General features: G+C 40.3%; 4 protein-coding genes and 1 pseudogene across 4 annotated transcripts; all 5 read right to left on the bottom strand.

Moving 5' to 3' along the window:
* Nucleotides 1-602: 602 nt before the first annotated feature.
* On the bottom strand, nt 603-4,707 carry LOC125888229 (extracellular calcium-sensing receptor-like). The gene is made up of 6 exons (XM_049575439.1): nt 4,604-4,707; nt 4,082-4,379; nt 2,358-3,152; nt 1,967-2,194; nt 1,662-1,785; nt 603-1,516 (listed from the first exon to the last, which is right to left on the bottom strand). The coding sequence occupies exons 1-6, from the start codon at nt 4,690-4,692 to the stop codon at nt 603-605; spliced, it is 2,448 nt and encodes an 815-aa protein (XP_049431396.1). The 5' UTR covers nt 4,693-4,707.
* Nucleotides 4,708-10,787: 6,080 nt separating this feature from the next.
* Nucleotides 10,788-15,268, bottom strand: LOC125888225 (extracellular calcium-sensing receptor-like). Its single transcript, XM_049575437.1, has 6 exons — nt 15,081-15,268; nt 14,537-14,834; nt 12,818-13,612; nt 12,492-12,719; nt 12,200-12,323; nt 10,788-11,701 (listed from the first exon to the last, which is right to left on the bottom strand). The coding sequence occupies exons 1-6, from the start codon at nt 15,110-15,112 to the stop codon at nt 10,788-10,790; spliced, it is 2,391 nt and encodes a 796-aa protein (XP_049431394.1). The 5' UTR covers nt 15,113-15,268.
* Nucleotides 15,269-24,451: 9,183 nt separating this feature from the next.
* Nucleotides 24,452-30,532, bottom strand: LOC125888223 (extracellular calcium-sensing receptor-like). The gene is made up of 6 exons (XM_049575435.1): nt 30,339-30,532; nt 29,762-30,059; nt 28,870-29,664; nt 28,490-28,717; nt 28,166-28,289; nt 24,452-25,359 (listed from the first exon to the last, which is right to left on the bottom strand). The coding sequence occupies exons 1-6, from the start codon at nt 30,368-30,370 to the stop codon at nt 24,452-24,454; spliced, it is 2,385 nt and encodes a 794-aa protein (XP_049431392.1). The 5' UTR covers nt 30,371-30,532.
* Nucleotides 30,533-40,846: 10,314 nt separating this feature from the next.
* On the bottom strand, nt 40,847-45,212 carry LOC125888220 (extracellular calcium-sensing receptor-like). The gene is made up of 6 exons (XM_049575431.1): nt 45,109-45,212; nt 44,490-44,787; nt 42,850-43,644; nt 42,516-42,743; nt 42,229-42,352; nt 40,847-41,760 (listed from the first exon to the last, which is right to left on the bottom strand). Exons 1-6 carry the CDS (start codon nt 45,195-45,197, stop codon nt 40,847-40,849), a joined length of 2,448 nt encoding a protein of 815 aa, XP_049431388.1. The 5' UTR covers nt 45,198-45,212.
* Nucleotides 45,213-51,871: 6,659 nt separating this feature from the next.
* Nucleotides 51,872-56,119, bottom strand: LOC125888571 (extracellular calcium-sensing receptor-like; annotated as a pseudogene).
* Between the last annotated feature and the right edge of the window lie 4,829 nt (nt 56,120-60,948).

Below are 60,948 nucleotides of genomic sequence, written 5' to 3'. Positions count from 1 at the left end.
GAATATATAAAAATGTTATGTTTACAGAAAATGTAGCTTACATGCTGTTTTATAGTCACAGACACATTGTCTGTTTGATAGCCACAATAATTACAATAAATAAAACTAAAGAAGAGAACTATAAAAAAAACATTTGCAGCTATTTTTGTAATATTCCATATGATTATTAGAGCAAGTGATTACATGGCTCTTTTTTTTTTTTTTTTTTTTTTGGAGGTAGCAGTTTAAAAAAAAAAAACAAAAAAAAAACATTTTTTTCACATTTTTTTTCTCCTTTTGTCATCAGTGGCAATTTTTGTTATTTGCCACAATTTCCCGATTGGCCACAAATTCAAGGGTTTTGGGCCACAAATTCAAGGTGTTTTTTGCTGCAAGATCCTGGAGGGACTGATATATATACAGATCTATATAAATAAATCATATAAATATATAATTTTGCTATGTCACTAATTAAATGATTTATAGTGGAAACATTTTACAGTAGTACAATGCAAGTCTTTAGTAAATGAACACGGTCTACTTGACAATTTAGTTAACTGATCATGTAGACATTATACAGTAGTAGCACTTGAATGCCTTTGTCATCATATTATTTTAAGTTTTTAGAGGGATTTTGGTGCCCCCTTCCCCATCATATTCTTTTTTGTATTCTTCTCTGGTTTCAGTAAGATAATATAACATTTTGGAACAAAAATACAAATGAGCAGTCCAAAACTGGAGGCCAGGATAGCAAATATCTCCACAGCAACACTGAACTTCCCAGGGGAGCTGACATATGCTGGAATAAAGGCAGTCCATACTGCACAGAATATCAGTATGCTAAAAGTGATAAATTTGGCCTCATTGAAATTATCAGGCAGTTTCCGAGCCAGAAAAGCAAGAATAAAACATAACATGGCCAGAAGTCCGATGTACCCAAGAACAGCCCAAAAGCCTACAGCTGAACCCAGAGTGCACTCTAATATGATTCTGTCCTTGTATTCCTTAAAATTCCTGAATGATAAAGGAGGAGAAATTGTTAACCAGAGGATACATATGATAATTTGTGGAAGACTGAAACCCATGACACTGAGCCTCTGCTGTGCAGGCCCAAACCATTTCATCACATTACTACCAGGAAGTGTTGCCCTGAAGGCCATTAACACCACTATAGTTTTCCCCAGAACACATGAGATACAGAGAACAAAGGTGATGCCAAATGCTGTGTGTCGCAGCATGCAGGACCACTCAGAGGGCCGGCCGATGAAGGTCAGAGAACACAGGAAACACAGAGTCAAGGAGAAGAGCAGCAGGAAGCTCAGCTCAGAGTTGTTGGCTCTGACAACAGGAGTTTTCCTGTATCTGAAGAAAATGAATGCCACAACAGCAGTGATGCATGTTCCCAGCAAGGATGCTGCAGTGAGCAGTGCTCCCATTATCTCTTTATATGATAGAAACTCTACCTCCTTCTTTACACAGGCATCTCTTCTGTCATTTGACCAGAACGCAGGGTGGCATCGCACACAGGTGATAGAATCTGAAAAATAATGAAAATGCAGATGTTAGCCTTGCTAGGTACATCTGATGTTTTTGTCCCTATATTGCTTATTTTCCATGCATTAATTACCACACACAACTTTTTTTTATTCTTCTCATTTTACTACAGCATAATAATACAACACCTGTAATGTTGCTTATTTCTCCCTCTGCACATGTTAAACAGTCATAGCAGCAGACAGGCTTTCCTTTCTGGAGGACCTTGCGAGTTCCTGGACGACACTTCTTACTGCAAACTGACACAGGCACCTGCAAGAACGAATTGATTATGAGAAAATATGTGGGATTCACTTTGACAAGGTGTTGTTCTCGTTAGGTTCTATTATGCATTTTTAAGCATCTTAAACAAACATAATGAAAGAACAACAACTCCTGCAATATGCAATTTTGAACGACTGAAATAGACTGTGTAATTATTACAATAGCTTACCTGTTTTGAGATGTTTGCCCAAATTAAAGACTTATTTTGCAGATTCAGCTGTTTGTCTGCAGGTAAAGATGCATCATAGAAACCAACTATGACAAAGTCCACAATGCCATTTTCTGTTGGCTGCCAATTTATAATCTCATACTTTGCTGCTGGGTCTCCATTCTCATTAAAGTAAACCTCCTCTCCTTCCTTTGTTTTGAAATGAATCCTTTTTATGTGTTGTAAAATCTAAAAAGATATGAATCAGTGTAGATCATTATCTGACACAAATTTGTAGGATTCTGTTTTGAAATTAACCTTTTTTAAGATACATGAATCAATATAGATAATCATCTGACACACGTCATGTAGGCCTGGTGAAGATACATGAAGAATTTATTCATGAACTCACCGTATATGGATCTAGCTGCACTTTGTTGTTACATGTTTTGTTACAGCTGAGCATACTATGAAGTGCGTGGGCCACAGCATACACTCCTTTATATACATTGTTAAAGATAGGCATGAGCGACATATCAGTGAAGCTGTTCTGCACTCCAGTCAGATCCTCATGTCCAGTACACCCTCTCTGATTCTCTGTGGATGACTTTGACTGCTTGAACTTACAGCTGAATAATGTCTCCCAAAACTCTGTAAATAATTCATTTCTAGATGAATTGAGAGGCTTCACATCCATCATGAACTCTCTCATGCCACTGACATGTGCTTTGGGGATGGACAGGCCTATGGCACCATCCAGAATGTGATGCTTATCCATGGCTGCAGTTTGGCTATCAAAGATCCAGCTTTCACTACCGACCCACTGGTACCCAGTCAAGTTGTGGTGAGACATCTTTTGTATTAGTATATTCATATCAGTGGGGGAGAGGAAAGTGACAATCACCTTGGAAGTGGAAGCTCTGATAATGTCAATTATCTTTTGTATTTTGTCTGGTGGATCTGTTCTAAACAAAGACACAGAGTACTCCAGACAGATGCCCAGCTGCTGGGCTGTTTCTGTAAATGTGGCCATGCCATTGTTCCCATAATCATCATTTGTTCTAATTGCTCCAACCCAAGTCCAACCAAAGTGCTTGACCAAATGTGCCAGGGCTCTGCTCTGGTAGTCGTCACTGGGTATTGTCCTGAGGAAGGATGGGTACTTGGTTTTATCACTGAGACAAGCACAAGTGGCAAAGTGGCTGATCTAAAAGAAAGACAACAAAAAAAAAGGATAATTCAAAAAGATTCAAAATATAAAACATTTTTACAGCACACTACAATGTGGTAACATTTTATAATAGTCATATTATAACCATTTTTGATTAATTGTAAAGTTATTGTTACTCAAACATTAATTAATTGTTATTTTACTATTACCAAACAATGAGCTGATAAATAATGTTTACTCATTAATGCCATAATATGTGATTTTAACAGTTTATTGCACACATTATGACACTTTCTACACTTTATTCTCCATTTGCAAATGATTATCAAATTATTAATACACATTTAAGAAAATGTTCTATAAATATTATTTGGGTGGTTATTATGGAGATGCTACTTATGATTATAATACCTTGTTAAAAAGTTGAGAAATACTGTTTAGTGGATCTATAAACATGTGGTTGTCCAGTATTATTTTTGCAATCGTTGTAGATGCCCTACACAATATTTGGCCATTTAACAAAGTATTATAATTATCAATTGCAGCTTTATAATAAACATGCAAATGATGGATGTATACATTTTACAAACCAATCAATTAGCATTAACAATGTGTTACAAATATCTAGTTAATCAATCTCAATCCCTTTCTTAAAAGTTTACATACAATACAATATTTGGTCTATTTCTTAATCAACACTAAATGCAGTATATAAAATGTTAAAATGTGTGTAACAACAAACTGTTACATTATTATAAATTATTGCATTACTATTAGTAAAGAGAATGCAATTATTATTTCTTTATTGATTATCATTAAAATTAATATAGGTTTAATTAACTATCAATTTACCATTTATTTGAAATGGTTATAATGTGCTAAATGTTTAAAAAACCCATTTTGTTATGACTACCTAGAAGAATTACAGGACAAGATTTGTTTTAACCAATCTTACCATTACTTACCACTGGGATATGAAAGGGTCCGATTACAGAGGCTATAGCCATGGAAGGAGACGAAGAGGTCTCTCCAATAATGGCCTGCACTTGGTCTGACTTGATACATGGTTCCTGGGAGGATGCAGATGACTCCTCATTACCATTAGCCAAAGCCAGTGTAACCCTCACACCTCTGGCAATGGAGCTACAGACATCATAGATTTTGTAGCCCAAAAAGACGTTCGGTAGCAGGTCTGTTCTGTTGTTAATCTCCTCTATGGCAAAGAGCATAGCCTGGGTATACTGGAAACCTCTGAAATTCAAACTAGATGTTGACAAATATAAATATTGGAACTGCAAACAATGTATCCTTGCAATAGAAAGGGTTGTACAGGAAATAAAAAGCATTTGATAGTATTAAGACACAAGAAAGAGAATATCTCATATTTTAATACTTAGTTTGATGCTCTTTGCTGTGCCTGTTATGTATCTGTACCCACTTTCACTTAGGTAGTTGAAATCTAACTCGGTGTTTACAGTCTAATTTACCTGGTGCATTGCAGTGGCAGTGGCTTGTGCATGTAGTTGTCCTGCCTGGTTTTCCAGCTTCTGTGGAAAGAGAAGATTCCCCCCAACATAATGTCTCCATCCTTAGATAGCTGGGGGTTCTCTGGATTCCCTCTTCGCCTGCACACCAGCTCCTCAGCCTGAGAGACAGATGCCACCAGCAACAGCTGTAAAAGTGTCCATCCCTTCTCTTGCCACCTCTGTGTGGACATCATACTGTCTCCGACAGCTAAATCACTGGGTTAGGATCACACATAAATGCAAATTAGAGGCTTCCACTGGTATTTATACATTTGGGAGCAGCATAAAACAGTATAATCGAACAGTGATGTTTTATCTCTGTGGACCTACAAGGTGAGGCAACAGGAAGAAGGTGTCCAAACAAAAGAGTTTTCTGCATTATCCTATTCTGAATATCTTAAAGGTATACTATACAGGATTTTCCTCATAATCAGCACTTATTATCCAGTTATAAATGTGTGGCAGTGTATTTATCACAGAGACTCTGCCCTCTTCTTGCATTTTCATATTTTCATATTATTTTGCTGTGTCTGGGGCATTCCTGGGCACAGCACACAGGTAAGGTTGGGACTTTTAAAAAAGGTAGCAACCAGGTGTCACACTGCACAGTGCCAAAAAAATGCAAATATAGCAAGGCGAACAGTTGGTCTTCAAATTCACCTTTGCTGGCAAAACTGTTTACAAATAGTAGCTGACAATTCATGCATAATACCTTGAAATTCATATATTATCAGATAAGAAAATTCTGTTGTGCCAGACAAAATTTTTTTAAAATAATAATCATATTGGCACGATATATCCTGATATTTAAAATAGTAATTTTGTAATTTACACATCAGTAAATAATGCAGGATGAACCTAGAAAATTAGACTCATTAGGCATACCGATATGCCCCACAACAGTAAAGTCTTGTTAACAATGCATTAACTGATGTTTTTGTTTGGTTTTGTGACTACCACTTTACAAAAGCATTACCTTATGACATTGATATGGCTATCATATAAGCAATTATATGTGCTAGCTTATTTACACATGGGGAAGACGCAGTGCACTATTAGCATTCATGTTATGACAATGTCGCCAGCCCACAAGCCATGTAGTTCATATATTACCAAAGTATTCTCAGGCCAAAGTCACACATGTTTTGATAGTTTTTCACCTCCAAATCTGTTTGTGAGCAGGATGTCAAGGCACAACCAAAGGGGAGAGAGTGTCCCATCACTGTGGCCAGGGCCCTATTAAAAAAGAAGATGGATGGATGTTGAAAGTGAAGTACAGTAAAGTTGCCCTTTATCAGACCCCAACTGTCTTGTATAGTTTTCTGGGCCTGCATTGCTGGCACGCAGCTCTCAACATGCTGGAGCTCAGCAGGCGGCTGACAGCTAATGGGTGGACCAGACGGTGGGCGTAATGCCTCTGCAACAAAACTGTCCCAACACTGTGAGTCAGGGTGGCTTTATCAGTGGCAAGGCAGCAAATAGGTAGCCATTGGGATGCAATTTTTTCCCCCAGCGTCTCAGACAAGGCAGTACACACTTGGTAAAATAATGATAATAATAATCAAAGCTGCAAGCAGCGATGATCGGGGGTGCTGCCAGGATGCCAATTGATGCCGCTGTTCATTTCTGTGAAAGTCAGACCCTGCACGCAGGAGTAAGTTGGTACTCCCTTCTTAGAGTGTGGGCATTGGAATGACCTATTGCACATTTTGTACCATATTCTGTATCCACTGTGTGGCACTGGAGAGCACACTAATTATGTATCATGTTGCTGTAAATCAATTATAGACACCACCATGTAAATTTCAGGTAAATCAAAAGATAATTGTTTGACAAGTCTTTCTTCCTGTTGCCAATAGGTGGAGCAATCACCATGACACCTTACGCACATGTAGTTGGCTTTGGGACTGAAGCCTTACAAAACATGTGAAGTTTGGGGCAGATTATAGGCCTCTGCTCGAAAATTGCACATCCATAATGAAATGAATATATCTCTGCAACCACAAGGTCTATTTGAATACTTTTGGTGTCATGGTAAAGGGAACACTTGTGAGATTTTATAAGATGTGTAAATATCACTAAATGTGTTATATGTGAAGAGTAAGTGAAGATGGCACACAGCACCAAGGAAACATTTTGAGGTTCGCCTAAAAAAAAAAAAAAAAAGCATTTTAAGCATTTTCAGGATGAGTATCCCTTTGGAATGATGCAGCTGCACCTCTAAACCTCTATCAAATCACAGTACAATATGTGAATCTTAACTCTGCAAAGGTTGATTCTGATAAAGTGAAGCAGAACAATATTAGAGAGGTTTTAGTACAGAAAATTCAGGCGAGCTATCCAAAATTGCACCATGTTTGCATGTGATTTTTGTCATGCACAATCCTATATCTTTCATTTTTTGTTTCTGTAAATCCCTAATGATGTTTAGGATATACACATACAACTGTCCGTTTTTTTTCTTTTTCTCGATTTCCCACTCCAAACTGACCAATACACACCTACTACATTTGAAACTGAGTTTCTATTCTGAGTTTTGGAGGCCCGTATCTCCGTGATGGCTTGGCTGATTTGAGTGATTGACACCTCGTTTGATTTGTTAGAGCCAATAGAATGGCGCTATACTCACTAAAACGAGATTGACAGCACTGTAAGCCAATCAGAGTCAGCAGAACGCGTAGTGGGGCGATGTCAGCTGCTATGAGTGGTCATTGTTATGCTTCCCCCAGAACCTCCGGCCGGCAAGTTTTTCCACCCAGATTCATTTGAATGACAGATAACATCACGGTGAACTGGAATGAAGCATGTTTCAAAGGCAGAATGCGCTTTTCACGGCAAAAAACAACACGGTAAGAGAGATATTACAAATATATTTTGGCGAAAAGATCTCTGTTGTTGTTCTTTGGCCTCTAACTCTCTGATGGTGTGGCGTAGAGTGCTTTGGTGCATATATGTGGAAACAGAGTCTCAGCTTTCATTTGAGATGAACGGTGTGTGTTCTGCGTAAAGTGTGGTTGAGTTAGAGCCCGAAATATACCGAGTGGGTCGGGATATCGGTGCTGTATGGAGTTGGATTTGTTGTTGTTTAATTAGTTGTTGTTTGACCTGTATTTGGAGCATGTAAAAAGGGTTTTTACAGCCCAGGTTCTGCTGTTTAATTTAATTTGATGTGAAACATCACTATATTCTTTGTGATCAGTGTATTGTTTCACACTGTGCTTGCAAAGTCGCTCTCAAAGTCTCCCAGTTGGGGGACTTTCGGCAGGTATGTCGAATAAGGTGTTGCCACGGCAACCGCATTTGATGAAAAGTCAAATGCTTCATTTCTGATTATCATCAAGATCTAAGGACTTATTTCAGCAAATGGTGGGTATGATTATCGTAAAACTTCAATTAAAAGCCTGGTCCCAATTAAATGCCCAGTCCCTTTTACTAACCTGGTGTGGCTACACATTCTGACAAATAAATATGCTACACTTTGTTAGTTTGGTTAAATTCTCCACAATTCAATTGTTCAGTTCATTTTACTGAAACCATGAGCACCAGAGAAGACTGCAATTTATTCAGATATACCACCACAATGAAAGAACAAGCAGTGACTCCCTATCTCTGAAGCTGTCAAAAAATCAGAATACGAGTCCATTCTTCGATTACCCATTATCTTATTTATATTCCTTTAGTCTGTATGGGTCCACCAATCAGAATTAAAAAAACAAAACAAAAAAAAACAACGAAATAAGAGTTTTTTACATGAAAATGAATCCAAGTTATGAATATTGTTTTAACAGGATAAAGTGGTGTTGTGTCGGTATACCAGGGGCCTCTTTAATAAACGTGGCATACGCTACTTTCTACGCAAACTTTGAGATTCATAAAAATCATACTTGATGGGAAAATGTGCGCTCTTCGATTTTCTGTCTAAATAAATCACCGCAAATAGCCTTAACACCTTAAATATTGAACCACTTCTTCCTGACTTCTGAGACAGTCATAGGGAACAGCATTTACAGCATCTGCCACCAGCTGCCACTTCGCTGCATTTTAGCCATAGTAATGCCCATATTGAGTCCACCAAACAACATTGTCTTTCTGCTATCAACCTCCCCAACAAGAACTTCAACTTCACTCTGTGTGAAGTTTTGTTTTATAAGTTTTCTTGCTGTGTTTGCCGTGCTTTCCTTCGTGCTGTGTCTTGTTAATGAATATTAAATCAGGGTGTTTCACTGGCCATTTACAGTACAGGCATTTATGGGTGGGGTGAGACACTCCTTCACCTGCACCACATTTCGAGTTGATTGTGATTTATAAAGGGAAACAGGCTTGGGACATGCATGCACACTGTGTTATAAATCATACATAAGCACCTTCTGTGCTTTGTTCATATGTCAACTTTAGTCACCTTTCCTGCGCACAGTTTTATAAATGAGGCCCCTGGTCGCGTAATCCTCTAGTACCGTAAAACGAGTGTCATAACGCTCTCTCTCTAATGTGCTGTCTCTTTGAGCTAGGTCAAAAGATTCATTCATAATTGATATGTTATTCAAAGCCTAATTTTTATACAAGTAATATTCATACTGGTTCAAATAAACTATTTGATCGTATTTTCCCATCTTAGCTGAGCGACAGGTTTGTGTAAAAGGAATCAAAGGCCTGTCCCATATAGACGCCTGTCCCAAATATATGCCTGTTGGGTTCAGTGATTTAAGCAAATAATTGCCCAGGTTACTAATTGAAGTTTTTATTTTTTTTTTTTTACTGTAACTTGCTAGAAGGAGGACATCAAAATAAAAAAATTGTAATTTTCTGTTGCCATTAGGTGGCATTATGACTATGTTTCAAAATTCCTCTTAAGATGTGTTCAAGCCATGACTGTCATCATATGTGTCAAATTTTGACAAGATCTGACCATGTGGCGTAAAGTTGCAACAGTTTATGTTGTCTTGTCAAAACACTGAAACTCACCCTGCCCCCTTAGAGACGTCCTCCAAAGAAGATTCACAATTTTCACAGTAAAGCATCACCAAGGTGTTATGGCTGCTTTGGCCAAAGTTCAGGTGGATCTGGTCAACTTTGTAGGACATGTACATCAATGTATAAAACATCTTTCCTGATGCCAGAAGGGGGTTCTATGATTGTAATAACTAATTATTGGCATGTAGATGTGTTCAGCCCAGGACTGTCATCAAACCTGTGAAATATGGGGCAGATTGGACCATGTATGCTGGAGTTAGATAGATAGTTGGAGCACTTCTTGTTTGGTGGTGGAACATGGATGTTTGAAACCTCACCACGGTCACACAGTTTGACGAAAACTCAAGTTTTGAACACATTTTAAGGACCAATGTCTTAAGATGGTAAACACCCAATCTGAAGTCAACTGAATCTAATCTGTAGGAGGAGTTTAATAAAGTATGGCCCCTGGAAATTGTAAAAACTGCACAAAAATTCTGCAAAAAAATTAAAACGGCTGACTTCCTATTGGGTTTAGGGTATGGCTCCAAGACTGTTTTAGTACGTCATGGGACTTTACATGTGTCTACCAGTTTTTGTATGTGTAGGTCAAACCAGTTTCAGGGGCTGCTTCTTAGAAATAATGTAGTGGGGGTTACTGAGCCATTTTTTGGAAGCTGAGCATGAGACTCCTAAAATGTCTTTTTTTTTCACTAAATGCAATTCATTTGGAGGAAGAAGAATAAAAATCCTTGCACTTTGTGGTGCTTGGGCCATTTTAATGCCAATGTGTAACGGACAAAGGGACTGACATGCACTAAGATATACATGAAGCCAGAACAGCGACCACAACAATGAACAAAGAAACTTAGATTACAGCACACACAGAGGGAGCGTGATTTCAACCTCTGCTTAAGATGCTTTTACTCTCCAGTATCTTTATAAAGCAAATAGCTGTTTTCTGCTACATTAATGCTCTGAATGTTGCATACAGCTCTTTCAAAGTCTAAATGCAGTACAAAATACACACACACACACACACACACACACACACACACACACACACACACAAATCAAAATACATGTTCAAATCATAAGGGTTTATCTAATGTTGATCAAGTTGTATTTAAAGTTGTTATCTCTAATTCTAATGTCAGAATTTTAGTGGCATTTTCCATAATGATATTTTAAGTTTTCAAAATGATTTTGGTGCCCCCTTCCCCATCATATCCTTTTTTGTATTCTTCTCAGGTTTCAGTAAGATAACATAACATTTTGGGAAAAATATACAAATGAGCAGTCCAAAACTGGAGGCCAGAATAGCAAATATCTCCACAGCAACACTGAACTTCCCAGGGGAGCTGACATATGCTGGAATAAAGGTGATCCATACTGCACAGAATATCAGCATGCTAAAAGTGATAAATTTGGCCTCATTGAAATTATCAGGCAGTTTCCGAGCCAGAAAAGCAAGAATAAAACAGAACATGGCCAGAAGTCCGATGTACCCAAGAACAGCCCAAAAGCCTACAGCTGAACCCAGAGCACACTCTAAAATAAGTCTGTCCTTGAATTCCTTAAAGTTCTGAAATGGAAAAGGAGGTGAAATTGTTAACCAGAGGATACATATGATTACTTGTATAAGAGTGAAAGCCAGAACACTGAGTTTCTGCTGTGCAGGCCCAAACCATTTCATCACATTACTACCAGGAAGTGTTGCCCTGAAGGCCATTAACACCACTATAGTTTTCCCCAGAACACATGAGATACAGAGGACAAAGGTGATGCCAAATGCTGTGTGTCGCAGCATGCAGGACCACTCAGAGGGCCGGCCAATGAAGGTCAGAGAACACAGGAAACAAAGAGTCAAGGAGAAGAGCAGCAGGAAGCTCAGCTCAGAGTTGTTGGCCCTAACAATAGGAGTTTTCCTGTATCTGAAGAAAATGAATGCCACAACAGCAGTGATGCATGTTCCCAGCAAGGATGCTGCAGTGAGCAGTGCTCCCATTATCTCTTCATATGATAGAAACTCTACCTCCTTCCTTACACAGGCATCTCTTTTCTCATTTGACCAGAACTCAGGGTGGCATCGCACACAGGTGATAGCATCTGAAAATGATTTTAAAGCAGGTGTCAGACTTGCTCAGTACATTTGATGTTTTTGTCACTATATTGCTTATTTTTCATACATAGAAGATGTACAGCACATAATTACTGGATAATAAATGGATAGTCATATGACAGTTTCATGGTACCATCATGAATGATTTGGATTTGTTAGTACAAGAAATAGTGCAAAAAGGTTATAATCATAAATTGAGGTTTAATTTGTTTTTGTTGCACAAATGTTTGGGCCTTAATGACTAGTATTGTACTTTTTTTTTCAAATATCAATTTTCAGTCCAACTGCACACATAATTTCATTCACTCTCAATCTCAATAATTGCAGTTTCAGAGAGATGTCACACCCCAACAGATTAGACCAAATCTGCCTGCTAACTGTGAGGAGGTGTGAAACAAACTGTAAGCCTTTTGGTATTTTAATATATATATATATATATATATATATATATTTTTTTTTTTTCTATTGACAAAATAATACTACACCTGTAATTTTGCTTATTTCTCCCTCTGCACATGTTAAACAGTCATAGCAGCAGACAGGCTTTCCTTTCTGGAGAACCTTGCGAGTTCCGGGACGACACTTCTCACTGCAAACTGACACAGGCACCTGCATAAACAAAATGACGATGAGAAAAATATTGGCATTCCCTTTGACAAGGTTGTTCTTGTAAGGTTCGATTGTGCATAAAAAACATCATACAACAACAACAACAACTAGTACCATATGAAATTTTTAACTATTAAAATAGACTGTATAAACATTACAATAGCTTACCTGTTGTGAGTTGTTTGCCCAAATTAAAGACTTATTTTGCAGATTCAGCTGTTTGTCTGCAGGTAAAGATGCATCATAAAAACCAACTGTGACAAAGTCCACAATGCCATTTTCTGTTGGCTGCCAGTTTATAATTTCATACTTTGCTGCTGGGTCTCCATTCTCATTAAAATAAACCTCCTCTCCTTCCTTTGTTTTGAAATGAATCCTTTTTATGTGTTGTAAAATCTAAAAGAATATACATCGATGTAGATCATTATCTGATACAATTTTGTAGGCCGTGTGGCGTGCATCATGATGGACTGATAATATATTTATGAACTCACCGTATATGGATCTAGCTGCACTTTGTTGTTACATGTTTTATTACAGCTGAGCATAGTATGTAGTGCGTGGGCCACAGCATACACTCCTTTATAGACATTGTTAAAGATAGGCATGAGTGACATATCAGTGAAGCTGTTCTGCACTCCAGTCAGATCCTCATGTCCAGTACATTCTCTCTGATTCTCTGCAGCCAACTTTGACTGCTTGAACTTACAGTTGAATATTTTTTCCCAAAACTCTGTAAACATTTCATTACCAGATGAATTGAGAGGCTTAATATCAAACATGAACTCTCTCATGCCACTGACATGTGCTTTGGGGATGGACAGGCCTATGGCACCATCCAGAATGTGATGCTTATCCATGGCTGCAGGTTGAGGATCAAAGATCCAGCTTTCACTACCGACCCACTGGTACCCAGTCAAGTTGTGTTGAGACATCTTGTGTATTAGTACAAGAATATCACCAGCGGAAAGGAAGGCGACAATCACCTTGGAAGTGGAAGCCTTGATAATGTCAATTATCTTTTGTATTTTGTCTGGTGGATCTGTTCTAAACAAAGACACAGAGTACTCCAGACAGATGCCCAGCTGCTGGGCTTTTTTTGTGAATATAGCCATGCCATTGTTCCCATAATCATCATTTGTTCTAATAGCTCCAACCCAAGTCCAACCAAAGTGCTTGACCAACTGTGCCAGGGCTCTGCTCTGGTAGTCGTCACTGGGTATTGTCCTGAGGAAGGATGGGTACTTGGTTTTATCACTGAGACATGCACAAGTGGCAAAGTGGCTGATCTAAGAGGGAAAAACAAGAAAAAAAAGAAATGATATCCTGAGGTAAATATTCATATCAAACATTTACACACCACACTACAATGTGGTAAGACTTCATAATGATCATCACTGATAAATTACAGTTAAAAAAAACTTAAGTTAATAGTTATTTTACTGTTAACAAACAATGAAATGATAAATAATAATGTTTGCTTAGTAATATCATCATTTTGCATTACAACCATTTTTTGCACACCTTATACTTTTTTTGCCTATTTAAAAATGAATATCAAATTATTACTGTGTTATCACTGTTTACAAGCAATGGAATCATAAATAATAAAACTACACATTTGTAAGACTTTGTAAATGGTTAATAATTGTTTTGTAAACCTTCTTTGAACATTCTGTAGTTTTTCAGTATGATGTTGCATACTTGTAGATTGTCCAGACAATATTTATTAACCATTTAATAAAGTATCATAATCATAAGTTGCAACTTTATAATAAGCATCCTAATGATGGGTATAGACAGTTTACAGACCAATCAATAGACATTAACAGTGTGCTACAACTGTCTGGTCAATCAGTCAAATGTTTTCTCAAACAAATTCTTAAAGGTTTACAGGTTTACCTTTACAAATATTTATTGAATACCTAATATGGCACATAAAATTGTACAGTGTGTAAAAATAAACTGATAAATTAACATAAATAAAGACATTATTAATAATTAGTAAACATTATTCAATTATCATTTCACTGTTTGTTAACATTAAAATGACCATTACCTGAAGTTTAATTAATAATTTCTTTTACTGACAGTTACTATAAAGTGTTACCTATAATTCTTTTTTAAACCCCTTTTGTTTTGAGCAGCTGGAAGAAATACAGGGTAATAATTGTTTTCACAAGTATATTTTCATTTTGACCAATCTTACTTACCATTGGGATATGAAAGGGTCCGATTACAGTGGCTATAGCCATGGAAGGAGAGGAAGAGGTCTCTCCAATAATGGCCTGCACTTGGGCTGGTCCAGTACATGGTGCTTCTGAGGGTGCAGGTAACACCTCATAATCATTAGCCAAAGCCAATGCAACCCTCACACCTCCAGCAATGGAGCGACAGGAATCATAGATCTTATAGCCCAGAGAGACGCCAGGCAGCAGGTCTGTTCTGTTATTAATCTCCTCTATGGCAAAGCGCATAGCCTGGGCATACTGGAAACCTCTGAAATGCAAACTAGATGTCGGCAGATATAAATATTAGAACTGAAAACATGGATTATGGATCATTATCCATGGACTAGAAACAGCATCACAGAAACAGAAGCATCTGATGGTATTTAGACACAGAAAAGTAAAAAAAAAAAAAAAAATCTCATATTTTTATATTGAGTTTGATGCCCTTTGCTGTGCCTGTTTTGTATCTGTACCCACTTTCACTTAGGTAGTTGAAATCTAACTCGGTGTTTACAGTCTAATTTACCTGGTGCATTGCAGTGGCAGTGGCTTCTGCATGTAGTTGTCCTGCCTAATTTTCCAGCTGCTGTGGAAAGAGAAGATTGCCCCTAAGAAAATGTCTCCATCCTTAAATAGCTGGGGGTTCTCAGGATCCCCTCTCCGCCTGCACACCAGCTCCTCAGCATCAGAGACAGACACCAACAGCAACAGCTGTAAGAGTGTCCAACACTTCTCTGGCCACCTCTGTGTGGACATCATACTGTGTATGACAGCTATACCACTGGGTTAGGATCACATGTAAATGCAAATTAGAAGCTTGCACTGGTATTTATACATTTGGGAGCAGCATCAAAAAATATAATAGAACAGTGATGTTTTATCTCTGTGGACCTACAAGGTGAGGCAACAGGAAGAAGGTGACCAAACAGAGGAGCTTTCTGCCGTATCCTATGGTGAATATCTTAAAGGTATACTATACAAGATATTCTTCATCATAATCACCACTTATAATCCAAAAAGAGGTGTGTGGCAGTGTATTTATCAGCAGAGACCCTAACCTCTGCCTACATTTTCTCATATACCTTCTTGGGCAAATTGTGGACTTGATGAAAAGGTAGGGACCAGGTGCCAGGCTACAATATATATATATATATATATATATATATTCAGTTGTGCTGTACAAAAGTTTCTCTTTTTTTAATAATATTGGCACAATTTATAGACTACTTGAATTTATATCGGTAATTTACACATTAAAAAAATAATATGGGTGAAGGTCATGTAAAGTTTAAAAAAATATACTAAGAAGGCATACTGAAATGGCCCACAACTGTACAGTTTTGTTAACAATGCATTTTTATTTATTTATTCATTGTAATGTAGTGTGACCTTTTGGGGGCAGAGAAATAAGTTTTACATAAAACATTACCTTATAACGTTGATATGGCTATCATATAAGCAATTGTATGTGCTAGCTTATTTACACATAGAGAAGATGCAGCGCACTATTAGTATTCAGTTGGAGTTGCATGTGTATGTACCTGATAAATGTTCAGTCCAATATTCACTATCTTTTTAGCTCTGTCTAGGTCTCCAACTTCTTATTTGCTTAATGCTCTACTTTTTCACAAGGTAGTTGCTAACTGCTGCTGGGCAGTTGAAGGAGGGCATCAAGCTAAAGGGAGAGGCTTTCTGTTCTTGGTTGTCTAGGGGCCTCCTGAAGCAACAGACAAATCAATTACTGGATCTAAAGCTATGGAAGTCACCAAAGCAAACCTTGGGTGTGGAAGGAGTTTCAAGAGGTCATGTACAAAGACATTCTGGTGGGCCTCAATGAAGTTCTGACAAACCCTTAGATGACTCAAGAAGGAAAAGTTTTGATTCAGTCTATTTTTGGAGGGGGAGGAGAATTGCAAACCTGGACTGGGAATGTTGATGAATGGTGGAAGGAGCATTTTGAGGATGTCCTGAACTCAAACATCATGTTGTCTATGGAGGAGGCAGAGTTTAAGACTTAGGGATAACCTCAAATATATATTTTTGGAGTTTACTCCTGTAGGAGGGACAGCCTGCTGAATTCTCCCCACAACCTAGATTGTAACTAAATGGACAGTGGTGAGATGGGCCACTCTGTGAGTCAAATGTTTATGGTTTTGCCCCCGGTCTCAACTCAAAGTTGATGAACTCTTTCACCGTCATCCTGGCATCAAGAGTGGTAAAGGTGTCAATTGGAAACACCCAGATCTCAGTTTGCTGATTACCATCCAGGGAAAATCCAGTGTTTTGACAACTCAGTCAGATTAACTGCCAGACAAGGGTCATTATCTATGCTTTTAAGTTCACTGATCTGCTAAGATCCCAGCAGCAGGGAGAGACTCCAACTCAACCACCACCAAAGAATCATATCTTTGATAAAACAAACAGTTTTCTTAAGGACTGAATACTCTACCTCCAATAAAACCACATCCTCTTTTCCTTTTGTCTCTCCACACTTCTGTCCCTCTATCTGTTATACAACACATGTATAGGAGTCACCCCAGCTTTATCTAACTCTCACCCTGGTGAAGATGAGATAAGAAAGCCAGATGTGTGAGCCGTAAATTCAGGTTAAATTCCTGAGTAGAGACTAAGTTTCTCTTATTAACCAACTTGAAATGTCTCTTGGAAGTAAACTATACATTTTATCCATGTTCTAAAATTGTAACTGTGCATAATCCTTGTTTTTTAGTGGAATGATATTGTTTACACTCTTGTAGGTCATAGTATGAGTGAGTTATAATTTCATGTGTTTAATCCCTCATTTAACATGGAGTTATACTGACATCCTGTGGCGATAGTTAAGAAGGGTTATATTATATTATATTTCGAGTTAAGATATAGTTGGATTGATTAATCAACTTGTCTTTATTAATATGTGCTTTCTCATTTAGCGTGTTGAAGTAACTGCGGACTAGTTTGTAGTGTTTGTGCATGAAACATTTAAACTTGTGTTCCGCTGACATATGCGGTATAATAATCAATTTTGATCTTAATTTAGGTTTCGTTAGGTAAATGGTTTTGCACACCCCTGCATCCCCAATTTATTTACAGTCACATACTGGGGCTTAGTAGCTCAGTCCGTATAGGGACTTGGGTTAGGAACCGGTTCAAGTCCCCGTCCGGACCAAATATGGAGTGTGGACTGGTGGCTGGAGAGGTGCCAGTTCACCTCCTGGGCACTGCCAAGGTGCCCTTGAGCAAGGCACTGAACCCCCAACCGCTCGGGGCACCTGACCAAGGCAGCCCCCTCACTCTGACATCTCTCCACTTTGTGCATGTTTGTGCATGTGTGTGTCTTTCGGACCTGTGTGTTAATGACAAAAGAGTGAAAATTGAATTTCCCCTCAGGGGGATTAATAAAGTATAAATAAATTAAAAATAAAAAAAAATATAAAATATCATCTCACTATTGCCAAACTAAATAACTGCCACTTTGTATAGCACAACTTATGACCCTGACCATGCAAGGCCATGCTGTACATATATAATCAAATTCATGGACAGGATCTCAAGACGCCAATGGGAGGAGAGTGTCAGCTTTGGGTTCCTTCAAACTGTGTTTCTGATGTTTGTAGAAGACTGTCATCACACAGAGTTTTGCCGCCTTCCGCTTCCTGCTTGAGTCGGCGTTCTCTGTCACCTCGGCTCTTAATTTATAACTTTAAACCAGTTTTATGCCACGCCTAATAAACTACTTTTAATGATTTTATTTGTTTAAAGTCTGTTCGTTTGGCCGGATGGCCGATCTCGTGTTTCTGATCGGCGGATTTTGAGCTTTTTGGACACGGGTGACTGGTGACACAGCCGCACCCCAAACTTCATCAGAGATTCGCTAACTTTTAGCAACAGTCTAGTTTTTCTCTGCTCTACAACTGGATTAACTACAGTGATACTGCCTGCCTGAGAGTGAAAGTCCCCGTGAACACTTCGGCCACCCCAGAAGCCTTTTTACACCTTCTGTGCCATTTTCTGGACACCGGAGTGACTGCAGCTACCTGGCGAAACTCACTGGTTTCTCCCAGACACTCATTCACCTCTATGCGCCGGTAAGTCCCGCTTTCTACCGGACCACAACCCACCCTGATCTGAGTCAACACACTTTTAGAGTCCCCGCGTGTAATTTTGTTTTTACTGTGGCTCATACCAACTGCTAAAAAAAAAAAAAAAAAAAAAACTTGAGAATGTAGCTTTCTGGAGAATATAATCACGTCATTACGCATTACACCGTTGCTGCCAGAGTTTGTTTTCTGCTTCCTTGGCTACCCCATCTGTCCCCCATGGCTCCACTCACCTCTCCACACCACTGTGACAGCTGTATCCACAAAACCCAGAAGATCGCGGAGCTGGAGCAGCGCATTTCAAACCTCTACTGGATTAGGGATGAAGAGGCGCGGCTTGACTATGTTGTCACTCCAGGTCCTGGTCCCCCTGGCAATCCTGCGGATCTGGACTCAACCATCCCAGAATTTGCTCCCTGCTCCATGGATACAGCAGATCCCAACCCCACTGGCTTGGCCCCAGCTGAGTGGTCAGCCTCGGCTCCTCAGCTCCGAGCTGATGATCCAGCCGCCACAGCGACATCCAGGCCGGCCTCCTCAGCTGCAGCCCCACATCCTCCGGCGGAGGACCCGTGGCTGCTGCTGGGGGCCAAGCCTAAATGGGCGAGCAGCAGTGCAACTTTAGCTACTTTCACCTTCAGTCCAAATCCAAGGTTCAGAACTAATAACTCCACTCCCAACCAAGAGCCATGGTCCACAGTACATGGAAAAAAGCGAGTGAGGTCCAGCCCGATACATGCTCCACCTCGTGAGCTCCAACTGGAGAACAGATATAACATCTTGAGTGTTGAGGAATTCCCTGTTGAGGAATTCCCTCTACTGCAAACTGTCCATTCCCCTCCTGTTTGCCCTTCGACTGATTCACTGCCAGCAGCCCGGGGGGTTGTGGGGTCTGTTTCGGGACCCCTGTTCAGGTCCGCGACCTCCTCCTCCAGGCGCAGGATCATGAAGGAGGCTGCTCTCAGGGCGAGACGCTCCGGCGGTCTTCCATGCCGTGAAGGGTCATGTGAGCCCCCAGCCACTGCTGAGGTTGTGACCTCTCCGCACACTCCGCAAACAGTCCCCACAGAGAAGCGACGCTCGCCCCCTCATCCTCGGCCACTGTTCCCCCCAACCACCGCCATAGTGGGTGACTCCATAACCAGGAACATTCGCTTTTTTAATTCCACAACCCACTGTTTTCCAGGAGCCACTGTCACAAAAATCAGAGATAAACTCCCGGACCTACTGCAATCATTTCCACACTCCATTAAACGTCTGATCTTGCACATCGGAATCAACGATGTGGTCCGGGGTCAGTCTGAGCTGCTAAAGAGCGATTTTAACAGTCTGTTTTCTGCCTTAAAAGACTGCGGGATGTCAATCTTCATCAGCGGCCCTCTTCCCACACTCGGCTTTGGCACAGAGCGGTTCAGTCGGCTCCTCCAACTCCATTCTTGGCTCCAAACCGCCTGCAATATCCACGGGTTGTATTTCATTGACAATTTTAACTTATTTTGGAACTGCCCCTCCTTTTATCAACATGACAGACTTCACCCGAGCAAGTTAGGAAGCTGAATGTTAGCAGCACACACAATGTCACTCACACATGCGTGACTGTTTACGTGCCACACCCCCTTCTCAGTGCCTGGCTCTTCTTCTACCGAGCATTCTATAGACATTGCCTCCCGTAGCTCCCCCTACAGGCTCCAGCTGCTACTAACCTCTACAGACAATCCCTCCTGCTTTCCTATTGCCCCAACTACTGGGCTAGTCTCTACTGTCCCACAATCTCCCACCTTCATACCTGTAGTAATGAACAACAGACATCACAAACGTCAAAACCACACAACCCACAATTTCCGGTATCTGCAACCACTGTCACAATCACAATCTGTCTGCAAAGCTGGTCCCAAGTCTCTTAAGCTGGCATTGTTGAATGCTTGCTCGATCAATAACAAATCATTCACGCTGAATGATTTTTTTCATCACTAGAGATTTAGATTTCATGTTTTTCACTGAGACCTGGCAAAGGGATGAAGATTATGCGTCCATGAAGGAGCTATGCCCGCCTGATTGCGCATTCATATGTGCCCCAAGGACCACTGGCCGTGGTGGTGGCCTTGCTTTGTTGTACAAACACAGTTTCTCCTCGAGGAGAGTGAATTGTGGAACTTTTACCTCATTTGAACTGCTTATTCCTAAAGTTGGCTGCTCTAACCCGTTTTATTGTATTTTAATTTATCGCCCTCCTGGTATTAATGGTGCCTTTCTGGCTGAATTCAGTGACTTTTTGGCTTCCATCACTAAATTTCAAAGAATTTTAATGCTTGGGGATTTTAGTGTGCCTGTAAATGACACCACAAACTCCTTTGCTAATAATTTTATAAATCTCACCGAATCTTTTCATTTTGTGCAACATGTCAATGGCCCGACACACATTAAGGGAAACACGCTGGACCTTGTTTTTACATTGGTTTGGACATTGATTGTATCATCTCTGAGGAGCTGCCCGTCACAGATCACAACTGCATCCTGTTTAATTTGTCTATTATTTCTGATTGTTCAACCAGCAAGCATACAAAACTCACCTGTATGTTAAATAACCTCTCTGCTGAGAAATTCTCATTCACGTTTAACAGTGTGGCGCAGCCTGTTAGTATTAATGTTGACATTGACTCCCAAGTTTTAACTTTTAACTCACACTGCTCTGCTATTCTTGATAAGATTGCTCCTTTAAAGCCTCGAACTATCCCCGCAGCTAATCCCACTCCCTGGCTGAACGACGACATCTGCTGCCTTCGTCGTAAATGTCGGAGAGCTGAGCGCTTGTGGAAATCAAGCAAGCTTCATGTACATCGTCTTTATTTTAAAGAACTGTTAGCTGAATTCAATTCTGTTGTTAGGGTGGCCAGAGCCTCTTATTTTAAAAATCTCATCATCTCCAACAAGCGAAATCCCAGGGTCATTTTTGACACTATAAGTAACATTACTGGTGCGCAACCGCCTGCTCTACCTGTGTCCTCTGATGAGGACTGTAGCAATTTTTTAATGTATTTTGTGAATAAGGTTGCCAGTGTCAAGGCCAGTATAACACCCTCCTCCTCCTCCCTTCCTGATCCTCCCAAACAACAGTCAATTATTGACAATTTCTCACCTGTCTCCTTACAAGACTTGGCAGATCTTGTGTGCACTATGAAGATCTCTTCTAGTCTGCTGGATATCCTGCCCACAACTTTGCTGAAAATTTTTTTCAGCACTATTGGTCCATCTCTGCTCTCCATAATCAATAGCTCACTGGTTTCTGGTCGTGTCCCGTCCCATTTCAAGCAAGCGGTTGTTCAGCCTCTTCTCAAAAAGCCCAATCTGGACCCCGATGTTCTTAGTAACTACCGGCCCATTTCCAAGCTGCCCTTTGTATCTAAGATTCTAGAAAAAGCAGTTGCAAACCAGTTAGTGACAGCGTTGAACAGTTACAGTATCTTAGATAAATTTCAGTCCGGTTATCGTCAGTTACATTCCACAGAAACTGCTCTTCTCAGGGTCTCCAATGACATCATGATGGCCTCCGATGCCGGTAAATCTACTATCCTGGTTCTGCTTGATCTCAGTGCAGCCTTTGACAATGTTGATCACCACATCCTTTTAGACAGGCTGAGGGACAGGGTAGGGAGGGTCCACTCTTCATTGGTTTAAATCCTATCTGTCTGATCGATCCTTTTCTGTGGCTGTTGGCCCTCATAAATCAGAGTTTGCCCCCCTTTCTTGTGGGGTGCCCCAAGGTTCAGTGCTTGGGACAACCCTCTTTACGCTATACATGCTCCCTCTCAGAGATGTCATCAGCAATTTTGAAAGTATCTCATACCATATGTATGCAGATGACCTCCAGTTATATTTTTCTTTTAACCCTGGTAGGACCGATGGAATTGACTCACTGTATGATTGTATGAATGTAATTAAGGACTGGATGTCTTCTAACTCCCTTCAGTTGAACGCAGCTAAAACTGAGATTTTAATTATTGCACCTGACGCCTCAGCATCTAAAGTGGCCAGCTGCTTAGGGTCCCTCAGTGCAAATGTGCGCCCCAAGTTGAGAAACCTTGGGGTCACATTTGATCAGGCCATGCTCTTCGATGACCACATCAGAACTGTCACTCGCTCCTGCTTTTTCCACCTCAACAACAGTTCCAAACTCAGATCCATGTTAACTTATTCCGAGCTAGAAATGATCATCCATGCTTTTATTTCCTCACGTCTGGATTACTGTAATTCTCTTTTCACCTGTCTAAATAAAACTTCATTAGACCGCCTCCAGCTGGTCCAGAATGCTGCCGCCAGGCTTCTGTCCAGATCTCATAAGTTCAATCACATCACTCCAGTCCTGGCATCCCTGCACTGGCTCCCTGTTAATTTCAGGATCCAGCACAAGATTCTAACCGTCACTTACAGAGCCCTCCATGGTCAAGCACCTGCATACTTGACGGATCTGGTGTCCTTTCACTGTCCTGTCAGGTCACTGCGGTCTGCTGAAGGCCACCTACTTACTGTCCCTCACACAAGATTAAAGACGAAAGGTGATAGAGCCTTTAAGTCTGTTGCACCGAAATGGTGGAATGCACTACCTCATGAGCTGAGAGTGGCCTCTTCTGTGGACATTTTTAAAAAGCAATTAAAAACACATCTGTTTAGGCTTGCGTTCCATTAATTGTCCATTGTATCATCTCTGTATTTTGCTGCACTTTACTTTTTATTTGTTTTTGTGTATTTTGCATTGTTTCTGTGATTGTATTTTTTGTATTTTATCTTGTGAAGCACTTTGTGAGTCCTCTCTGTGAGAAGTGCTATATAAATAAATTTACTTACTTACTTACTGTTACTTACTATTGGCTTCATAAGACCATTACCTTCAGCGTGCACTTAGGAGATTTGCAGCCAAGTGCGAAACGACTGTAATTAGAGTTTGAACCTCAAAGTCTGAGGCCATGGTTTGCTGCCAAAAATGGTGGATTGCTCCCTGTGGGTTGGAACTGAGTTTTAACCCCAAATAAAGGACTACTTGGGGTTTTGGTCACAAGTGAAGGTAAAATGGAGTGTGAGATGGACAGGTGGATTGGTGCAGCAAGATGGGAGCATCACAATGTTGTGGTGAAGAAGGAGCTGAGCCATAAGGCAAAGCTTTGGACTTAGCAATCTACATTTCAACCTTACCAATGGTTTGGGTATTGAACTAAAGAATGAGATTGTGGATACAAGTGGCTGAAATGCGTTTTCTCTACGGGATGGCTGGGCTCACTCTTCAAGACTGAGTGAAGAGCTCAGACATCCACAGGATGCTAAAAGTATAGCCAATGCTTCTTGGCGACAAAAAGGGGCCAAATGAGGTGGTTGGGGATTTGATCGAGATGCCTCTGAACAGCTTTTTTGTAGGTTTTCCAGACTTGTCCAACTGGTAGGAGACCCCGGGGTAGACCAGGAACATGCTGTCGAGATTCTGAATTACATGTGACCTGGGAACGCCAGAAAATGTTGCTGAAAAAGGGACACATGGACAGTCCTGCTTAGCCTGCTTTAAAGTCTAAATACAGTTCAAATACAAGACAAAAAATCTGGCTCAATCTATAACGGTTAATGCAATTGTTTATTAAGTTGCATTAAAAACTGTTATCTCAATATTCTATGTCACAAAAAGTGGAAAATACTAAAAGAAAGTAAAATTCAAGTCATCAGTAAACTGAAGATATCTACTCAACAGTTCAGATAACAAATTCCTATGTAAAAAATGATGATGGCATTTGCCATTATGATATTGTAAATTTCAAAATTATTTTGGTGCCCCCTTCCCCATCATTTCCTTTTTTGTATTGTTCTCAGGTTTCAATAAGATAATATAACATTTTGGGAAAAATATACAAATGAGCAGTCCAAAACTGGAGGCCAGAATAGCAAATATCTCCACAGCAACACTGAACTTCCCAGGGGAGCTGACATATGCTGGAATAAAGGTGATCCATACTGCACAGAATATCAGCATGCTAAAAGTGATAAATTTGGCCTCATTGAAATTATCAGGCAGTTTCCGAGCCAGAAAAGCAAGAATAAAACATAACATGGCCAGAAGTCCAATGTACCCAAGAACAGCCCAGAAGCCTACAGCTGAACCCAGAGTGCACTCTAAGATGATTCTGTCCTTAAACTGTTTAAAGTTCTTGAATGGAAAAGGAGGTGAAATTGTTAACCAGAGGATACATATGATAACTTGAACAACAGTGAAAGCCAGAACACTGAGTTTCTGCTGTGCAGGCCCAAACCATATCATCACATTACTACCCGGCAGAGTGGCCCTGAAGGCCATTAACACCACTATAGTTTTCCCCAGAACACATGAGATACAGAGGACAAAGGTGATGCCAAATGCCGTGTGTCGCAGCATGCAGGACCACTCAGAGGGCCGGCCGATGAAGGTCAGAGAACACAGGAAACACAGAGTCAAGGAGAAGAGCAGCAGAAAACTCAAATCAGAGTTGTTGGCTCTAACAATAGGAGTTTTCCTGTATTTGAAGAAAATGAATGCCACAACAGCAGTGATGCATGTTCCCAGCAAGGACGCTGCAGTGAGCAGTGCTCCCATTATCTCTTCATATGATAGAAACTCTGCCTCCTTCTTTACACAGGCATCTCTTCTCTCATTTGACCAGAATTCAGGGTGGCATTGCACACAGGTGATAGAATCTGAAAAAAAAAAACCAAAAAACAATATGTAATGGTTAGACTTGCGTAGTACAGTACATCTGTCTTTTTGTTTTTTCCTCTGTGATACGTCTTGCATACAGAACACACCATGTCCTAACTGGATGCAACCCAAGCAACTTTCAGTGACTAAATCAGTTTGATTGCACTGTTTTCTATTCCCTTGTCTTAAAGCAACACTTACCTTTCTGGAAATTTTACACTTTTCTTTGTTTAGGTTAAAATGCTATTAATACGCTAATGACACACTAAAATGTAAGTGAATTCCACCAGAGATGAAAACTCATAATTATACCATTCTCATATGGTTCTAAGAAAACTCAGACCAATCATTGCATTTGGACCGAATGCAATGATTGGTCGGAGTTTTGTCCTGTCCTGTCTGTCTTCCCCACGTGGAGGCCTTCGACTGACATAACCACTCGTTTAACCACCCCCACACCCTCCGCCCCTGAGTCTGAGACAACAAACAGGTTAGTAACAGGGACGCTTGTGGATATAAACTAGTGACAGGGACCCTTGTGGATATAAACTTTTCTCCGTAACAAAAGCAAACAAATGCGGACCGCTGCTTCCACCTCCAACCACTCCAACAGGGAAATCAGTTGGCAAAAGAAAGAAACAATGCAACAAGAAGTAAATTCATCAGTGCAATACAGTCGCGAGTTTCTAACAGACATTAGACACTGCTGCAGAGATCTAACGCTATAACCAAGCGAGCTCAGGATGTGTAGCAAGCTTGACCTGCTACATTAAGCTAGCCCTGAGATGACCGTGGTTTCGCCTGGAGCTGTCCCAACGGGGAGATGCCGGCAGCGCTGTGACAGGACGTGGGAGCGGGGGAAGCGTGGAGGGGTTAGCTAGGCTAAGAGCTAACCCCATTAAACCAGCTGTTCCCAGTGTCCTTCTGGTGATGTCCGCTCACTGGACACGAAAATGGATTACATCCGACTATGGAGATCCACTCACCAAGGAGAGAGGGACTGCTGCGTCCTTGTGTTCACTGAGACATGGATGAATGGTAACATATCAGACTCCGGTGTTGAGCTAACGGGGCTCACACTACACAGAGCAGACAGGACGGCAGCATCATCTGGTAAGCTCCTGGTGTATACACAAACAATTCATGGTGCTGTGATGTGAAGAGGATCTCCCAGTTCTGCTCTCAGGATGTGGAGTTTTTGACTGTGAAATGTCGACCCTTTTCATCTTACTATTCCACGATATGTTCTTTCTTATATGTTGCACAAATATGTTTTGTTTCTGTTTGCTTGGGGTATGCAAAATGTCATTTCGTTTTTGTGCTGGTTCAGTTCAGTTCGTAACATTATGACAACACAGCATCCAGTTGCTAATGGCTAACATTAGCCTACTGTAGCGTAGCCTCTGAAACATAAACGTGATCTTCCTTGTGCGTTTCCACTGTAACCTTATTCTAAAACTCATCAGTCATCACTGACTCCGGCTGAGTTTTAAAACTCCGGGGTTGCGTTTGACTGTCGTTGTTGTAACATTACAGTCACTCTCCTCTTCCGTGTATCTAACGTTACCTTGCCAACGGCTTCATCTATAATGAGGACGTAATGGAGGGAGGTGGAGTTGCAGGAGGAGGAGGATGGGACTTTGAAGGGAGGCGGGAGATGTTCAAATTTTTTCTAAGTGCTGTGTGAAACGCAAGAAAGGTAAGAGTAGCTTTAACTGCCCGCAAGTGACACAGCGCAATTCTGCACAGTTTTTTGATGGGAGCTTTTGTCAGATGCCCTGTTTCCATTCTATTCTATTAAGGGAGGTCACCAGGGAAATGACCGTTTCTGGTAAATATTGTGTGGGATGCTCAGCAGAGCTTGCTAACAAGCGAGCTTGTTTTACAAAGTGAACATGGTGGTATGATATAGTATGGTAGCTACAACAATGACATTTTTAAGTTACCAGTGATCAGCAGTGTTGTGAATATGAAAAATAATGAAGTGTGTACCCACCCATGTTTTCAGTGGTTACTGTGAGACCACAGCTGCTAGATAAATGGTCTGTCTACATGATGTGATGGAGTTCCATATTTAACGATTCCAGTGTGAGTGTCCAGTGAAACACAAAGCGGTGCGATAGTCAGACACTCACTTGCTGTTAGTACACAGTGACAGACGCGATGTAAAAAATAGCCTCATCACAGTTCACATTAACATGCTGTCATCATAGGGATTTAGATTTTGTAAGTAGGAGATGCACTATTAAGAGCTAATATTCAATAATTTGTGCTTATATTGTTGCATTTTTTAAATGTCAGCTTTTAGTCCTAATGCAGATACACTTTCACTGAATTAATTTGTTAAAATTTCAGATAGAGAAGGATGTCAAAACGTCTGCTATAAACCATTGTTTTTGGGGGAACTGACCCTTTCATGATCTTTTCATAAGAATAAAAAAAAAACTTTATACCTGCATAACTCTACTGTACCTGTAATTTTGCTTATTTCTGTCTCTGCATATTTAAAATTGGAGCAACTTTGAATGCACTCAAATGTAATGTATTTTTCACATTGGAGCTTTAACCTCGATATTATTTTTCAAGATTGTGCATATATTTATGTAGCATACATCAGAATTATGTGTTGGTATGTGTTTAGGATATGTAACACAATGATTTTTGATATAATGATATAGATTTTTTTGTGTGTTTGGTTATAATGGCATGCTTTTGAAATCAGATTACAATAAAAAGGCTATCACTTCTAAATTGACATGTCACCTTTGAAACTTTTGTTTTTTCTTGCATTAAATGTCACTACACCTGTAATGTTGCTTATCTCTCCCTCTGCACATCTTAAGCAGTCATAGCAGCAGACAGGCTTTCCTTTCTGGAGAACCTTGCGAGTTCCTGGAGGACACTTCTCACTGCAAACTGACACAGGCACCTACATTGACAAAATTACAATGAGAAAAATACACAGGCATTCACATTGATAAGTTACTGTCTTTATTTGTGCCTTTTTTAATAGTTTTGATGTATAAAGACAGATCTCTGTGATTCAATAACAGTAACTCATCACTTATGCAATTACAACAACTGAAATTCCCTGTGATTAACAGTTACAGCAATAATATGATAGCTCACCTGTTGTGAGTTGTTTGCCCAAATTAAAGACTTATTTTGCAGATTCAGCTGTTTGTCTGCAGGTAAAGATGCATCATGAAGCCCAACTGTGACAAAGTCCACAATGCCATTTTCTGTTGGCTGCCAGTTTATTATTTCATACTTTGCTGCTGGGTCTCCATTCTCATTAAAGTAAACCTCCTCTCCTTCCTTTGTTTTGAAGTGAATCCTTTTTATGTGTTGTGAAGTCTAAGAGGATATTCATCAGTGTAGATCATCATCTGACATCAAAGATTTATTGGCTGAACACCATAATAGACAACCTTTTTTTTAATTTAAAACCTTTTTTTCTTACTTATGTGACTTACTGTAAAAACTATAATTCAAGTTGTTCAACTCACCGTATATGGATCAACCTGCATCTTTTTGTTACATGTTTTATTACAGCTGAGCATACTATGAAGTGTGTGGGCCACAGCATACACTCCTTTATAGACATTGTTAAAGATAGGCATGAGCGACATATCAGTGAAGCTGTTCTGCACTCCAGTCAGATCCTCATGTCCAGTACATTCTCTCTGATTCTCTGTGGATGACTTTGACTGCTTGAACTTACAGCTGAATAATGTCTCCCAAAACTCTGTAAATAATTCATTACCAGATGAATTGAGAGGCTTCACGTCCAACATGAACTCTCTCATGCCACTGACATGTGCTTTGGGGATGGACAGGCCTATGGCACCATCCAGAATGTGATGCTTGTCCATTGCTGCAATTTGGGAATCAGAGATCCAGCTCTCACTACCAACCCACTGGTACCCAGTCAAGTTGTGATGAGACAACTCATGTATGAGCACATCCATATCCATGTGGGACAGGAAAGCTACAATCACCTTGGAAGTTGAAGCTTTGATAATGTCGATTATCTTTTGTATTTTGTCTGATGGATCTGTTCTAAACAAAGACACAGAGTACTCCAGACAGATGCCCAGCTGCTGGGCTGTTTCTGTAAATGTGGCCATGCCATTGTTCCCATAATCATCATTTGTTCTAACAGCGCCAACCCAAGTCCAACCAAAGTGCTTGACCAACTGTGCCAGGGCTCTGCTCTGGTAGTAGTCACTGGGTATTGTCCTGAGGAAGGATGGGTACTTGGTTTTATCACTGAGACAAGCACAAGTGGCAAAGTGGCTGACCTAAAAAAAAATTGAAATGATATCCTGAGATAAATATTTGAAATATAAAACATTTACAGAACACACTGTATTTGCACACCTTACAAATGTTACCCACCATTGGGATATGAAAGGGTCCGATTACAGTGGCAATAGCCATGGAAGGAGAGGAAGAGGTCTCTCCCATAATGGCCTGCACTCGGGCTGGTCTGGTACACGGTGCCTGGGATAGTGAAGATAACTCCTCATTGCCATTAGCCAAAGCCAGTGTAACCCTCACACCTCTGGCAATGGAACCACAGACATCATAGATCTTATATCCCAGAGAGATGCCAGGCAGCAGGTCTGTTCTGTTATTAATCTCCTCTGTGGCAAAGAGCATAGCCTGGGCATACTGGAAACCTCTGAAATTCAAACTAGATGTCGACAGATATCTATACATTAGATTAGATATTTATCCTTCAAATAGAAACAGTAGCACAGGAAATTAAAAAAAAAACAAAAAAAAGAAAAACATCTGATGGTATTAATACACACGAGAGGGAATATTTCTCATATCATTACTCTATTTGATAACCTATTATGTATTTTTTATTATAATTATTATTATTATTAGTAGTAGTAGTCCCTGATTTGTATTTTTACTGAGGTCCACTTCAAAATAGGTCAAAATAGGTTTCTACAATATAATTTACCTGGTGCATTGCAGTGGCAGTGGCTTGTGCATGTAGTTGTCCTGTCTGGTTTTCCAGCTGCTGTGGAAAGAGAATATTCCCCCCAACAAAATGTCTCCATCCTTAGATAGCTGGGGGTTCTCAGGATCTCCTCTCCGTCTGCACACCAGCTGCTCAGCCTGAGAGACAGACGCCACCAGCAACAGTTGTAAGAGTGCCCAACATTTCTCTGTCCAGCTCTGAATGGACATTGTATTGTCTGAGTGTTAAACCACTGGGTGGCATCACATGTAACTTAATGTGAATGAGAAGTTCGCACCAGTATTTATACATTTTGGAGCAGCATTTAAAAAGAAAATAATAAGTGTACTGATGTCTTATCTCTGTGGACCCAAAGGAGGGGCAAGAAGAAGAAGGTGTCCAAACAGAGAAGAGTTTTTGGCTATTGCCTATTCTGAATAACTTAACCGTATATCTTATTGGATAAGAATATTTAGTTGTGCTGCGCAAAATCTTTGCCTTTTTTACAGTAACATTCTAACATTGAAGAGGTGTAATTTTACTTCAGTTAATAATCATAGTTTTAAACACTGAAAAATAATGCAGGATGAAGGTGATGTAAAGTTTAGAAAATAAGAGTCATTAGGCAACATATCAGTACTGTTAATATGACATTAACTATTGATTTTTGTTTTCTCCACCAGGAGCAAGCCTGGAGCGGATCATGTGTTTACTTGTGTGTGTGTGTGTGTGTGTGTGTGTGTGTGTGTGTGTGTGTGTGTGTTTGTTTGTTTGTGAGGTGTATGGATCTTTCTGTGTGCAGCTAATCTGAAATACTTACTAGAACAATCAGTCAAATATTTTGTGTGCATGTTTGTGTGCTCAAGGACCTTTTACCGTTGCAGTGATTCACAATTGTTGAAAAAACTGTTTCACTGACTCCTTTAAACCATCTGACCATGCTGACTCCTCACTCCTCTTAAGCAGCTAGTGGGTGCGGCAAATTTTCTGAAAAAGTTTAACTTTCCTTGAAATAAGAAGCTTTGTCTAGTCTGTTGTAGGCAACACTTAGGCCTTTATTGTGGCATCCATAGAAATGTTTGGTCTTACTTTGAACCGGAGCATCTGCAGATTAATTTGATGTCTGATATGTGACAACCCGCTAATGTTAAGGAGGATACCATATGAATAAATAAATTGTTTTTGTTATTCTTGCCCACTGTCTTGACTGTAAGGGAGCGGGAAGGGGACCAGTTCCACCGGGTGCTAGTGCGCTGTGTTCTGGCCACCATGGCTGCAACACAAAGTAAGTAAATAGGCTTTGTGGTTAAATGTTTTCAATTTTTGTAGTTGTGTTTATTTTTGTTATTTCCTACTTTTTTGTGTTGTAGCCTACAGACAAATCTATTGCTGTTAAAAGTTCAGTCATGAATGACGTGGATCAAAGATTTTCTGTCTGTGTCTTTAGAAATACATTAATTCTCCTAATTACATCCTATCTATATTTTGAACTCAGTGATTTCAGTGAACTCAGTCTGCTCTGGACAACACACCACAGCTTCATCAATAATAAACAAGTTTCATTTGTTTAAGAGCATGAAAGACTCTTCTGAAATGTGCTACACCACATCTGCTGGAACTATTAATTGTCTAGAGTGGCAGCAATCAGCCTTCATCTGCACCTGAGTGCAATTTTTTTAGCATTGTCTATAGGGCCTCTTGGGAGCAGGGAAACAAGCATTATGTAACATTTTCTCCTTATAATGCTGATATGGCTATTGTTCCTCCAGTCCAACACTGACTTCCCTTTTCGCTCTGTTTTGGTCTTTTTTTTTGGACTATTTTGCTGCTAAATGCTTTACTTTGTTCACCACCTAGTTGCTATCTTAACCTGTCTGACATTTGATGCTGGGCAGGTGAAAGAAGCCTTCCAGCCAAAAAAGGGAGGCCATTGGGGCTTGGCTGATCTAGGGGTCTCCTGAAGCAATAGGCAAGTACTAGGGAGTCAGGAGGGCTGCATCCACAATAGTTGCAAGAACAAAAACCTGAGTGGGGGAGGAGTTTGGGGAGACTATAGAGAGGGACTTTTTGCTGGCCTCAGCAAACTGGCAAACTTCCTGACTTAGGAAGGGAAAGCAGGGCTTGGCACACTGCTGTTGTTGGCAGGGTATGAGAGGTGTGGATCTAAACTAAAAAGACTGTCAAATGGTGGAGAGAGCACTTGAAAGAACTCCTGAACCCAACCAACATGTCCTCTGTGGAGAAGGCAGAGTTTGAAGATTAGAGGAACACATATCCCTGGTAGAAATCATATAGTCAAGAAGCTCCTCAGCGGCAAGATGCCAGGCCTGTTTGACATGACCCTGAGACGCTGGCAGGATCTGGACATTGTTGGGCAATACTGGCTGACACACCTCTAAAGTATCACATGGAGCTCAGGGACAGTGCTCGCACAGTGGCAGACTGGGATAGTGGTTCACAATTGTACAGGAGAAGACCAGAAGTTGTGTATCAATTATTGGGTTTCATCACACTGCTCAGTATCCATGGCAAATTTTATTGCAGGGTGCTGGAACCAAGACTCTGATCGATGTCAAACCACAGATCCATGGGGAGCAATGTGCATTCTGTCTTGACCATGTAATGTTTTATAGACTTGGGAAAGGCCTAGGATTGTGTCCCCAGTGCAGACCTTTGGGGGAAACTGCAGGAAAAAAGGGTACTAGGACCACTGCTACAGGCCATTAGGTTCTTATATAACCAAAGTACTCCTGGTACAAAGTCAAACACTTTTTCGGTGGGTTGTCGTGGATTGTCTCTTTTATCCAATTGTATTCACAGACAGGATCTCAAGGCACAGCTGAGAGCTGGATGGTGTCCCATTTGGGGATCTCTGAAATGCATCTCTCCTCTTTGTAGACAATGTGGTTCTATTGGCTTCATCAGGCTGTGACCTCAAGCACTCACCAGGGCTGGTTACAGCCAAAGGAGGTTGCTGCTGCTTTGTCACACATTGCAAACCAGTGTTGAAGAGGGCAGGGTAATGTTAGAGCGTACAAAAAGAGGCTTGATCAGTGGATACAGCTCCAGAGAAAGCTGGCCACTTTTGTTGTGTGAGAATTTTGTTTTGTTTTAATCATGTATTGTTTAGTTCGAAAGTTTTTGGTTTGACTGCACTGTTAACACCGTCGTGTTAAGACTTAAGACAAAGGCCCTGTGCCAAAACGTTGTCCTAAATAAAATTCCTTTTGTACTTGGAGCTGAGTGTGCGGCATTCCCTCTTTTTCCATTACCAGCTCCTCAACAAGACAATCTGCTGTTGGGATCAATATATTAGGTCTCACCAAGAAGCACTAAATATGTAGGGATTTAATTGGCTACTGGAAATAATTAATAATTATTAATAATAATTAATAATTATGTTAAATAATGTGACTTAATTAACATTAAATCACCTCGTGGGGCACCATTCCCATAAAGGGGAAAATGATAGCCAGTTAAAGATATCAGTCTCATTAAATATGCTAAACTATTAATTTGGATTGATTAATAATTAAATTAATGACAACAACCAAAATGAACAGTAACGCCTGAAGGATCTCGGAGTTCTTGACGCAGCAGAGGTTGACTATTCATTCACTCTTGTGCAGCATTAAACAGACAGCAGGTATGATTCCAAAGAATTATATTTATTCACAAACTAGCAAAGCAAACCAAAACACACAAATTCTAACTAACTATGTACAAGCTTGGTGTGTATATATGTGTGTGTGTGTGTGTGTGTGTGTGAGAGAGAGAGAGAGAGAGAGAGAGAGAGAGAAAGAAGATAAAGGCGGGTGTCATGATCAAGGAGCCGTTTGGTCTACAAAACAAAATGGCTGACAACAGAGGACTACAAATGGCCGAATAAAAGCTGCCATCAGGTCGGGGGAGGTGTTTGTCTGACCGTGTGGTCAGGACAAAGACAAAGGAAAAGAAGCGGGAACTTTGAGATGCCTGGTTGGGTGTAGCTCTGTTGAAAGCCTATTTGTTAATGAGTCTATGTCAATGTGATTTGTATTGCAAACGGTCTGGATTAGTGCAGAGATTGTTTAGTTGTGTGCAAGAATCTGTTACTCAACGACAGCATTAAATCACATATGTAGTACCCGGTACTAAGATTTACTCTTAATAATGCCTGACAATGCCACCTCCTGCTAAGGGGCAGGAGAAACCCTTAAACCTTAAATATTTGATCAGCACATGTGTGACCAACTCTGACTTCCCCGAACAGGAACAATCTAACAAGAGGCATATCTTGTGCAAAAGTTGGCTTTATTACAATCTAAAAATATATAAAATGTCAATAAAATGCAGGCATGAGGCAAAACAATAAAACACTGGATGGTAAAATTAGTTAACTGTGCTTATAAGAAGGTCAAGTCTGCTATGCCAACCAAAAAAAAATCTCACACCCAAGCATGCAATAAAATCTTAATGTCTATCTATTCGTAAATGACAACAAAATTCATGCAGTGTCAGTTAAGTATACACACCACTACAAAGTGTTTATCTATCGCAACCAAATATCATGCAGTGTCACGATTAAGTATACACACCACTACAAAGTAGCTACCACTGGTGCAGTCCCACCACAGAAGGGAGGCAGTGTACACCACGGACCCGGTCTTGCACAGAGTCAAGCTGCAGGTACAAAAGAGAGGATAGAAATGTGAAATGAAACCTCCATCCAAAGAAACAAAAACATAAGTTACAATAAATGCCTCAATCCTACAGCGTAGCTTGGCCCACAGTCCAATGGGACAATTAAAATCAGATAAAGCAAACACAGAAATGTAAATTAACTGTAGAAAACAGTGGCTGGCCTGGTCCTTTAAAGAAAACACAAAATACATTAGTTGCCAGCCCAATGTTCAATGTATTACACATATTTAAAAAAAAAAAAAAAAAAAAAAAAAAGACACTAAAAGGTAATAAAATATAAGCCTACTTTGCAAAGGTACACAAACTCCCGTGGTACAATAATGCAGGAGCAGAGGGAGGAATCTGGTGCATCAACTATTAATTTAAAAGAAAACATTATAAATACCACACATCTCAAAGTACATGAAAATGCATATAAACACATGTATTTTGTTTACTGGTATCTTTGGGTCTCTAGCATGGCAGCTTATTGTTTACGTTATCTTTGGGTCTCTGGCCTGGCAGCTCGTCGGCCATCATGGCAATCCCGGACCAAAACATAAATAAATGCACAATAACTTTCGGTTACGTTACACATAGTTTAAAAATATTATAAACACAAAGGACATCTGCAGCACACAGACAGGTGGTTACACAGGTGAGACACAAACAAAAGGCAAGCACAAGCCTGAGCTACTCATTGCTGAGTATTACCGTCAATATCGCTCTGTACCCCCGTGATGGGCAGGACGCTCGTGTCTGGCTGTCACCCTAGCAAAGTTAAAATCACAAAAGTCCAACCTTATGCTGCGCTCATTAAAACATTACCAGAGTGAATACCACAGTGATGAGTCTGCATACCCGTGTGAGAGGAGAGTTCACCATGAACAGGTGCTGCAGCCAAGTCAAACGGCTATCTGACTGCAGGCAATCAGCCAGGGAAAGGGGTACATTTTCCACATTCCCACACATACAACAAGTTAAACAGTCTTGCTTAGCCTGTAAAGCTGTGATGAAGCTACACCCAGTTGTTACATTACCGATTCTTGAGTGGATTAAAGAAAGAGTCACTTGGTGGTGTGCTCCTTTGTTAGCTGGCAGAAGAAGGCTGGGAAGAACTGTGGTTCCAGCTGCAGTCTTTGCTATGTCCTTGTTCCAAAGGTTCTGATCCAAGGAAGCCAGTCGCTCTGGGTTCTTGCAGAGTTAAACGCTGGGTGCTAACTCACTTAGTTCCTTGTTGCTGGAAAGCTAGTTGCAAACCTTGTGCTTGCACCTCTAACTTTCTGGTTCAAGTTAGAGAGTCTGTAATCAATTGCCCCACCTTTGATGGTTCAGGGCAAGGAACAAGGGCCTGAGCATCTGGGCTGTTCCAGGCCCAGCTGGAAAAAGATGTGAGCGGTTCAGCAGCTGGAGCAAGAGAGGGATCTATTGGAAGGGAGCAGGCCTTCTACAGGCCTGTGACGTCACAGAGTCACTTGTCACTGTAGAAGTCCTGTCCAATCAAGTTGTAAGCCTTGTGTCTCACTGAGGTGTGAGGTGAGACCTCCTGGAGATGGGTGTCAAATGGCTGTCTTTGTTTGAAGACAAAGAGCATGCAGAGAAGGAAGTCTTTAAATCTCCAGTTTAGATTTTACAAAATGGCAAATAATCATATGTAGTCCTGTGAATCCCAACGTGTGCGTTACTCTTCTCCTACCTTGACTGCACCGTTAACACTAGAATGAAAGCCTGTCAGTCTGAGACTGACTGAATGCCACCACTTCCTGTTTCAAATGAATATTCCTCATTTCAAAATAAAAGCCCCGACTTGTTTCATACACAGTCCAGTAATATATTAGACTTTGACAAAGTCTAGTTTTTTGTTTTATGAATAATTGAGAATGTTTTTTTTTCTTTTTTTAAAAAATACAAAAGCACTAAACTTTGTTTCAAATACATTTGAATTTTACTTTAAAATAAATGAAATACATATTTCAAACACAATAACACAGATGTTGCCCATCTCTTATTACCATTTTACATGGAGGCTCCATACACAAAGTTAAGGTGATGACATTGTGTTCCTGAGAAACTAAGGAATAATAGCTCAAAAGATAAAAACCACTCCTAGCTACATTTTTTATGATTTGAGGTTCAGTTCCAGATTTATTTAGCTGAGTGGATTCTACTTAGTTAGTAGATGTGATGTTGATGTTCAGTTCACTCCGGAGTTTTTGACAGGAGGGTATTTTCTGATTACTTTCTGTGCCAGATTATTGTCATTATATTGCCCTTATACAGGCCTTAATATTAATAAACATTTTGTAATTTACTCTGAAATTTACTTCACAATTAGAGTGGCTCTTTGCAAACTTCAGAGCATATGACTTGTCAGGACACAGTTTTAAACGTCGACGTGGCTAAGCAAATGGCTAGCAGCTAGCAGTGCTAACTCCATAAACCACCACTAGATAATGTCAACACTGCTGACAGAGCTAACGGTGTTATCCAAATAAGACTCAGATGGCGGGCACTATGCTTGCACGATGACGCCCTCCCAATTCAGCAGTAGTAACTGTCAGATTAGCAATGTGCAAAGCAGCAGTGATGAACAGGCCAAGGGGATACACACATACACTAACATCCACGCATGACCAGACTGGCTTTCCACAACAAACCACAGAGAAGCTTTGATTAAACACACACAGGTACTGTGATGTCATTTTCTGTTCAAGATGCCAATAGTTCACTATATCCTTGCATAGCAAATGGTGACATGCTATAGTATAGCATAAATGTTGCTTACAGAATCTTTAGTAATTTCTGACTTTGTGACTTGTATTGGCTGCACTGACTAATATACTGCTGCTGACAATATATGCCACAATCCCTGCCTTCTCCCTCCATGGCTGTGACCAAAGAAGACTAAGAAGGAATGGGCTGAAAACAAGGTGATTTTGATCTTACCAGCGATTTGTCATTTTCCAATAAACAATGAAATTTCAAATACACTCAAATTACATATGTTTTTCACACTGGGGCTTTAACCTTGATATGCTTTTCAAAGATTGTGCATACAATTATGTAGCATACTTCAGAATTATGTGTCGGTATATGTTTAGAATGTTTGATGCAAAGATTTTTAATATAATGATACTGATTTTTTTCTGTGTGTGTGTTTGGTTAAAAAACGGAATGCTTTTCAAATCAGATTACAATACAAGGCTATCATTTCTAAAATTGACATGTCACCTTATTAACTTTTAGTTTTGTCTTGCATTTAATATCACTACACCTGTAATGTTGCTGATGTCTCCCTCTGCTCTCCTTTTAGCTCTGTTTTGTTCTCAAACATCTTTTCAATTGCTAAATGCAGTACTTTTTTAACCAGGTTGTTGCTAACTGTTGCTGTGCAGTTGAAGGAGAACATCAAGCTAAAGGGAGAGGTCTTCTGGTCTTGGTTTTCCAGGGGTCTTCTGAAGCAACAAACAAGTCAAGTACTGGGGTGCAAAAGCTATGAAAGTCACCAAAGCAAAAGCCTGGGTGTGGAAGGAGTTTGAAGCGGCCACGTACAAGGACTTTTGGTGGGCCTCAAGGAAGTTCTGGTAAACCCTTAGATGACTCAAGAAGGGAATGGTTTGATTCAGGCTACTTTTGGAAGGGGTGGAAAATTGCAAACCTGAACTGGGGGTGTTGTTGAATGGTGGAAAGAGCATTTTGAGGATGTCCTGAACTCAACCACCATGTTGTCTATGGAGGAGGCAGAGTTTAAGACTCAGGGATAACCTCAAACATATCTTCTGGAGTTGGTTCCCAGGTAGTCAAGAAGCTCCTTGATGGCAAGGTATAAGGTGTGGGTGAGATTTGTCTTTTGTATAGTATAACTTATGACCCTGTCCCCAGCCTACAGGCCATGCAGTACAACCAGGGTATCCTCAGCACAAAGTCAAACATGTTTTGGTAGTTTTTGTCCTCCGGGTTGTAACACTTTGTCGAATATGTTTGTGAATTCATGGGCAGGATCTCAAGACGCAAATGGGAGGAGAGTGTCAGCTTTAGGTTCCTTCAAACTACGTTTCTGTTATTTGTAGAAGACATTGTTGTATTGGTTTCATAAGACCATGACCTCCAGCATGCACTCAGGAAATTTGCAGCCAAGTGCAAAATGACTGTAATTAGAGTCAGAACCTCTGTGTCTGAGGCCATTTTTTGCTGCCAAAAATGGTGGGTTACTCACTTTGGATTGGAACTGAGTTTTAGCCCCAAATGAAAGAGTACTTGGGGTCTTGTTTATGAATGAAGGTCAAATGGAGTGTGAGTTGCACAAATGGACTGGTGTAGAATGATGGGGCATTGCAACATTGTGGTGAAGAGGGAGCTGAGCCATAAGGCAAAGCTTTGGATTTGGCAATCTACATTTCAACCCTTACCAGTGGTTTTGGTGGTGAGATAAAGCATGAGATTGTGAATACAAGTGGCTGAAATGAGTTTCTTCTACACGATGGCTAGGCTCACTCCTTGAGAGGAGGTTTTGAACACGTTGCTCTTTGCCAAATCTGTTTGTGATTTTTGTGGAAAGGATCTCAAGGCATAGTCAGTGGAAGGAGAGTGTACAGTTTGGGGTCCTCCAAATTGTGTTTCTGTTCTTTGAGATGATGTTTTTTCTATTGGATTCATAAGACTGCTGAGTTAAGTGCTAAGGGATTGGTTAGTTAGAACCTCTAGGTTTGAGGCCATGTTTTGCTGCTGAAACATGCTGGATTACTCCCTCTTGGTTGGAAGTGAGTCATGGCCCCAAATGAAGGACAACTTGGTCTGGTCTTGTTCACAAGTGAGGGTAAAATGTAGCATGGTATTGACAGGTGGATTGGTGCAGCATGATGGGGACATTGCAATGTTGTGGTGCAGAGGGAGCTAAGCCATACGGCAAAGGTTTGTACTTTGCAATCAATCTAGTACATTCCAACTCTTACCGATGGTCATGAGCTTTGGGTAGTAAATTAAAGCATGAGATTGTGGATACAAGTGGCTGAAATGAGTTTCCTCTATAGGATGGCAGGGCTCACTCGTCGAGACTGGGAGAAGCACTCAGACATCCAGAGGGAGCTAAGAGTCAAGCCAATGCTCCTTTGCAACAAAAAAGGCCAGTTATGGTAGTTGGGGATCTGATTAAGATGCCTCTGGACACCTTACTTTGTATGTTATTCAGGCATGTCCAACTGGTAGGAGACCCCGGGGTAGACCCGGAACATGGTGGAGGGAGTGCATATCCCATCTGACCTGGAAACACCAGAAAAGGTTACAGAAAGAGGGACATATGAAAAGCCTTGCTCCGCCTGCTGCCACCATGATATGGCCCAGAGTTAAAGAAATAAAAAAAATAAAAAAATGATGGCTTAGTTTGCCCGTAGCCAGGAGGATGCAAAATTTTTGTTCCCAAGCATGGTTCAGACAAGGCAATACACACTTGGAAATATAGGGACATTGATAATAATCCCTATGGCCTATGTCTGTGTCCCAGACATAGGGACTGACATGCAATAAGATATACATGCAGCCAGACCAGCTACCATGACAATGAACAAAAATGCTTTGATAACAGCAAACACATTTTCAACTGTATCTTTACAAAGCAAATAGTTGTTTAGTTGTTTGCTGCTACATCAGTGCTCTGAATGTTGCCTACAGCTTCTTTAAAGTCTAAATGCAGTACAAAATACACACGCACACACACTCACAAAAAATCAAATATATAGTTCAAACCATATAAGTTTATATAATTGTTGATCAAGTTGTATTTAAAGCTGTTAACTCTAATTCTTATGACAAAATTGTGATGGCATTTTCCATAATGATATTTTAAGTTTTCAAAATGTTTTTGGTCCCCCTTTCCCCATCATATTCTTTTTTGTATTCTTCTCAGGTTTCAGTAAGATAATATAACATTTTGGAAAAAATAAACAAATGAGCAGTCCAAAACTGGAGGCCAGAATAGCAAATATCTCCACAGCAACACTGAACTTCCCAGGGGAGCTGACATATGCTGGAATAAAGGTGATCCATACTGCACAGAATATCAGCATGCTAAAAGTGATAAATTTGGCCTCATTGAAATTATCAGGCAGTTTCCGAGCCAGAAAAGCAAGAATAAAACATGACATGGCCAGAAGTCCAATGTACCCAAGAACAGCCCAAAAGCCTACAGCTGAACCCAGAGTGCACTCTAAGATGGTTCTGTCCTCAAATTGTTTAAAGTTCTTGAATGGAAAAGGAGGTGAAATTGTTAACCAGAGGATACATATGATTACTTGTACAAAAGTGAAAGCCAGAACAGTGAGCCTCTGCTGTGCAGGCCCAAACCATTTCATCACATTACTACCAGGAAGTGTTGCTCTGAAGGCCATTAACACCACTATAGTTTTCCCCAGAACACATGAGATACAGAGAACAAAGGTGATGCCAAATGCTGTGTGTCGCAGCATGCAGGACCACTTAGAGGGCCGGCCGATGAAGGTCAGAGAACACAGGAAACACAGAGTCAAGGAGAAGAGCAACAGGAAGCTCAGCTCAGAGTTGTTGGCTCTGACAACAGGAGTTTTCCTGTATCTGAAGAAAATGAATGCCACAACAGCAGTGATGCATGTTCCCAGCAAGGATGCTGCAGTGAGCAGTGCTCCCATTACCTCTTTATATGATAAAAAATCTGCCTCCTTCTTTACACAGGCATCTCCTCTTTCATTTGACCAGAACTCAGGGTGGCATTGCACACAGGTGATAGAATCTGAAAAAATGATTTTAAAGCAGGTGTCAGACTTGCTCTGTACATTTGATGTTTTTGTCACTATATTGCTTATTTTCCATGCATACAAGACATACAGCACATAATTACTGGATAATAAATGGACAGATGTATGACAGTTGCATGGTACCATCATGAATGATTTGGATTTGTGAGTACAAGCATCACGATGAAAAGGTTAAATTCATGAACTGAAGTTTTATTTGTTTTTGTTGTACACATATTTGTTTCTAATAACTGAGCATTGTAACTTTTTCTTTTTTTCAAATGTCAATTTTCAGTCCAGTTGCACACACAATTTCATTCACTCTCTATCTCAATAATTGCAATAATGTGCCTGCTTACTATGAGGAGGTGGGAAACAAATTAAAGCCTGCTAGTTTGAGCAAGCTGAACATTTAAACCTTTTTTTATTAAATATAATTTTAAAAGGACAAAATAATACTGCACCTGTAATGTTGCTTATTTCTCCCTCTGCACATCTTAAACAGTCATAGCAGCAGACAGGCTTTCCTTTCTGGAGAACCTTGCGAGTTCCTGGACGACACCTTTCACTGCAAACTGACACAGGCACCTGCATAAACAAAATGACGATCAGAAAAATGTCTGGGCATTCACTTTGACAAGTTGCCATCTTTGCAAGCCTCTATTATCTATTGTGATACATTGATAATGAACATTATGATCCAAGCACAATAAGAATTGAAATCGACTGTGTAACTATTCCAGTAGCTTACCTGTTGTGAGTTGTTTGCCCAAATTAAAGACTTATTTTGCAGATTCAGCTGTTTGTCTGCAGGTAAAGATGCATCATAAAAACCAACTGTGACAAAGTCCACAATGCCATTTTCTGTTGGCTGCCAGTTTATAATTTCATATTTTGCTGCTGGGTCTCCATTTTCATTGAAGTAAACTTCCTCTCCTTCCTTTGTTTTGAAATGAATCATTTTTATGTGTTGTAAAATCTGGAAAAAAAGAGAAATGGCTCAATGTAGATCATTTTCTGACACACATCTGGAAGGCCTAATGGCAATATACTATGAAAGACTGATAAATTATTTATGAACTCACCGTGAATGGATCAAGCGGCACCTTGTTGTTACATGTTTTATTACAACTGAGAATTTGATGAAGTGCGTGGGCCACAGCATACACTCCTTTATAGATGTTGTTAAAGATCGGCATGGGCGACATATCAGTGAAGCTGTTCTGCACTCCAGTCAGATCCTCATGTCCAGTACATTCTCTCTGATTCTCTGCCGATGACTTTGACTGCTTGAACTTACAGCTGAATAATTTCTCCCAAAACTCTGTAAACACTTCATCACCAGATGAACTGAGAGGCTTCACATCCAACATGAACTCTCTCATGCCACTGACATATGCTTTGGGGATGGACAGGCCTATGGCACCATCCAGAATGTGATGCTTATCTATGGCTGCAATTTGGGGATCAAAAATCCAGGCCTCAGTCCCTACCCACTGGTACCCAGTTAAGTTGTGGTGAGACATTTCGTATATTAGCATGTCGATATCAGCAGGGGAGAGGAAAGCTACAATCACCTTGGAAGTTGAAGCTTTGATAATGTCAATTATCTTTTGTATTTTGTCTGGTGGATCTGTTCTAAAGAAAGACACAGAGTACTCCAGACAGATGCCCAGCTGCTGGGCTGTTTCTGTAAATGTGGCCATGCCATTGTTCCCATAATCATCATTTGTTCTAATAGCTCCAACCCAAGTCCAACCAAAGTGCTTGACCAACTGTGCCAGGGCTCTGCTCTGGTAGTAGTCACTGGGTATTGTCCTGAGGAAGGATGGGTACTTGGTTTTATCACTGAGACAAGCACAAGTGGCAAAGTGGCTGATCTAAAAAAAAAAAAAAGAAGAAATATCCCAAGGTTAGTATTTTAAATATAAAACATTTAAACAGTACACTACAATGTGTAAACTCTCTATAATTAAGATAAGATAAGATAAGATAGTCTTTACTGTCATTGTATAGACACCTATACAATGAAACTGTGCTTGCTACTTCTGTAAGGTGCATTAAAACAGAATAACATAAAACATATAAAAAATGAAGAGCGCACACACACACACTTGTCTGCAATAAATAATAAAGGAAGTGAGATATTGCTCATGTTATATTAGCTTATGAAAGGGTATGTATTGCACCATATCGATAGTTCAGCTTTCAGATCATGTAGGAATTGAGTGTCCTGACAGCCCATGGAAAGAAACTGTTTATCAGTCTGCTTGTCCTGCTCTTTATGCTCCCGTTCCCCTTCCCGGAGGGCATCATCTATAAACATTATATGGTTGTCCAGTATAATGTTGCACTTTTTGTAGATGCCCTACACAATATTTAATAATGCTTTGACAAAGTATTAAAATCATCGGTTGCAGTTGTATAATAAACATCCAAATGATGGGTATAAACAGTTTACAAATCAATCAAAAAGCATTAACAAAGTGTTACAAATATCTGGTCAATCAATACAATACTTTTTCTTAAATGTTAAATATATAGATTCTGAAGAAATACTGAATATGATGTATAAAAAACTCATAATGTGTGTAATAATAAATGGTTTAATTAACATAAATATTAGCATTATTAATAATTAGTAAACAATATTTGAATATCAATTCATTGCTGTTAAAATGACTAAAGTTAATATCATTAATTCATTTTGACCAATCTTACTCACCACTGGGATATGAAAGCTTCCGATTACAGTAGCTATGGCCATGGAAGGAGAGGAAGAGGCCTCTCCAATAATTGCCTGCACTTGGGCTGGTCTGGTACAAGGTGCTTTCGAGGGTGCAGATAACACCTCATTACCATTAGTCAAAGCCAGTGTAACTCTCACAGCTCTGACCATGGAGCGACAGACATCATAGATCTTATAGCCCAGAGAGATGCCAGGCAGCAGGTCTGTCCTGTTATTAATCTCCTCTATTGCAAAGCGCATAGCCTGGACATACTGGAAACCTCTGAAATTCAAACTAGATGTTGAGAGATATAAATATTGGAATTACAAACCATTTATTCTTGGGAAAGAAACAGTAACACGAGAAATCACAACCATTGTTTTTATTAATACAAACAAGAGGAAATGTTTCTCATTTTAATGATCAATTAGATATCCTTTAATATATTATTATTATTATAGTAGTAGTAGTGGTAGTAGCAGTAGCAGTAGTAGGACTATCAGTATTAGTATTATTAGCATTGTTATTACTATTATTATTAGTACCTGTTTTGTATCTTTACCAACTTCCACATATATATTTAAATTCAAAATAAATTTCTACAGTATAATTTACCTGGTGCATTGCAGTGGCAGTGGTTTGTGCATGTAGGTGTCCTCTCTGGTTTTCCAGCTGCTGTGAAAAGGGAAGATTCCCCCCAACATAATGTCTCCATCTGTAGATAGCTGGGGGTTCTCAGGATCCCCTCTCCGTCTGCACACCAGCTCCTCAGCCTGAGAGACAGACACCACCAGCAACAGCTGTAAGAGTGCCCAACACTTCTCTGGCCACCTCTGCATGGACAACATATTGTCTAAGAGAGTTAAACCACTGGGTGGCATCACATGTAACTTAATATGAGAAGACGTTTGCACCAGTATTTATACATTTTGGAGCAGCAAAATAAATAAATAAATAATAATAGTAATAATAACAATAATAATAATAATAATAATAATAATAATAATTAATAAGAGTAGTGATGATTTATCTCTGCAGACCTACAAGGAGGGGCAAGATGAAGGTGTCCAAACAACAAACAGTTTTCGGCCATAGCCTATTCTGAATAACTTTACTGTATATCTTATTGAATTAGAATATTCAGTTGTGTTAAGTAATGTTTGCCCTTTTTTATAATAATCCTTTAAAATTATGGAGGTGAAAAATTATTGAAAAATAATGCAGGATGAAGGTGATGAAACATTTAGAAAATAAGTCATTAGGGTCATTAGGCAAACTGAAGTGCCCCACAACAGAACAGCACTATTGACATTATGTAAAATGTTGAAAATGCTATATGTTGAGTTTCTATTTAGAAAATAAACAACACCCCCCTTATTTTCTTCAGATATCGCTGTAAAGAACTACACTAACAGAGTTGACTTGAATGCATCGTGTATTTACACCACCAGATCAGTAGATGGCTCTTGTGCTGCCCTGTGGATCAGGCTAAGTCATTTCTTTTCAGGCCCTACTGAGCGCAAATCAGAAATAAAATGGCGCTGGCTTGATTAGGATGGTTATCCATCATGTGTGTCTTCACTGATCGACAGGTATGGTAAAAACTTCCTTTAAACTCTCTAGTTTATGCTCACACAAAGATGAATGAATAAGAAACTGTTTTTCTTTGTTTTAGGATGACTATGACAGATACATAATGTTTTAGTGTCCAGTTAATTGTCTGTATCTGCTGAGAGTTTCAAATGCAGCACAACATGCTAATTTGCCTGTTACATGCAGTAAAGCACAGCTGTAATCCTATAGATCTCATAGCAATGATTTGAGATGTGGAAATGTGTTTTCATGTTGCTGAAATTGTGTTTTCACTTTATCAGTGTTTATAGATGAGTTCAGCATAAGTTCTTAAAAGTAACTTTTATATTGTTTATGTTGTTAAGCGTCCGCCACTTGAATCCATTGTGTGTCTCTTTATTGATCTACAGCCAGTGCACCACCAATCTATAGTGCTATTTACCTTGTTTATCACATGTTGCTGGCCCAGATACCTCTAGGTCTGGCGCAGATTACTGTTACAATCAGTCTAATATTTTTGTGTGAAAGGACCTTTCATGATACACAATTGTTGAAAAGACTGTCATTGTCTCCTTTATACCATCATTGACTCCTGACTCCGCACTCCTCTTAAGCAGCTGGTAGGTGCTGCAAATTTTCTGGAAAACTTAAACTTGCTTTAAAACCAAAATCCTAACTTAGTCTGCTGTAGGCCACACTAAAGCCTTTATTGTGGTCTAAAAACTGACATCCATAGAATGTTTGATCTTATTTTGAACCAGAGCATCTGCAGATTAATTTTATATCTGATATGTTATGATCCACTAAAGTTAGGGAATGATAACATATGAATACATTTTTTTTTTTTGTTGTTGTTATTCTTGACGTCATCTTGACTGTAAGGGAGTAGAGAGGGACCAATTCCACCGGGAACTACTGAGCCCTGTTCCGGCCACCATGGCTGCGACCCACTTTTGGTACATCCACCACACAGCGCTTCAACCCAAAGTAAGTCATTAGGCTCTGTAATTAAATGGTTTCATGTGTGTCTATTTTAATTTTGTTCATTGTTGTTATTTCCTAGTTTGTTGTGCTGTAGGCTACAGACAAAGCTAATGCTGTTAAAAGTTCAGTCATGAATGACATAGATCAAAGATTTTTGGCTGTGTTTTAAAAATGCATTCATCCTCATAATTACATTGTATCTATATTTTACATACAGTGAACTCAGTCTGCTCTGGGCAACACACCACAGCCTTGTCAAAAATAAACAAGTTACATATTCATATAGGTTTGTTAGACTCTTGTGAAACGTGCTGCACCACATCTGCTGGAATCATCAATCGTCTAGAGTGGCAGCGATCAACCATAATCTGCACCTGAGTGCACTTTTCTGGTTTTATTAGGGGCCGGGCAGCCTAAGCTGCCAGGTAATGTAATGTAATGTAATGTAATGTAATGGTTCCACCCCAAGTCATACTCTAAGTGGAAAGAGGGAGGCCAAGGACTAGTGAGCATCAGAGCCACTATCCAGGATGAAACATCCAAAATCCAGGAGTACATCAAGAAGGTGCCCCCAAAGGATGAGCTGCTAAGTGAGTGCCTCATACAACAGAAACTGGATGAGGGCAAAGAGGCAGAGAAGCAAACAACATGGAGAGACAAGCCACTACAGGGTGCATACCACCGTCAGATAGAGGAAGTGGCTGATATCAAGAAGACCTACCAGTGGCTGGAGAATGCTGGACTGACAGACAGCACAGAGGCGCTAATCATCGCAGCACAAGAACAGGCCCTAAACACAAGGGCCATAGGGGCCAGGGTCTGTTGCAGCAGATCAGACCCAAGGTGCAGACTGTGCAAAGATACCCCTGAGACTGTCCAGCACATAGTGGCAGGGTGTAAGATGCAGGCAGGATCAGCGTACATGGAGAGGCACAATCAAGTGGCTGGGATAGTGTACAGGAACATCTGTACCCAGTGTAGACTGCAAGTACCCAAATCCCAATGTGGGACATACCACCGAAAGCTGGTGGAGAACAACAGGGCTTAGATCCTGTGGGACTTCAGTTTTCAGACTGACAAACAGCGATATCCCTGTCCGTTCTGACAGTCACTATGTCCTATTAGGCGATTGTGGAGTCATAAAATTGTGCAGTGACTTGGCCAACAACATGACACACTACACGATGGTCCACACCAATTATCCCCGGTCGTTTTTCTTGACGTGTGTGATGTCATTGGATTATTCTTGTCCTATTTTTATTATTATTACTATTATTTCAGTCACTGTGTCAGTTCATGTGCCAGCAGATGGCAGAAGCGACATTGTTTTTCTTTTTTTTCTTTTTTTTTTTATATACACTTTATTAACCCCCGTGGGGAAATTCAGTTTTTCACTCTGTTGTCAATTACACACAGGTCCGAACACACACATGCACAAACTGGATCTATACATGCAATAAGTGGAGAGATGTCAGAGTGGGCTGCCCATGACAGGCATTCCGAGCGGTTGGGAGGTTTGGTGCCTTGCTCAGGGGCACCTCGGCAGTGCCCAGGAGGTGAACTGGCACCTCTCCAGCTACCAGTCCACGCTCCATATTTTGGTCCGGACTTGAACAGGCGACCCTCTGGTTCCCAACCCAAGTCCCTATGGACTGAGCTACGCGTACGACACTCATTGCTGCCCCAAGTACCATACACAAATGTGCAAGTTACTGAATCCTCCACAACACGTTCCTGCAAATGTCTCACAATAAAAGCCTGTTTAGAAAATGAAGGGATTCTCTCAACCAAAGTTATAATGGGCTTTTAATTTCATACAGATACAGTAAGTGTTGAGTTTGAAGTGACGGCATGATGCATTAACTTTATCAATGCAAATGGGAGCGAATAAAAAGTAAAAACATAAATGCAAAGGGAATTATGAGTAATAGCCCGTTTCTAATATAGTCTGTTTCAAATGAAGCTGGTAGCCTCTGCAGTTGTGGTGAGTAAAAGTCACTATTTTTTTTATTGTTTAATTTTATGTCCATCTCCATCATGTATGGAAGTATGTTTGCTAGCTTGATGCTAATGGCAGTACTCACTGGGTTGCTAAAGTGCCTCTGCTGTCTGATGCCATCATTTTTCCCCTTTTACTCTGTGTGGTAAAGTCCCTAGAAGAAATATCAAAAAGGCTGGGTGTTGTTGCTGTACAGTTGTCTACAGCTGCAGACTGCTCTGTGTTCCTATTGGTCAAAGTGACGGCTGTGACCGGAGAAGTTGTGAACGACAAAAAGAAAATCAAACATGCAAGACTTTCTGCTGGAATGTAATGAGGCGTCTCAGACATGGTGTGGGTTGTCGTCTACTATGACACACTACACAAGATGAAACGATGGATTATCGCGTACAACACTCATTGTCGTTCACAGTCCATGTCGACACCATACGTCGCTGCGTTGGGCTGATCTTGTGAAGTGTATACCAGGCATTAACTGGCCATTCAAGGAATTGCAGTTTTTGGCAATTGAATGCTGGCTTAATTTTTCAGCCCTGGAGGTTGCTGCTTAATGTCATGAGGATGTACATCACCAATCGGTGCTGAGGAGGGGAGGGCTATGTCAGAACATGCAAAAAGAAGCTTGATCATTTGGGATACCGAAAAAAATGACATGCTTCTGAAATCAGATTACAGTACATGGCTATCATTTCTTAAATTGACATGTCAACTTTTAATCTTAAGTTTTGTCTTGCATTAAATGTCACTACACCTGTATTGTTACCGATATCTCCCTCTGCTCTCCTTTTAGCTCTGTTTTGGTCTCAAACATGTTTTCAGTTGCTAAATGCTCTACTTTTTTAACCAGGTACTTGCTAGCTGTTGCTGGGCAGTTGAAGGAGGGCATCAAGCTAAAGGGAGAGGTCTTCTGGTCTTGGTTGTCCAGGGGTCTCCTGAAGCAACAAACAAGTCAAACACTGGGTGCAAGAGCGATGGAAGTCTCCAAAGCAAAAGCCTGGGTGTAGAAAAAGTTTGAAGAGACTTTGTAGATGGATGTTTAGGGGGCCTCAAGTAAGTTCTGGCAAACCCTTAGCAACTCAGGAAAAGCTCAATAAGTTTGGCTCTGGCTATTTTTGGCAATGGAGAAGAATTGCAAACCTGGACTGGGGATGTTGTTGAATGGTGGAAAGAGCATTTTGAGGACCTCCTGAACTCAACCAGCATGTTGTTTGTGAAAGAGGCAGAGTTCAAGACTCAGAAATAACCTCAAACATATCTTTGCCATTGATTACCTGCGAGACAACTCTCAGAGTGTAAAGTGTGGATGAGATTTGCCCTGAGATGTTTGACATCTGGACATTGTCGGGCTGCCTTGGCTGACATGCCTCTTTGGTGTTCCATGGCGGTCTGGGACAGTACACAAAGTTAGTCAAACAAATTTCCCTAGGTTTGGGCCTAAGCCAGAATTGTTCTTCTTTGCCAGATCTGTTTGTGAATTTAATGGACAGGATTTCAAGGCGCCACCAATGGAAGGAGAGTGTCCAGTTTGGGGTCCTCCAAACTGTTTCTGTTCTTTATAGATAATGCTTTTTTTTTGGTTTTACAAAACTGCTGAGCTAATTGCTAAGTGACTGGAAATAGTCAGCACCTCTAGGTTTGAGGCCATGTTTTGCTGCTGAAACATGCTGGATTACCCTCTCTGGGTTGGAATTGAGTCATGGCCCCAAATGAAGGACTACTTGGGGTCTTGTTCATAAGTGAAGGTAAAATGTAGCATGGTACTGACAGGTGGATTGGTGCAGCATGATGGGGACATTGCAATATTGTGATGCAGGGGGAGCTAAGCCATACGGCAACGTTTTGAACTTAGCAATCAATCTATGTTTCAACTCTTACCGATGGTCATGAACTTTGAGTAGTAAATTAAAGAATGAAATTGTGGATGCAAGTGGCTGAAATGAGTTTTCTCTGTATGATGGCTGGGCTCACTCTTTGAGAGTGGGTGAAGCACTCAGACATCTAGAGGGAGCTAAGAGTAAAGCCAATGCTCTTTTGCAACAAAAAAGGCCAGTTAAGGTGGTTGGGGATCTGATCAAGATGCCTCTGGACACCTTTCTTTGTATGTTTTTCAAGCATGTCCAACTGGTAGGAGACCCTGGGACAGACCGGGAACATGCTGGGGTGAGTACATGTCTCATCTGACCTGGAAACACTAGAAAAGGTTGCTGAAAAAGGGAAGCATGCAGAGCATTGCTTTGTTTGCTGCCATCATGACATGGCCCAGAGTTTAAAAAAAAAAAAAAAAAAAAAAATTGATGGTGAAAGTTAAGTACTGTAAAGTTGCAGTTCGCCCGTAGCCAGAGGGTTCCGAAACATCTTTCAAACAAGACAGTAGAGGCTTGGAAAAATGATCATAATCATCATCATAATACCAGTGGGACTCAGGCAAATGGAGTTACATACAGTAAGATACACATGCAGCCAGACCAGCTACCACGACAATGAACAAAGAAGCTTAGAATACAGCACACACAGAGGGAGCGTAACTCCAATCTCTGCTTAAGATGCTTTTACTCAGCTGTTTCTTAATAAAACATATAGTTGTTTGCCACTACATGTCATTAATGCTCTAAATGATGCATGCAGCTCCTTTAAGGTGTAAATACAGTACGAAATACACTGATGACACACACACACACACACACACACACACACACAGAAATTAAAATTTATTGTTCTAACCACAATGGTTTATGTAATTGCTGATCAAGTTGTATTTAAAGCTGTTATCTCAAATTTATGTCAAAATTATAATGACATTTTCCATAATTATATTTTAAGTTTTCAAAATGATTTTGGTGCCCCCATCCCCATCATTTCCTTTTTTGTATTCTTCTCAGGTTTCAGTAAGATAATATAACATTTTGGAAAAAATATACAAAAGAGCAGTCCAAAACTGGAGGCCAGAATAGCAAATATCTCCACAGCAACACTGAACTTCCCAGGGGAGCTGACATATGCTGGAATAAAGGCAGTCCATACTGCACAGAATATCAGCATGCTAAACGTGATAAATTTGGCCTCATTGAAATTATCAGGCAGTTTCCGAGCCAGGAAAGCAAGAATAAAACATGACATGGCCAGAAGTCCGATGTACCCAAGAACAGCCCAAAAGCCTACAGCTGAACCCAGAGTGCACTCTAAGATGATTCTGTCCTTAAATTGTTTAAAGTTCTTGAATGGAAAAGGAGGTGAAATTGTTAACCAGAGGATACATATGATTACTTGTACAACAGTGAAAGCAAGAACAGTGAGCCTCTGCTGTGCAGGCCCAAACCATTTCATCACATTACTACCAGGAAGTGTTGCCCTGAAGGCCATTAACACCACTATAGTTTTCCCCAGCAAACATGAGATACAGAGAACAAATGTGATGCCAAATGCTGTGTGTCGCAGCATGCAGGACCATTCAGAGGGCCGGCCGATGAAGGTCAGAGAACACAGGAAACACAGTCAAGGAGAAGAGCAGCAGGAAGCTCAGCTCAGAGTTGTTGGCCCTGACAATAGGAGTTTTCCTGTATCTGAAGAAAATGAATGCCACAACAGCAGTGATGCATGTTCCCAGCAAGGACGCTGCAGTGAGCAGTGCTCCCATAATCTCTTTATATGATAGAAACTCGACCTCCTTCTTTACACAGGCATCTCTTCTCTCATTTGACCAGAACTCAGGGTGGCATCGCACACAGGTGATAGCATCTGAAAATTGATTTTGAAACACGTGTAAGCCTTGTCAGGTACATTTGATGTTTTTCTTTCTATAAGACATACATCACATAATTCCCATTAAATAAATGGAAAGCCTTAAGACAGTTTTACTTTTGGTTGTATTTGCTATGTTGTATTTCTTAACAACTAAGCACTGTAACATTGTTTTTTTTTTACAATTTCAATTTTCAGTCCAATTGTAAATACAATTTCTCCCAATCTCAATAACTGGAGTTTTAGAAAAAGAGATGTAAAAACCTCAACAGGTATGTATATATATATATATATATATATATATATATATATGTGTGTGTGTGTGTGTGTGTGTATATGTATATATATATATATATATATATATATTTTTTTTTTTTTTTAATACTATACCTGTAATGTTGCTTATCTCTCCCTCTGCACATCTTAAACAGTCATAGCAGCAGACAGGCTTTCCTTTCTGGAGAACCTTGCGAGTTCCTGGACAACACTTCACACTGCAAACTGACACAGGCACCTACATTAACAAAAGGATTAAAAGAAAATATGCTGGCATTCACGTTGACAAGGTACTGTCTTTTTTAGGTTCTGTTAAGCAGTTTGATGCGTCTTAAACAAGCATTATGACACAACACCTAGTGACATATACAATATTTAACTTTTAAAATAGACCATATGAACATTACAGTAGCTTACTTGTTGTGAGTTGTTTGCCCAAATTAAAGACTCATTTTGTAGATTCAGCTGTTTGTCTGCAGGTAAAGATGCATCATAAAAACCAACTGTGACAAAGTCCACAGTGCCATTTTCTGTTGGCTGCCAGTTTATAATTTCATATTTTGCTGCTGGGTCTCCATTCTCATTAAAGTAAATTTCCTCTCCTTCCTTTGTTTTGAAATGAATCCTTTTTATGTGTTGTAAAATCTAAAAAGACATGAATCAATGTAGATCATGATGTGACAAACAGCTTATAGGCCTGGTGGCAATACACTATGATCGTGATTTATTTATGAACTCACCGTATATGGATCTAGCTGTACCGTCATGTTACATGTTAAGTTACAACTAAGAATACTGTGAAGTGCGTGGGCCACAGCATACACTCCTTTATAGACATTGTTTAAGATAGGCATGAGTGACATATCAGTGAAGCTGTTCTGCACTCCAGTCAGATCCTCATGTCCAGTACATTCTCTGTGATTCTCTCTGGACAACTGTGACTGCTTAAACTTACAGCTGAATAATGTCTCCCAAAACTCTGTAAATAGTTCATTACCAGATGAACTGAGAGGCTTCACATCCAACATGAACTCTCTCATGCCACTGACATGTGCTTTGGGGATGGACAGGCCTATGGCACCATCCAGAATGTGATGTTTATCTATGGCTGCAGTTTCAGGATCAAAGATCCAGCTTTCACTACCGACCCACTGGTGCCCAGTCAAGTTGTAGTGAGACATCTCATGTATTAGCATGTCAATATCGGCAAGGGCGAGGAAACTGACAATCACCTTGGAAGTGGAAGCCTTGATTATGTCAATTATCTTTTGTAATTTGTCTGGTGGATCTGTTCTAAAGAAAGACACAGAGTACTCCAGACAGATGCCCAGCTGCTGGGCTGTTTCTGTAAATGTGGCCATGCCATTGTTCCCATAATCATCATTTGTTCTAATAGCTCCAACCCAAGTCCAACCAAAGTGCTTGACCAAATGTGCCAGGGCTCTGCTCTGGTAGGCGTCACTGGGTATTGTCCTGAGGAAGGATGGGTACTTGGTTTTATCACTGAGACAAGCACAAGTGGCAAAGGGGCTGATCTAGGAGAAAAAGAAAACAATATCCTGAGATAAATATTTGAAATGGAAAACATTTACACAGCACACTACAATGTGGAAACACTCAGAAATAATCATAATTGATAAATGGTAAATTTATTGTTAATAAAGGTCATTGATTTGTTTAATAACTTTACTGTTAAACAATGATATATTAAATAATTACTACTTACAACAATTGCCAATGCCAGATATATTTATTTTACAACTTTATCACTTCATGTCTTTTCTTGCCTATCTGAAAATGATGATCAACTTATTTATAAATCTTAAATAAATTGTTTGTCGAAAAAATATAACATCAGACAAGATAGCAGTAAGAGTTTGTTAATGGTTAATGGCTGTTTTTTAAATCGTCTATAAACATTATATAGTTGTCCAGTATAATGGTGCACTTTTTGTAGATGCCCTACACAATTTTTATTAACCATTTAACAAAGCAAAATCATCAGTTGCAACTGTATAATAAACATGCAAATGATGGGTATAAACACTCATAACCAATCAACAAAGTGTTACAAATATCTGGTCCATCAATATATATATTTTTTTTTTTTTGCAAATACTTTCTTAAGTGTTAAATATTTAAATCCTGAAGAAATACAAAATATGGTGGAGAAAAGTTACAATATTTGCAACAATACTGTTAAATTAACATAAATACTGCAGTGTTAATAATTAGTAAACAGTATTCAATTATCAATTCATTGTTGTTAACATTAAAATGAGTATTCACTAAAGTTAATCTCATTAATTCATTTTGAACAATCTTACCCACCACTGGGATATGAAAGCTTCCGATTACAGTAGCTATAGCCATGGAAGGAGAGGAAGAGGCCTCTCCAATAATGGCCTGCACTTGAGCTGGTCTGGTACATGGTGCTTTCGAGGGTGCAGATAACACCTCATTACCATTAGTCAAAGCCAGTGTAACCCTCACAGCTCTGACCATGGACTGACAGGCATCATAGATCTTATAGCCCAGAGAGACGCCAGGCAGCAGGTCTGTCCTGTTATTAATCTCCACTATGGCAAAGCGCATAGCCTGGGCAAGCTGGAAAGCTCTTAAATTCAAACTAGATGTTGATAGATATAAATATTGGAATTGCATACAATTTATTATTGGAATTCAAACAGTAGCACAGGAAACCAAAGCATTTAATTGTATTACATAAAAAAGACAATATTTCTTGTTTTAATATTCAATTTGATATATATTATTATGTTATTAGCAGTATTTGTACCTGTTTTGTATCTTCATGAGTTTCCACATATAAATCAAAATCAAAATCGATTTCTACAGTATAATTTACCGGGTGCATTGCAGTGGCAGTGGCTTGTGCATGTAGTTGTCCTGTCTGGTTTTCCAGCTGCTGTGGAAAGAGAGGATTCCCCCTAAGATAATGTCTCCACCATTAGATAGCTGGGGGTTCTCAGGATCCCCTCTCTGTCTGCACACCAGCTCCTCACACTGAGAGACAGACACCACCAGCAATAGTTGTAAGATTGGCCAACACTTCTCTGGCCACCTCTGCACAGACACCATATTGTCTAAGAGACTTAAACCACGGGGTGAGTTTATATGTACCTTCATGTGCATTAAATATTTACACCCATATTTATACAATTCGGTGCAGCCTTTACAAAAAAATAAATAGAACATAAGAGCAGTGATGATTTATCTCTGAGGACCTACAAGGTGGGGCAAGAAGAAGGTGTCCCAACAACAAACAGTTTCTGGCCATTGCCTATTCTGAATAACTTAAATGCATATCTTATCGCATAAGAATACTCAGTTGTGCTCTCAACATTGTTTTTTTAATAATCCTTTAACATTATGGAGATGCATTTATACTTGAATTGATAATTGTAATTTTAAAAATTTAAAAATAATGCAGGCTAAACGTGATGAAAAATTTAGAAAATAAGAATCATTAGGGAAACTGAAATGCCCCACAACAGTACTGTTAACATTACATTAACGGTAATGCTTTTTGTTATGTTTGCCTGGAGTGGATCATATGTTTAGTCATTTGTGTGTGTGTGTGTGTGTGTGTGTGTGTGTATGGATCTTTCTGTCTGCAGCTAATCTCAAATACTGTACAGTGATTCAAAATTGTTGGAAAAACTGTTTCATTGACTCATTTAAACCATCACTGACTCCTCACTCCTCTTCAGCGGCTGGTTGGTGTTGCAAAGTTTCTGAAGAACTTGAACTTACCTTCAAACAAAAAGCCTAACTTAGTCTGTTGTAGGCCACACGTAAGCCTTTATTGTAGTTAAAAAACTGACATCCATAGGATTGTTTGGTCTTATTTTGAACCAGAGCACCTGCAGATTAATTTTATATCTGATAGTATGTTACGATCCACTAAAGTGAGGCAGGATACCATATGAATAAGTCATTTTTTTGTCATTTTTGACACTATCTTGACGGTAAGTGAGCAGGATGGGGCCAATTCCATTGAGTGCTACTGCACTGTGTTCCAGTCACCGTGGCTGCAACCTAGTTTTGTTACATCCACCACATGGTGCTTCAACCCAAAGTAAGTGAATAGGCTATGTAGTTAAACATTTTAATTTTTGTATTTTTAAAAAAAATTTCATTGTTGTTATTTCCTACTTTGATGTACCGTGGCCTACAGACAAAGCTAATGCTGTTAAAAGTTCAGTCATGAATGACATGGATCAAAGATTTGTGGCTGTGTTTTAAAAATGCGTTCATCCTCATAATTATATTGTATCTAAATTTTACATACAGTGAACTCAGTCTGCTTTGTGCAACACACCACAGTTTCATCAAAAATAAATTAGTTACATATTTTTCTTAGCTTGTTAGACTCTTCTGAAATGTGCTCCACCACATCTGCTGGAATCATTAATCGTCTAGCATGGCAGCGATCAGCCTTTATCTGCATCTGAGTGCACTTTTCTAGTTTTGTTTTGACTTGTTTTAAGTGCCTCTTGGGGGCAGTGAAAGAAGTGTTACATACAACATTATCACCTGAAAAACCTCTTGGGTTTGTCTCAGGTTGTGCTCAGCAGAGAAGGAGAACTGCTGACCCAAACTGAGGATATCGTTGGGCAGTGGAGGGAGCACTTTGAGGAACTCCTGAACTTGGCTGTCATATCAACTGTGGAGGAGGCAGAGCCTGCAGTGGCAAGGCGCCAGGTGTTGATGAGATTCGCCCTGAGATGCTGAAGGCTCTGGTTTGGCTGTTGTGGCTGACATGCCTTTCCAGTGTCGCGTGGAGTTCGGGTATGATGCCTGCACCTTTGCAGCCCGGGGTGGTGGTCCCCATAATTAAAAAAAGGGGACCACTGCTAAGCCTCCTGGTTAAAGTTTCTCCAGGGTGCTGGAAAGGAGGCTCCGACTGATTGTTGAACTTTGGATTCAGGAGGAGCAATGTGGATTCCATCCTGGCTGTCGAACAGTGGACGAGCTCTTAACCCTTGTAAGGCTGCTGGAGGGGTCATAGGATTTTGCCCGACCAATCTATTTGTGTTTTGTGGACTTGCAGGACTATGGGGTACCAGGCTCATTGCTACCAGACATCCAGTCCCTGTATGACCAAAGTGAGAGCTGCGTCTGCATAATCAGCGCAGAGTCAAACACGTTCTTAGTGGGTGTTGGCCTCTGCCAGGGTTGTCCCTTGTCATAGACCATGTTTGTGATATTCATAGACAGGATCTCAAGGCACAGCTGGGGAGAGGAAGGGGTTCAGTTTGGGGACCTCAGAATTATATCTCTGCTTTTTGCAGATGATGCGGTTCCATTGGCTTCATCACACCATGACCTCCAGCATGCACTGGGGCAGTTTGCAGCAGAGTGTGAAGTGGTCGGGATAAGAGTCAGTACCTCCAAATCTGAGGCCATGGTTCTCTGCCAGAAATCGGTGGATTGCCCCCTCCAGGTTGGCAGAGAGTTACTGCCTAAAGTGAGATAGTTCAAGTATTTTGGGTTCTTGTTGCCGAGTGAGGGTAGAATGGAGAATGAGATGTATTGGCAGTTTGGTAGGGCTTCTGCAGTGATGTGGGTGCTGTGCTAGATTGCAGATACAAGCAGCGGAAATACGTTTTCTCCATTGGGTGGCTTGGCTCAGCCTTAGAGATGGGGTAAGGTGCTCGCACATCCAGAAGGAGCTCGGAGTAGAGCTGCTGCTCCGTTGCATAGAAAGGGGTCAGTTGAGGTGGTTTGGGCATCTGATCAGGATGTCTCCTGGGCATCTCCCATTGGAGGTGTTCCAGGCATGTGCCACTGGTAGGGAGCCCCGGGGCAGACCCAGGACATGCTGGAGGGATTTCATATGTCATCTGGCCTGGGAACGCCTTGGGGTCCTCCAGGAGGTGCTGGAAAACATTGCTGAGGAGAGGGACATCTGGGGTGCTCTGCTTGGACTGCTGCCTCCGTGACCCGGCCCCAGGTAAGCGGATGACAATGGATGGATGAATGGATGGATGGCAGCAGGGAAACAAGCATTACATGGAACATTGTCACCTTATAAAGTTTTATGGCTATTGTACCTGATCAATGTAAGTCCGACATTGATTCTCCTTTTCAGCTCTGTTTTGGTCTCCACCAACTGTTTAGCTGCCAAATACTTGACTGTGTCCACTACGCAGTTGCTAACTTTACCTGTCTGTTGGTGCTTGGGCAGGTAAATGAGGCTGTCAAGCGGAAAAAGGAAACCTTTTGGCCTTGGCTGGTCCCAGGGTCTCATGAAGCAACAGAGAAGTACTGGGAGGCAAGAGGGGCTGCCCCCACAATGATTGCCAGAACAAAAATCAGAGTGTGGGAGGAGTTCGGGGAGGCTAGATAGAAGGGCTTTCGGTCAGCCTCAGGAAAGTTCTGGCAAACCGTTAGAGAACTCCGGAAGGGAAAACAGGGCTTGGCACATTGCTGTTGTTGGCATGAGAAGTGTGGATCTAAACTGAAGAGATTGTTAAATGGTGGAGAGAGCACTTTAAATAACTCCTGAACCCAACCAACATGTCCTCTGTGGAGAAGGCACACTTTGAAGATTAGAGGAACACTTCACACATATCCCTGGTAGAAATCAGATAGTCAAGAAGCTCCTCAGTGGCAAGGGGCCAGGTTTGGTTGACATTAGCCTGAGATGCTGAAGGATCTGGACTGATATTGGCTCACACACCTCTGTAGTATTGCATGGAGTTAGGGACAGTGCTTGCGCAGTGGCAGACTGGGAAGGTGGTTCCCAATTTCATAGAAAGAGACCAGTAATTGTGCTCCAATTATCAGGTTTATTCACACTGCTCAGCATTCATGACAAATATTATTGCAGGGTGCTGGAAACAAGGCTCTGACTGACTGATATCCATGGGGACCAATGTGCACTCTGTCTTGGCAGTGTAACATAAGTTTTATGGACTTGGAAAAGGCTTAGGACTGTGTCCCCAAGTCAGTCCTGTGGGGGTACTGCAGGAGTGTAGGGTACTAGGACCCTTGCTACAAGTCATTAGTTTTTTTATAGAACCAAAGTACTCTACAAATCAAACAAACAAAAGTTCAGTTCCAGATTTACATATTTAGTTCAGAAAGTACTTTGCAATTTCCATCATAATTAGAGTGGCTCTATGCAAACTTCAGAACGTATGACATCAGGACAGCTAGCAGCTAGCAGTGCTCACTCCATAAACAGCACTAGACAACATCAACATTGCTGACAGAGCTAACAGTCTTAACCCAAGACCCAGACACAGAGGGTGGACACTATGCTTCCACGATGACGCCATCCCGATAGTAGCACCAACTGTCATATGTGCGCAATGCAAAGCAGCTGCGATGAATAGGCCACTGGGATACACAAATACACTAACATGCACACACGAACTGGCTTTCCACAACAAACCACAGAGAAGCTCTAATTAAAACACACACAAGAGGTAGTGTGACTGTGTTCTCTGCTCAGGATGCCAATACTTGACTATATTTTGCCATAGCAAATGGTGGCATGCTATATTATAGCATGAATGTTGCATACAGAACCTTTTATAATTTCTGACCTTGTGATTTGCATTGGCTGCATATAAATGCCTCAATCTCTCTGTTCTCCCTCCCTGACTGTGACCAAAGAAGCCTCAGAATGAATAGACTGAAAACAAGATGACTGCAATATTTCCAGGGATTTCTTATTTCCCTATACCCAATGAATTTGGAGCAATTTCAAATTCACTCAAATTAAATACATTTTTTCCACACTGGGGCTTTAACCTTGATATGCTTTTCAAAGATTGTGCATACATTTATGAAGCGTACTTCAGAATTATGTGTCAGAATACGTTTGGCATATTTGATGCAATGGATTTTTAAAT

This window comes from Epinephelus fuscoguttatus, linkage group LG5 (genome assembly GCF_011397635.1).
Source record: "Epinephelus fuscoguttatus linkage group LG5, E.fuscoguttatus.final_Chr_v1".
Classification (NCBI taxonomy): Eukaryota; Metazoa; Chordata; class Actinopteri; order Perciformes; family Serranidae; genus Epinephelus; species Epinephelus fuscoguttatus.
Note: the sequence above shows the minus strand (reverse complement) of the source record. Positions and strands in the feature narration are given on the sequence as shown.

Excerpts from the sequence above, each read along its gene's own strand:
- LOC125888229 (XM_049575439.1), bottom strand. The coding sequence starts at position 4,692 with ATGTTGGGGGGAATCTTCTCTTTCCACAGAAGCTGGAAAACCAGGCAG. Across the intron at positions 3,153-4,081 it reads GACCCTTTCATATCCCAGTG|ATCAGCCACTTTGCCACTTG; the intron begins GTAAGTAATGGT and ends TCTTTCTTTTAG. Across the intron at positions 1,786-1,966 it reads GGGCAAACATCTCAAAACAG|GTGCCTGTGTCAGTTTGCAG; the intron begins GTAAGCTATTGT and ends TCGTTCTTGCAG.
- LOC125888225 (XM_049575437.1), bottom strand. The coding sequence starts at position 15,112 with ATGCAGAAGCCACTGCCACTGCAATGCACCAG. Across the intron at positions 12,324-12,491 it reads GGGCAAACAACTCACAACAG|GTGCCTGTGTCAGTTTGCAG; the intron begins GTAAGCTATTGT and ends TTGTTTATGCAG. Across the intron at positions 11,702-12,199 it reads AGAAATAAGCAAAATTACAG|ATGCTATCACCTGTGTGCGA; the intron begins GTGTAGTATTAT and ends AATCATTTTCAG.
- LOC125888223 (XM_049575435.1), bottom strand. The coding sequence starts at position 30,370 with ATGCACAAGCCACTGCCACTGCAATGCACCAG. Across the intron at positions 30,060-30,338 it reads CTGCCACTGCAATGCACCAG|TTTGAATTTCAGAGGTTTCC; the intron begins GTAAATTATATT and ends GTCGACATCTAG. Across the intron at positions 28,290-28,489 it reads GGGCAAACAACTCACAACAG|GTGCCTGTGTCAGTTTGCAG; the intron begins GTGAGCTATCAT and ends TTGTCAATGTAG.
- LOC125888220 (XM_049575431.1), bottom strand. The coding sequence starts at position 45,197 with ATGTTGGGGGGAATCTTCCCTTTTCACAGCAGCTGGAAAACCAGAGAG. Across the intron at positions 42,744-42,849 it reads TGCCGCTTGATCCATTCACG|ATTTTACAACACATAAAAAT; the intron begins GTGAGTTCATAA and ends CTTTTTTTCCAG. Across the intron at positions 41,761-42,228 it reads AGAAATAAGCAACATTACAG|ATTCTATCACCTGTGTGCAA; the intron begins GTGCAGTATTAT and ends TCATTTTTTCAG.